Below are 68313 nucleotides of genomic sequence, written 5' to 3' on the forward strand. Positions count from 1 at the left end.
GTCAACGGCAGCCTGGAGAACAGCGCCTATAGTGAGTGTCCGGCCCGCGCAGCCCTGGCCGGTCCCCGGGGAGGAGCAGTGCCCGGGAAGGGTACGCGCTGAAGGGCGCCCGGCAAGAGGGTCAGTCCTGCTGCCGAAGGGAGGGAGGCCGCTGGGGCCCCCTGGCCTCCCCCCAGGTGCAGAGGAGCGCGAGGGGCCCTGGGGGTGGGGGGGGGCTCACGTCCGAAGAGCACGGGTCTCATGGAGGGCTGCTGACCCCGCCGAATCTGCCCTCTGCCCCCTGCCGCGCTCGCTGGTCGGAGGGGGCGCGCGCCCGGGGGCCCAGGGCTCCTCACTCTCTCGGCGGCACTCAGCGGCCCTGACAAATTTGAGCGTTTTGAGTTTTTTGGAGAAAAAGGGCTGGACAAGGCATTTCTCGTCTTTATTATTTTGACGACGACTCCTCCTCCTGTCGACCCCTTGGCCGCCCGCGGACCCTCTCCCGTAACTGCCTGCACCCGCCCAGGAGGCCGGCAAGCGCCGCTGCCTCCGCAGAAGATGCTCGCCCCGCCACGGATAGGCTGTCATTTCCGCGGGTGGAACCTGCAGCCTCGGGCCTCTGCGCTTGGCCTCCGGGCGGGCGGCCGGCGGGCCCGGTCGGGGCCTCGGGGTACAGGTTAGGAGCGCTGAGGGTCACCGTCGTGAGCCGCGGTCCGGAGAGGCTCCCACCCTGGGCCCCTCTGGCCACGGGGACCAGAGCTTGTGCTGTGGACCTGCTCGGTGGGGGGCATGAACCCCGAGCTCGGGGCCTGGTAGGACCGCAGCGGGGACGGTGGGAGTGTGGCCAAGGCCTCGGGACCCCCTGGTGGGGCGCTGGCGCGCGCGGCCTCGGCCTCCTGCCGGCGCAGGAAGCGGTGCGGTGGCTCAAGGCGGCGGCGGGAAACCGCTGCTTCCTCGAGGAAAGCCGCAGCCCTGCGAGGGCGTCCTCGGAGGAGCTTCAGGGCACGCGGTGGAGACGAGCCACCGCCAGGGCTTCTCTGTGCTCAGGACGAGTCCCGGGAGCGCCCGCGCTCCCCTCGCAGGGGCACGCGGTTCTCTCCAAGTCCAGCATACCCTCCGGGGCGGCAGAGCATCCCCGTTCCTGGGGTGTCCCAGGCAGGCAGCCGGGAGATGGAGGAGGGGGCACGCCTGCTGCCTCTCGCATCCTGTGTCCAGTCGAGCGTTTCTCTGGTCCTCGGGTGGGGCTGTGGAATCCGCCCAGCCTGAAACTGGGGGACGCACGGCCGGCAGCCTGAGCCCCTGCGCACTCCCACGAGCCTCGGGGGCTGCGTCTTGGGTCCTGGGATCCATGCCGCGGGGAATGGCCCTGGAGAGGGTGCCCGCTGCACCCCGATCCCTTGGAGCGGTTCTGGGGCTCTGGCCCCACCCGAGCCTTTGTTGCACACACCCCACCCCCAAGAAAAAGTGCTCTTGTGTCCAGAAGGAAAAGCGTCAGGGGAGATTTAAACTTTCCCGGGGAGCGGGTGAGCCCAACCTGCTTCCTTTGTGAGCTCTGGGCTCTAACCCAGCCCCCTGCCAGGCTGCTCCCCCACCCCCGCCCTCAGGGGAGAGTTATCCCCTGCCCAGGTCGGACTCCAGCGGGTTTGGGCGACACCCTCAGTGTGCTGCCTGGATGATATTAGCAGCTGGCTCCTCCTGGGCCCAGCTGCCCTGCTCCGGGACCCCGGGGCACCAGGGCTGGGGAGCCCAGGCTGGCATCTGCAGCCCGGGTTCGGATTCCTGCTCAAACACAGGTGCGCGTCCTGGGCAGGTCGCTGGACCTCAGCAGCCTCGTGAAACCAGCCGGCAGGGCTGTCCCCACGTCCTTCGAGGCCACGCTCCTTGGCAGAGTCAGCGTGTAGAAATACCAGCTTTCTTGTCCCGCCGCCCGCCCCGTGGGTCTGAATTCTTCTCCCTGGGGCGCCTTCTCTGGGGCTGCCCCTTTTCACCTCCTGCCCGATTGCTTCTCGCTCCCCTGAACACCCAACGTCAGCCTCCTTGGGCGTATGTTTCGGCTTTGGGCAGGGCCAGTGGGCGCCCGGCCCTCGGCCCTCGGCCCTCGGCCGGGCTCCCAGGGCGGCGGAGGCCTGACGAGCACCCCCACCCCTCCGCTCTTCCCAGGCATCCTGGAGATCACGGCGGTGGAGGTGGGCGTCGTGGCCATTAAGGGGCTCTTCTCGGGACGCTACCTGGCCATGAACAGGAGGGGGCGGCTCTACGCTTCGGTGAGTCCAGCCCCTCCTGGGGGTGGGCACGGAGGGAGCGGCCATGTCCCTGCACGGCCGTCGAGGGAGCTGAGAGCGGGGGAGAGGTTGACCCCCAGTTCCCACTGAAATAAAGGGACCCAAGCGAGCCTCGGGCCGGGCGAGAACTCTTCTCCTGGGGGCCCAGAGGGAAGGAGGCAGGGCCTGCAAGCCAGGTCCCCCTCAAGGGGGAAGGAGGCGACTGCTCGTTCTTAGGAGGGAACCCAGAGGGAGGGAGAGGAGACCCGAGCCCCAAGGCTCAGGGGCTGGAATCCAGTGTCTCCACCGCCTGGGCTTCCAGGGCATAAAAACGGCCGTGGCTCTGCAGGCGTGGGCAGCGCCTTTCCCCGACGGCGGGGGTGGTTATGGGCGCACGGAGGGAAATACAGGTAACCAGGAAGTTTGCTACGTCCCACCAGTCCCGGCACGCACTTCGGCGGCCACCCCCTTGGGCAGCGAGAGGGTTTCCATTCCCTGGTAACCAGCACCACCTGGCCCCGAGGCCGCGTCCACGCAGTTCCCTCTCTCCAGTCCGCAGGCGCAGGGGAAACACACCATTTTGTCCCCTTTGAAGTCAGGCAAGGTGCCCTCAAACAGAGTCACAGGAAAACGCGCCTTTAAGCCGATCATTTCATCACAGACGTTCCACAGTTTTGGTAAAGGGAACGCAGAGGCGGGAAGGCACCCGCCTGTGACGCAGCGCCGTGTGTGGGCGGAGGGCCCCGCCGGTGTCCAGCCTCACACACAGCAGCGGCGGTTTCCGGGGCGTGCCCTTAGCCCGGGCCTGGTCTGGGCTGTCGTAGGGTAGGGCGCTGTGCCCTGGTGTCGAGTGAGGGGAACTGCCTTTCTGTTCTTGCAAAGAGGGGGCTCCCAGTGAGGACGTCTTGCTGGCCTGCGGTCACGGCGCAGGTCTTCCTGACCGCTGAGGGCCTCGCGGCCACAGGGGTGGCACCCACCGAGCAGCAGGGAAGGCTGAATTGAGAGGGGAAGCCAAGGCTATTGCCGTTGCTCTCATGGGAGACGCAGGCCCAGGCTGGGGGGCAGAACAAAGCATGAGCTGAGCTTCCGTCCCCGAGAGCCGATGGCATCGGCTTTGGGGGACGAGGAAGAGAGGACCCAGGCCTTGCAGGGGAGAACGGGGACGTCTGGCTGGAAGGTGTGGGGCTTTCCAGAGCGCCAGCAGGAAAGGCCCCACTGCCCTGCAGAAACCTGGAGATGAGGCGGCCGGGCGCCACCCTGTCGCTGTCACCCCCCGACCCCTCCTGGGCACCCCCAGCTAGCCTGTGAGTGCTGTCCCCGCCACCCGGCCTCCTGGCTGTGGGGTCCCCTTGGCGTCACCGCGCAGGCCAGCATTAGCACCCTGATGGCTCCCAGTTCCAGCCCTGACCTCCCTTCTGCGTTAGAGACCAAACCCCCCCCCCTCGCCGCCCTGGGCAGAGGGCAGCACAGCCACCTGGGAGAGCAGCCCCCCAGTGCCCCCGCCTGAGTGACCGCCCCACCCGCTACGCCCTCGAGCCCGCGGCCAGCAGGGAGTCCCGGGGGCGCCACGTCTCTCAGCGCCCCGTCCGGGCCTCCCCAGTCTCGACTCTACCCCTGAATCTTTCTTCTGCGTCCACGCCCCTCCCTCCCCCACCTTATCTGGGCCCTCCTCCAGTCTGTCTGTCCACCCTCCATCTTTCCGTCTATCAACATCCACCCACCCATCCCTCCGCCTGTCCCCCCTGCCTCCCGCTCTTCCTTCCCTCTCACGTTCATTCCTTCATCCAGCAGTGGCCTGTCACGCTCTAGGCCAGGGCGATGCTGAGGGTCTTCCTAAAAGGCGAACCCACTCATGTGCGGCCCCCGGGAACGCCCCCTCGCCCCCGGTTACCACCCGGAGCCTGGCTCAGCCCACCTCGAGCGGCCCGGACGCCCCTGCCCCCGACCCCCCACTCCGTGACTCGGCCCCTCCCGGCCCCGGCGCCACTCTCGATTCTCCAAAAACAGCCACCCGCTCATCCCTCCGTGCCTTCTTCCGCACCGTCACTGCATGGAATGTTCCTGTCCCCAACGCTGCCCACTAGGGAGTGCCCACCCCACGCTAATGGCCCTCTCCAAATGTCACCTCCCTGGGGAGGGTGTCCAGCCAGCTCGTGCCTACCCGCCACCCTCCCTGCACCCCCAGGAGTCCCTAAAAGGTACAAGAAAGTGCTCAGCCCCCCAAGAACACCCTCGGGGGGCCTGAGCCCCTGGCTCTCTGTAGCTTATAAGACTGTGTTCATTCAAATGTCCCCCCACCCCTCACCGAATGTGTCTGCAAAGAGAAAGCCCGGCCTCTTGCTTCCTGGTGGGTGGGCCTGCGGGGCGTGGGGTCTGCCCTGAGCCCACCCACACCCCCCCAGAGAGCCCTGAGCCCACACCATGCAGGCATTGGACACCGGCCAGAATGGCGCCTTATCCCTTGTGATCCGGAAAACGGCACCTCCCCAGGCCACAGGGTCCTGCCCCGTAAAGCACGGAGGTCGATCCTGAACATTCACTAGCAGGTGGAGGAACAGAGGGGCTGGGCTCGCGGGGAGAGGCCGCCCCTCCCCGATTCAGCCGCAGCAGTGCCACCGCCCGCCCGCCGCGCCCCCCCCCCCCCCGCCCCGCCAGGCATTCTTGCTGAAACATCTCGCTTCCAGAGTCCTTCCTGGTCACCCATTGCCGGGTTTGTGGTCCTGCCCCCACCAGCCTGGGACCCCTGGGAATGGGCCTGCGGCCGGCCCCTGGGCCACCTGCACTCAGGGACGGACCCCAAGGGTCCCCTGCCCCTGCTGGGTGGCCAGTCCTGGGGGGGACGCCAGGCCCCGCTGGCCGCCTTTCCCTGCGCCCAGCCCTGCCCTGACGCGGGGAGGGGATCCTTGGGCGGTGGGGGGAGCCCTGGGAACACCCACCTGCCTGCAACGGAACTGAGCCTCAACTGAGTGGGGGCGTAAGGCACACCCCTTCCCACCCCCGCCTGGGGGGCCCCCTGCGGCAGCCTGGGGACGTTGGTGAGCGCTCCTTCAACCCCGACTTTTCGCCTCTGTCCATCCAGAGGGGCCGCCTCCCAGAGGGCAGGGCCCCGCATCCCCCCGCCATGTCCCAGGCTGACGGGGGTCCCTTCATCTCCGCTGACAAGGTCGGCCTCCTTCCCGTCCGCTGGGGTGGGGCGGCGCCCCCACGGGGCCCTCAGCGCAGTATCTGAGCCGAGGGACCCCGGCCTGTCATCCCCCTTTAACCTGGGGGGCAGGGCCAGCGGCCAAGACAGCAGGTCTCCGTGTTCAGGGCCCAGAGCCGGGACCCCACTCGCCCTCTGGTGCAAAACCGGCTGTGCTCTTCCTCCCTTTTCTCCAGTGTTCTTTTCCTTCTTTCTCATTTTTGCGATGTCTCCTGGCGCGCCATGCCCCACGTGCCCAGGCTGGCTGACGGCCATGCCGCTGGCTGACATCCGTCCAGGGCGCCCGGATCGGGCAAGCCTGTCCCTGCTGCCCCTGTGGAGGGGTGTGGGGGGCTGGGGAACCCCAGAGGGGAGGCAGGGAGAGCAAGCCACTCTTCCCAAGGGGCTCAGGACACCTTGGCGAAGGCAAGGATGCTTGAGCTGAATCCCGAAGGCCAAGTCCAGCAGACGCAGGTGGGAGGAAGGGCGGCAACGCACGCACCTGGGCCAGGCGCAGCGTGGGTGGGAGGCCTGGCGTAGAAGGAGTCACCCCTGGGACCCTTGCTCCGTGTCTGGGTGGCCTCTCGGGCCGCTGACCTTGGCGTCTTGTCCCGAACTCACAGGAGAACTACAACGCCGAGTGCGAGTTTGTGGAGCGGATCCACGAGCTGGGTTATAACACGTATGCCTCCCGGCTGTACCGGACGGTGCCCAGTGGCCCGGGGGCCCGGCGCCAGCCCAGTGCCGAGAGACTGTGGTACGTGTCGGTCAACGGCAAGGGCCGGCCCCGCAGGGGCTTCAAGACGCGCCGCACACAGAAGTCCTCGCTGTTCCTGCCCCGCGTGCTTGACCACAAGGACCACGAGATGGTGCGGCTGCTGCAGAGCGGGGCCGGGCTCCACGGCGGCCCGCCCAGGCCACCGGGCAAGGGCGCCCAGCCCTGGCGGCGGCGACCACGGCCAAGGAGCCGGGGAGGCACTTAGCTGCCGGCCCGGCCGAACGGAGGCCTCACACGTTCTGGCCCCACGGCTGGGCGCCGAGCCCACGGCTGACCGCGCCCAGCCTGGCAGGTGCGGAGCAGCCAGTGGCTGGGCACTCCCCATCCATCCTGGCTGACTTCAACCCAGGGGGCAGGGCCAGCGGCCAAGACAGCAGGCCTCCGTGTTCAAGGCCCAGAGTAGTCACGGCAGGGTGGCCCTCCGGAACTGACTCTCCCCACTTGTCCCTGTCCCCTTTCCTGTTCCTGAGCTGGCGGCTCCGTAGAGGGCCAACCGAACGGACCCCCACCCCTTGCTCATCTCTGCAAGCAAGTGCCAGTCAAATCGGGACGAGGGGCCACTTGGACACTGTGGGCGGCGCTGCCCGTGAGGAAGGCCGGCTGAGTGCGGGGTCCCCGCCAGCCGGAGGCCCCCCACCCCGAAGTGCCGCTGTGGGACGACACAGGGGCCTGTGTAATGGGAACATTAAAGTGTTTCATTCGCCCTGTTATTTAATAGATTATAACGCAGTCTGAGGGGAAAACACTGTAGTTTCTATTTGAACGCATTTGCTTGTGAGGATCGCAGGGTCTGTGCCGGGTCACTGTGCTCAGATATGAGATTGAATTCTGAGAAATTGGGCTGACGATGCATTTAATCCCCTGGCTTTGGCAGTTCTTATTTCTTAAAAGCCACAGATGGTTCGTGTGCATGGAAAGGAAGGGCGATGTGTGTGGGAGCCTGGGTGTGTGTGCACACGCGTTTGTGAATTCCTGTGACTGCAGACACATGTGCGTACACCTGTGTGCGCACAGGCGTGCACATGTACCTGTGTGCTCCTGGTTGTGTCTGAATATACTGAGCGCAAATGCAGAGAGAGAGAGAGAGAGAGAGAGAGAAGTGCTTTGTTTAAAATTCCCATAAGCCCCTGCGGAGCGGAGCTGCCTCTTCTCCGTGGGCGGGCCCAGGTGCACAAGGCCAGGTGCGCTCTCCAGGGCGCGGTCCTCGCAGCCCACCCTGGGCCATGGGCATTTCTGTCTTTGCTGAAGAAAACGAGGCTCCAAGAGGTGGCACTGGCTGAAGTCCCAGCCAGTAGGGGGCCAAGCTCCTCTTGGGCCACGTTATTTTCTGCTCCCTGGGTCGCTCGGGGCAGGCCCAGGTAGGAGCCAAAGGGCAGTGCAGGGTGCCCACTCCTCTGGACCCGCAGGAAGCAGCCACCCCTGGCAGCGGGGCCCAGGGGAGGGGTGCGGCCAGGGCCTCTGCTCCCTTGTCCCCGCCAGTGTCAGCGCAGACCCACCAAACACCACTGAGACCGGGCTCAGCACTGACCTCTGGGCAACATACGCGAGACGCCCGGCAAGGAGCTGCTGGGCACAGGGACGCGGCCCCATTTGGCAAGTCAGGTTCCCGGGAATTGTCCCCCTGCAGGAAGGAGCATTCCTGGTGTCACAGGAGCTCGGGCGTTGTCGTGTATCCAGAATGAGAAGGAGCGGGTGCCGCTGGCACTCCCGCCATGCCGATGCGGACACCGAGGCTCCGGGGCGAGCTCGCCGAGGGGTGTCGTTAAAGGGGCACAGCGGCGCCCCTCCCGCCCTGGCGCTCAATGCTACACGGCCAGCAGACTGTCCCTGAAGGGGCTGGGGGGTGGCGTGTGGGGCCCTTGGTTAATATTTAAACGAGATTCAGCACGAGGATGTGTGTTTTCCAGCCCCTCAGCTTCCTTTCGGGGATGGGTTAGGAAGGGGTCACAGGTAGAATTACATCCCCCAAATTAGTAGGGTGGCGTCCCAGCCCCTCCGGTGCCTTGGAACGTGGCCTTGTTTGGGAATAGGGTCACGGTACGTGTAACCAAGTTCAGTGAGGTCACTGTGGAGGAGGGACCCTTCATCCAATATGACTGCGTCCTTCTAAAACGGGGAAAGTGGAAGACAGACTTGAGCCAAGGACGGCAGCCAACCACCGGCAGCTGGGGGAGAGGCCCCGACCAGCTGTCCCTCACGGCCTCACAGGGACCGGCCCTGCCGCCACCTGGACCTGGGGCTTCCAGCCCAAGCACGGGGACAGGACAGGTCTCTGGTTTAAGCCCCTCCCCTGCTCCGTCTGTGGCGCTTTGTTACAGCAGACCCAGCTGACTGACACGGGGACCCGGGGGTGGCTGCCTGGCCACTTGGTGGTCCCCAGAAGAGCAGGCCCGTGCATCTGCTGAGTGAGGGGAGTGGGCCGGCGCCCCAGGCGACGGCGAGGACCCCCGGAGGGCGCCAGCTGCACGGGGTCCACCTAACACGGGCCCCGGGGGAGCTTTGAGGCGCCGAGGACGGGGCCACGGCGGGGGCCAGAGGCAGCCTGCATCCCTATTCCTGTCCCTTACTCCCTCCAAACCAGCTTTTTGGTTTTGAAACATAAAAATGAAGCCCAAAGGGAAGAAGTCTTTGGTGTCAGATTGAAGCACTTAAAGGATGCAGTGACTGCAGCCCGGGTGGCGGTCAGAGCCGCTCTGTCAGGGACCCCGGGGGACGGCCTGGAGCCTGGGAGCGCTGTGCGGGGTGGTGGGGGCCACGGTCATGCCCAGCGCCCAGCTGGCGAAGCTGAGGTCGGGGGGAAGCCTGACTGGATTAAGGTGCCCGGCTCCGGCCCCAGGTGCTGTCGGCAGGCTGCCGGGCGGGGGGCCTGTGCCAAGTCAGGCCCACGAGGAAGTGACATGGCCAACGTCCTACCGTACTCCACCTCCTGACCTGTGACACCAGCTCTGGGGAGGCCCAGGGGCCCCCCCTGGACGGGGCCCCACCCCAAAGCCACCGCCTCCCTGTGGGTTGGGGACCCGCAGGAGTGGCAATGCAAAATGGGCTGCCGCGGCAGAGCCCAGGTGGCAGCTCCTGAGACAGGCCCAGCGCGCGGTCTGGCGGCCCCGCCCCCGGGAACGGCCCCCCGACGTGCCGGGGCAGGGACCCCACGGGTGGGCGCTCACACGTGCGCAGCAGCACCCTTCGCACTGATCACAAGGGGGACCCACCCCGTCCGTCAAGGGTTGAAAGGGGCGGCAAAACGCAGCCCACCCCCACAATGGAACGTCGATCGCCCAGCCTTAGACAGGAAGGGAACTCTGGCACCTGCGGCCACGTGGCTGGACCTTGGGGACGATTTGTGAAGTTAAATAAGCCAGTCACGAAGGACAAGTCCTGTGACTCCACTTACAGGAGGTCCCCGGAGGAGCCAAGTTCATGGGCAGAAGGTAGGGCGGGGGGAGCCGGGGGCTGCGGGCGGGGTGGGCAGTGAGTGTATCGCGGGGACAGATGTCAGTCGGGAGACGAAGCCCCGGAGATGGTGGTGGTGGTGACTGGCAGCTGCACAACCATGTGAATGTGCTCGGTGCCCCGCTCAGTCGCTCACTGGAAAACTGGATAAATGGGCAAAATGTCAGAAAGCACAGGCACCCCCCAAGTCGAGGGTCGTGTGCCTTCCCATCAAAAGCAGACGGATGGAGCGTCAGAAGTGCCTGATGGCAGCGCTGAATAATTTTTTTAAAAAAAGAACCTCTCAGGAGTGGCCAGCCATTCGCCTCGTCTTCGCGGAGCTGCCGCGGAGAGGCTGTGCGCCACTCTGCCCTCTCCGACGGGTCCCCGTGCCCCGCCGGTCCCCGGGGAGAGGCGGCCCCGCCCGTGTGCAGTCAGCAGGCCAGGCCCCACCTCCCGCCCCGAGCCCCCGCCCGGGCGGCCCTCCTGAAGGGAAGGCAGGCCGGCCCCGCGTGACGGGGCTTCAGCTGCTCCCAGCGGGCCTTTGAGCCCGTCCGCAGGTTCAGGGGCCCCTGCCTTCCTGGGGGTTGAAGGGCCCGGAAAGATAAGCAAGCAGGTCTATAATTAGCGCCCACCCATTGAAGGGTGACCTTGCTGGGGCCGCATTCCAGGGCCGGGCCAGATATAGCCCCCGGGGCTGACCCCGACCCTGCTGGGCGGCAACAGCTGGACGGCCGCGGAGCCGCTGTCCGCGCCGTGGGGCCGCGGTCCGCGCCTCGGAACCGGATCTGGACAGGGAGGCGGCACGGCGCGGGATTCAGGCCCGGCCTCGGCCACTTCTGCGGTGCCACGATGGGTCACAAGAGCCCAGGGCTAGTCTTGGCCTCTCCCCAGACTCAGTTTCCCCATCTGTCAATGGGCTCCCACAGGAGTCGCCAGGACCCTCTGAGGCATGAATGATCGGTAGACAGTGAACGGTCTATAAATAATAGCTTCATGGCCAGGAGCGGATGGGGAGAGGGCAGGCACTGCTTTTTCCAGGAAGACCTGGGAGACGCACCGGGGACAGGGCGTGCATCCCCAAGAACCCGTCCTGCGGTGCTGTCCTGGCAGGAGGGCGAGGGCGGAGCAGATGGGAAGCCTGGGGGACCCCGGGGGCTCTGAGGGCGCTGGGCGCTCCTGAGAGGCCCCTGCCTCGGGAGGTCCAGCTCGAAGTTAGAAATTTCAAATATTCACTTACTGTCATCAGTGAAATAAATAAATGCGTTTATTTGCCTTCTGTACAATTCAGGAGAATGGCACTGTAACTCCCCTCCACCCACGCACCCACCCACGCAGCCACCACTCCCCCACCATCCCCCCACTGAGAACGGGCCGGCCAGACGCCAGACCTCCTGCCCGGCAGGCAGCTTGTCCTTGTCCACAAGGAGCTCGCGGCCTCCCAGGGGACAGAGGCACAGCTCTAGGGTGGGAGCAGCGGCCTGGAGAAATTCGGAGCAAACTGGGGCGGCTCCCTGGTGGTGAGGACGATGGGGACATCTGCCATCAGACTCCTGTTCTTGCAAACCAGCGCCTTGTGGCCAGCCAGCCATCATCCAGGTGACAACATCCTCCTCCGCTTCAGAGCCGGGCTGGCACATGGAAAGGTCCAGACCAGAGGGCTGGGGGCCCGGTGGGGGAGGCGGGGCAGAGAAAGAACTGGCTCCAGGGCAAGGGGTGTTGAGGATCACAGGACTTGGGGCTCGGTCTCCGTCAAGGCCAGTCCAGGCTCGATGGCACCTCGCCCTGCACGCCCTGCAGCCTCAGAGAGCAGAGCATCCCCCTGGGCCAGGCTGCCCAGACTGAGCAAGGCAGACCTCCTGGGCTCTCGGGGTTGAGGGGTAGTGAGGGGACAGAGCCATGCCGGAGCCCCGCCCTCGCCCTCCCTGCGTCCCAGGAGGGGGCGGTCAGGGAAACCTGCCCTGTCTGATTGATTCTTGGGATGGGGGTGCTTTTTCCTTGGCAACACATTCCCCTCTGACCTCCTCCCTCCAGGCACCTTCTCCACGCAAGAGTCCAGTTCTTGGGCAAGTTTGAGTCCTTGTCCCAGGCGAGCAGACTGACCCCCCAGCATCCGGCAGCCTCGCGGGTGTTTTCGGGAGCGGTCCCTGCGCGAGGACGCGGTCTGGGCTCGGCGCCTCCCTGCCCCGCCCCTCGCCCCCTGCCCCGCTCTGCCCCCGACCCCTGCACCTGCTGCCTGCGCGCTCGTCCTCCACGGCTCTCACCTGGCGGGCCTCTCCGCCACCTTTGCTTCGCAGGTGCCGCCGCCCCCGGGACAACTTCTGGGGCTTGCCTCTCCAAAGTCGGGTCCCCTCTTATTTTTTCTCACAATGCCTTGTTATTTTGTCCACAGATCCCTACACAATCTGTAATTATCTCGTTGATTGTACAGGCTCTGCGGCCCCCGCTCTCCCACCTGAGGGGCGAGGCACCTGGCCTATTTATCCTCGAACCACATCCACCTGTGGCTGAGGGCGGCTCACAGAGCTGGTCCCTCCGGGGACTTCCGGCCACTCCCCTGGGGCAAGAACCGGGGGCTGTGGGGGAAGCTCTGGGGCCCACGTGCACTGGACAGGGAGGGCCAGGGGATGTGGGCCTGCCCCTGGTGGCCTCTGCTGCCTTCCCTCATGACCTTTGGCAGGCGAGGAGACTGAGGCTCAGAGAGACGAGGCGGTTTTCTTAAGGGGCATGTCGGGGTTGGTCGCAAGGTCTCAGGCTCTGACGCTTGTCCTACCTCCCTACAGGGTACCCAGGACAGGCAGGACACGAAGAGGTGGGCCAGTTCCTCAAAATGTCACACGTAGAGTCACCCATGGGCCGGCAGTGTCACCCGTAAGAACTGACAACGTGCCCACACGAGAGCCTGCCCACAAATGTTCACCGTTCATAGTGGCCAAATGTCCGTCACGGGACGGACAGAAAACAAAATGTGCTCTCTCCACCCGTGAAATGTTACTTGGCCACAAAAAGCAAAGATGCAGCAATACATTCTGCAACAGGGATGAGGCCGGAAACATCAGGCTAAGAGGAGGAGGTCGGACACAGAAGGCCACAGGCTCAGCGATTCCGTCCCCGTGAACAACCCAGACCTGGGGCATCTGTGGAGACAGAAAGGGGCCAATGGCTGCCAGGGGGCTGCAGGGAGCGGGGTTGAGGGGGCGACCGCGAGGCTGACCACGGATGCGGGCTCTTCTTGCGGCGATGGAGTGCTCTCATGCTGGTACGAGGACAGCCTCACAACGCTCTGAATGTAAACCCCGTGAGCTGTGCCCCCTGAATGGGTGGCTTGCACGGCAGGAAGACTCTGTCTTGGTCAATTTTGTCACAGCCATGTCTGTGAGAGTGGAATTGGCCGGGTCCTCCCCTAGCTCTGGGGACAAGTCAGGGACAGGAAGTGGGGGCTGGGTCGCCAGGAGTGGTCTGGGAAGGCACCCCTGCCTGCAGTACTGGGGTCCACCAGCAGGTGGCAGTGGCCTCAGCGACAAGCCCCAGGTGGACCCCGCTGATGGAAGACCTGGTCTGCCCGATCCTGGTCTGTCCACCAGGAGTGGGGGACGGTGGTGCCTCTGTGACGTGTGTGCAGCACCTGACGGGTCAGCACGATGACCCTCCCAGCGTGCTCAGCGGAGGCAGAGGGCTCCCTCCCCTGCACTAGGGCCAGAGCAGGGCTGGGGACCTGGGCCTGCAGTAGAGGCGCCCACTCCTGTGGACCCAGGAAACAGGGCTGCGCTCCATGCTGAGAAAGAGCTTATCTGTGCAAAACGACGATGGTGTTAACAACAGTGAGGAGGGAGAGGAGAAGAGAGAGCCCTATGGGGCCCTCGCCCACTCGGCCGGCACCACGTCCCTTTGGCTGCTCTCCCCTCAGCGGCCAGGGCCCAGAGAAGGGAGGCTGCTTGCCCAGGCCATGCTGCTTCCGGGGGTGGGTGGAGCCCACGCTCCAACCCAGCCCCCTGGCGCCGGAGCCCTGCTGGTCTGATTTAAAGCCGTGGTCCTCAAAACGTGGTCACCTGGCCTGGGATTGGGCTGAAAGTGAGTTCCCCGGCCCAACCCAGACCTGCCGGGAAGAATCAACCCCCAGGGTGGAAGGGGGGTGGGCGCAGGCATCTGCGAGTTAGCAAGCCCCCCAGGTGAGTCCCCACACTAGCCTTTAGAAGCCCTGACATTTACGGGGACGTTTCTGTGAGTTGCTCGCACTAAGCCAGCACACGAAGCACTTTGCTGCGGGTGGGGTGCTTTTCACCCGCCAATTGCTTTGAATTCTCCCAGCTGCCCTGCGAGGCTGGGGAGGCCGAGGCTCAGGTCCCCAGTGGAAAGGCGTGAGCGTGGACAGGACGCTGGGCCTGAGAGGTCACTGTGCCTGCTGCAGACTGTGGCCGTGGGGGCATGGCTGTATCCCACAGGCACGCTCGCTCTCTGTGGGCTGGAGGGCAGCTGGAGAGCCCGGCACAGAGGTGCCACCTCCAGCCAAATGTGTGCTTTGTCACTGAGATAGGGGCCGCCTCGGACCTTCTGCTGAGAGGAGATGGGCCAGGGTGGGCGGGCTCCCTGTTCTTCTGAAGCTCACCAACGCCTGGCCTGCGGCTTCCCTGGCCCTGTCGGCAGGGGGTTGGCTCCTTCCAATGCTCGGCCCCATCTGCACCCCCGCATTGAGGTTGCTTTTGGAGCCAATGCTGGCCCCAGACGAACTTCCCAGGGTGTCTGTTTTCCCGCTATGCGCTAGTGTTCAGCTCAGCTACAAGGGTCAGGAAACTAAAGATAAATGTACATGAAACAAGATGGAAGTGTATCTCTCTCATGTAAGAGAAGAGGCTGCTCCACATTTTTTTAGGGACCCTGCTTCCTCCTATCTTTTTCCTTTGTATTCATCCTATGGCTTTGACCTCCTGGTACAAAATGGCTGCTTGGGCTCCAGTCATCCCACCCACATTTCACCCCAATATCAGCAAAGAAAACAAAGCTCCCAGACACCACACCCACAAGTGTTGCTTACCTCCCATTGGCCAGAGCTCTGTCACATGGCTGCTCCAAGCTGCAAGGGAGGCTGGGAAATGTAGTCTTTATTCCAGACAGTGATACACTAGGCAAAACTCAGGGTTTCTATAACCAAGAAGAAAAGAGGGAAAGGATATCAGAGGCCTCTGCCTCCTTCGAGTGGGCACCATGATTCCCCCTTCCCTGTGTGCCTCTGGGGCCATAAGTCCTTCCTTCCTGGAGGCTTCTTTAAATGTCAGGAGTGCAGAAGAGAATACTTGGCCATTGGGCGTTCTCCTTGCTGCAAGAGTGGCATCAAGATTTATTGCCAGCCCAGCCCGAGGCCACCTGCTGGAGGTCAGGGCCCCTGCAGCTCCCACCCGAGCCCGGCCGCGGCCAAGGATGCACAGAGGCTTCTCCGACAGGACAGTGAGCGGCTGTCATCAGAGGCCTTTGCCTGGGCGGGGGCAGGAGCTGATACCCTCACCTGTTCACCCCCTCTCTGCCCCTGGGCAGGGCCAGAGCCGCCAGGTAAGCCAGCATCTTCCTCAGAACCGCACCCCGCGGGGCCCTGAGGGGGTCCGTACGCCAGCCACCAACCCTGACTGTGCACTCTGCCGAGCTGGCCCAGCTGTGAGCGCCGGAGGTTCCGGCCGCCAGCCGCCCTCCTATGGTGGGACAGGCGGCTCTCACCCTGGGGCCTGGCTCGTCCTGGCTCTCAGCACCTCCCCAAGGATGCTGGAACAGCGTGCGCAGGGCGATGGCGGCATCTGGTCCAGACAGCCCCCCGTCGTGGGGCGGTTGTCATGGAGGCTTAGGCCGGGGCAGCCCTGTGTCCGTGGCCAGGCTTCCAGTGGAGCCGGGCCCCTGTGGACTTTGGTTACCGTCCATTAGTTCCTCCCTGGCAGAGGGAATGGGAGAGCCCTCCTCCCCGGACACACCGCCAGGACTCAGGAGGGGCATGGCGGGGGGAGGGCACCGGCCCAAGAATGGTGTTGTGCTCGCGCCAGCCGAGCTGACGGCCCTCTGAGAGGCTTGCCTCTCGGAGCCTGGGCTCGGGCCGGCTGCTCAGGCCCCCTGGGTATCCCAGGCGGCAGGCGCTGCTGCTCGCTTCCCTGTGTTGCGGATGAAGAAAAGCAGTTCAGAGAGGCGGAGCCGTCCTGAGGTCCCGCGGCGCTGGGTCTTGCCGGCCGGAGCGCGGGCCGGGCGGTCAGGCGGATGTGAGCTCCAGTCCGGCTCCCCCACTCACTCCCCGTGGTGCGCATGGGACAGGTGCCTTGCCCCTCTGAGCCTGTGTCTCCCTATAAAGTGGGGGCGCCCATCTGTGCCTCAGCCCCCCGAGGGGACCCTGTCAGACGCGGTGGGGAGAAGCGCCAGGCGGGCTCCTGGGAGTCTGGGCACCTGTTGGAGATGCGGCTGGGGGGGGGGGGTGGCTGGGACTGTGGTCCAGGTCACGGGGGAAAACTCACACCGTCAGCACCGGGCCTTCCTCACTGTGTCCACTGCAAGGACAGAGCTCTGTCCTCAAACCGGGCGCCGTGCAGGGCGGCGGCCGCGGCTGCCTCCAGCAGTGGGCGGTGCCGTGTCCCCGGAGGTGGGGGGCCCTGCCTGGCGCCATCCATGCCCTCCCTCCTGCTCTGGCCCCCCGGAAAGGCACTGGCTTCCTGGGACCCAGCCGGGCCCTGGCCAAGAGAGGGGCTGGCCAGTCCGGCCTCGGGCCTGCGTGGGGGGCGCACAGAGGCCCTGGGCGCTGTGTGAGGGACAGGTAGCTGCGCCGGGTGGCAGGGAGCGCTTCCCGTTTCATGAAGGCAGCCTCAGGGGGGGCTAGGGCGTCGCAGGGCGGGCGAAGGAGCCGGGGACACTTGGGCCCAGAAGATCTGTCTGGGGAAGTGACATCCTTGCTGAGACCTGAGTGACAAGGAGGACTCATTGTGCAGAGGTTGGCTGGCAAGTGTGACTCCCTGCAACGTGGGGGCAGGGGGCCCAGGCTTCAAGTAGGCGGGCCTCGGAGGGGCCCTGGAGCCCGGGCGGAGGGGCCGAGGGCGGGGGCAGGGACAGACAGCCCCCGCGGGGACGCTGCACTGAGTCCTGCGTGGGGCAGGGGCTGGGGCTGGGGCTGTGGCTCCGAAGGCAGGCCCACCCTGGGAAAGGGGTCCTGCCATTCCAAAGGGCTGCCTGCGCCCCTAGTTCCTGCCACCCCTCTTCTGGGGTCGCCACCCCACACACACCAGATCCTCCCTCGCTCTCCCGCTGCCCTGGCCTAAGGAACGTGGTTCTGTCCTCGGCCTGGCCTATGAAACCCCCGGCACCCACCCACTCAGAAGCCCGTCGGCGGGTCCCGCACAGCGACGGCCCCCGAAGAGGAGAGCAGGCGCGGATGCGGCGGGTTCATGCGACAGTTGTCCAAGTTGCTCAGGCTTCTAGAAAAACCAGGAGGACCCCACAAAATGCACGGGCCTCACAGAGGAGATGCTCACAGCGACCCACGGAGCCGGCGCCGGCCCTGGGGGTCCTCCCAGGCACAGGCATAAAGGCCTAGAATCAAAACCATCAAGGTCGCCCCGGCCAGTGCGGCTCAGTGGGCTGGGCATCGTCCTGCACACTGAAAGGTCGCAGGTGCGATTCCCAGTCGAGGCGCAGGCCTGGGCCGCCGGTTTGGTCCCCAGTTGGGGCGCATGTGAGAGGCAACCGATGGATGTTTCTCTCTCGCATTGATGTGTCTCTCCCTCTTTCTCTCTCTCTTCCCCTCTCTCTCTCTCTCTCTCTAAAAATAAATAAATAAATAAATCTGTTGTAAAAAAACTGTCAAGATCAAGGCAAGCCTGAGAAACTGCCCCAGCAGGAAGAGCGTACGGAGACGTGGCCGCTGAATGCGGTGTTCTGGATGGGGACCCAGCGCTGTCAAAAAGGGCCAGCAGGGAACATTAAGAAAAGCTGCTTAGGGCACACTCATTCGTTAATAGCAGTGTGTTACTATCGGGTCACACGTTGTAACCAAGGTCCCTGTACTAACGCTGTGTGTTAATAACAGAGGAGACTGTGGGGTACCCAGGAACTCTCCGCCCTATACCGTAGCTTTTCAATGAATCTGAAACGATTGCAAAACTAAAAGTGTATTAACGAATGGAGTAAAATGCCAGTATCTTCATAGCAGGAAAAGAAACTAAACAACCCTTCCCACCCCCTCCCCGGCTCACCCCGCGCCGGCGAGGAGGCGGGTACCTGGACCGCCTCCAGGGTGCCGCTGTCAGCATGCGCTGGCGAGCTTACAGCCCCGAATTCTTGGCCTGAATCCAGAGATTCCGCTTCTGAAGATCACATCCCAAAGACAGAGGGGGAAATGTTTACACACAAAGATGTTCATCGCAGCATTGTTTATAGAGAAAAGAAAAAAACCTTGGAAATCGCCTAATATTAGAAACGGAGCCAAGTGGTTAAATAAACCATGCACGTCCCTCCTTTCTACAGAAGTCCCGGCGTCTCCGACGACCACATGATGCTGTGGGAAAATGGCGGGCTGTAGTTATTAGTGAAAACAAATACTGCATTTGTGAATGGTTCGTTCATTCATCCGCTCATTCAGCGAGTGAACCTGTCCTGAGGCCCGGGCTGTGCCCGGCAGCCCCTTCGCCTCCGAGCTCGGTGTCACGGGGGAGGCGGGGCCCGCCGCTGTCGCCCCCAGGGGAAGGGTGTCGAGGACGGTGACCACACTGGCCCTGGGGGTGGACGACTCCTGCAGATGAGCTGCCTCTGAGGCGCCTCAGCCTCACAGAGGAGGTGGGACGGGCTTTGCAGGGGGGCACAGAGGAGGTGAAGCCCCGTAAGCCATGCCGGTTGTCCTTTCGGGCGGAGGCTGTGCTGAGCAGCCAGGGCAGCAGGCAGGGGAGCGCGGGGGTTCAGGAGGCAGCAGCCAGATCGGGTTGCCTCCCAGCGTCTCTCAGGAGCCGCCGCCCGGGCTCCGGCCCCTGGGCCACCCTCCGGCATTGTGGCGGGCCCGCTCACCGTGACCGCGCCCTCGGCCAGAGGAAGCGGCCCCTCCCCTCAGGACCTATCGGGACCTCCATCTCCAGGGGCCTTTCTGCTGCCGGATTCCCGGCCTGGCGATCAAGATGGACAGCGGCCAGCCGGGCCCCTTCGGAGTGCCACGGTCACTGCTTCTGGCGTGTCCACATCCTCTGCCCCCTGGGACCACAATGGCTCGTGAGAAACCAAACATCCCGGGGCCAACTTGACAGCCATCCTCAGCCCAGCCCTGGGTCCTGGGAAGCAGTCACACAGTCAGGGGACTGGGGCGTGACCGAGAGCGGCCAGAAGCCCGCTGCCCCCTGCCCCGGAGCGTCCACACTGAAGACCCTGCCGCCAGCAAACGCCACGCTGCTCCCAAAAGTGCCTGGCGAGGAGAGCAGACCACGAGCCAACCCTCCTCCGGGGTCTCACCTGCCTTGCCAGGCTCTTGCGGATTCCCCACCGTGCGGGTAACAACGGAGGAGGCTCTGAGGGGTGCGTGACGTGCCCAGGGCCGCGCAGCAGGGGATGAGGAAGCGGAGCCCCCCAGAGTGCGCCCAACCCCAGCAGCCGGTGGGTTTGTCCCCAAGCCAGCCTGCGGCCATTGTCCTCGTAAGAGCAACTGGGAGATAGATTAAGCAGCACGACCAGCAAACTTGAGCAAGCTGTAAACAGGCCGACAAAACTCAAATGCAAAATAAAGCTGATGCGCCCATGAAAGCGTGGCTCGGGAAAGACTCGGTCAAGGCGCCTGACTAAGCCCTGACCCGTGTGGCACAGGGGGGAGGAGCATCGCTGGTTCGATTCCTGGTCAGGGCACAGGCCTGGGTTTCGGGATCGTTCCCTGCTCAGGGCACGTGGGACAGGCCACCGATTCGATCGATGTTTCTCTCCCCCCATTTTTCCCTCCCTTCCCTTCTCCCTAAAAGTAAAAAAATTAAAACAAAAAAAGATATTACTGACTAAAGTAACGTGGTCAATTTGGGGTGGGCAGGACCCCAGGAACCTGAGAGGGGAAATCCACACACCTCTAGGATTTGGCGCGCCAACGTCTTTGAGACACACCTGAAAATGGCTTGTCCTCAACTACCTCAGCGAACTCCAGGGCGCTGTGGGTTTTGATCGTTTACACAGTATCAGAGGATTCCTGTTATACTTCTGGCACGGTGCCTAACTTCAGGGAGGATTCGCGAGGCTGCATCAGCCCCCTGGGTTATGTTCGCTCGCCCCCGCTTGCACGTGACCGGCCACATCCCCCCAGCGCCCTCCGCGGCTCGCTGAGCTGTGCGGTCGATGTGAGGCAGGTAGGCACCTGTGGGCCATGCATGGAGCTAACCACCGTGGCGATTCGTGCCGTGGCGTGGCTCCTGGGCTCGGTCGGCCCCCAGAGGGCCGAGGTGGGGCTGCGGGGCAGAGCAGCCGCTCACAGAGATGTGGGGCGGCTGTCGTGGGCAGGCAGGGAGAGAGGCCGCGCGGCTGCTCTGTCCAGCGGAGGCCGCAGATGCCTGTGCCTGTCGGTGGAGTCTTCCCGGTGTGGCCACATCTATCACGTGTGTTGCGTGTGGCAGAGCTGAGCGGTGGGGACAGAGGCCGTGTGGTCCCAAAAGCAGCAAACATCTCTTACCCAGCCCCTTCCAGCGGAGGGTGGCTGCAGCCTTGCCTAGACAGAAGGTGGGGACACCTTCAGTTCTCCAATCCCTTTGCTGCGCTCTCAAGATAACAGAGCCTCTCCCAGGCTCGTGGGACATCACCCCCGCCCCCACCACCCAGGTCTCCAGCCCCATCGCGGGTGCCAGCCTCCCGTTTCTGCTCAGCAGCCACGCCACCACGCTTCGGTTCCTCCAACACACTGTGGGTGCTGGCAGGCCCAGGCTGCCCATTGGGTCAAGGACAGAGGCCAAGGCCCAGCCTGAACCTTTGGGTCCCAGCAGGACTTTCAGACCTGGGGTCTTCCCAGCACCGCAGCGGGGAGACAGGACTGAAGAGCGCCAGGGGACCGGAACACCCCGCAATTTTTGGCTTAACGCTGCCCCCAGGCCTGGCCCTATGCCGGGAGCCAGGTCGCCGGCCTTTGCCCCACGTGGAGGGGCTCCCAGCAGCCAGAGAGCCCCACCTTTAGCACACAGCTGCGGGCCCCAGCCAAACCCGCCCAGCTGCCTTTCCAAAGCCCTGTGGCCCCCGGGCGGCCTGCCTGTCCCCTGGGTCTCACTCCGGGCTGTGCACACGGCCCTGTCCAGGTTGCCCTCCCTACCCCGCTCCCGCCACAGCTTTCGGTCGGCCAGCGGCCTCGCCTCTTTCGCGCCCCACCCACGGGACCCGGGACCTGGGCCCCCCTTCTGAATCCTTGCCCTGCGGGTCGCTCCTTGCCCAGTGTCTGCTTCTCCCTCTGGCACAGCGCCTCCGCCTCTGCCGTGTCCCCAGGCCTGGAGCAGAGCCCACGCGGGCAGAAGTCTGGCCGCGGTTTGTCGGACGACTTCCTGGGCTTCCACGTGGACGCTACGCTCCCTGCGCTACAGGACCGACCCCATCACAAGGCCACTGTGGCGACCAAGGCCGGGCAACGAGGAGGGGACGGCCGAGATGGTAAAATATTTAGTGAAAATGCTCGAGCGTAGCAGATGGCCAGCGTTGCAGGCCCCGGCTGGCCGGTTGCACACCTGAGCCGTTTTGCACTTTGACGTCTATGGAAGACGGCCCCACGTCTTTTGGAACCTGTGAAGTAGCATTGCTTTGTTGTTGGAGCTCCCAGTGGATATGATAGGAAAGGACCCAAGCAATTGAAGTATAGAAGCGCTTTGCTCCTCTGGCCGTGGAAATCCAGGCGACGTGGGCGCATCGACTGTGGGCTCGCCGCCCGGCGACCATGAAGACTTTTGAGGCTCGGGGCCATTGCCTGACACACTTCCAAGCAGGAGACTTCCCTCCCCAGGTGCACGTCCGCAGTGTGGCCCTGAGCGGGGGCCGGCCGGGCCACCGCCGCTTCTCACTCTCGCGGGCACTCAGGCCGCCGCCCGCAGCCGGCCCCAGGGGTCCCCAAGGAAAGGGAGAGTCTGTGAAACTGAGACTCTGGAGGCACCTGAGTGGGTCGGCCACATGGTGCTTTGGTTCCGGCCCACATTTGCCATTGGTATTTCAGCGGGGCCAGTGTGACGGCTACTCACGCAGGGCCTGGGTTTGATGTGAGTGAGCCGCTGGGAAGCAGCCAGGCCGATCTGACCCGGCGCTCAGGGACTGACCTCGGGGCCGGCAGCGTCTATTTTAAAGGATGCTGCCATTTGGTCTTTGCCAAAATAGTTGAAAGAAGACCCCAGAATAGCAGGCTGGGTCTGCCCCGGCTTAGAAGCTACATCTCGGGCTTAGAGTCAGGCATGGGGGCTGTCGACGGTCAGGCCTCTCATCACGGAGGCCGGAGGCCCAGGAATGGCCTTTGGGCCTCCTCGGAGGGCCAGCATCCCTGGCCTCGAAGCGGCAGGCGCGGCCCGTGGGGGCGCGTCGGAGGCGGGGCTGGCTCTGGAGAGCAAAGGCAAGCGGCGTGCCGCTCCTTCAGACATTCACACCGGCCGCGTCCTCGATGTGACCCATTTTAGAGACAGGAAGACCGAGGGAAAACATGTGCCGCAGGCCTCCCAGCCAGGGCCAGGGGCAGAGCAGCACGGTCCTCACAGCCCCAGTGGGCCCCCCATGGGCAGCGTGATGTCGGCGCTGCTGGGGCGCAAGACAGCGACTGACCTGCTGGGCAGGGTGCCGCCGCTGGCCCTGAGCCCCAGGGGTCCCTCGCGCCCCTGTCAGGAGCTCGGCGCCCCTCCCCGAGCAGGGGACTAGTGTGCAGCACAAGGATTTTTCACCAAGCTTGGGCCCTGAGAGCAAGCCAGCGGCCACCTCACAGGCACAGCCAATGAGACAGATGCTGGAGGACAAACGGCCTCCCGGGGTCTGACAGGTGCTGGCTTCCGGAAGACTTTGGTGACTGTAGACCCCCAGGAGTACACAGCTCAGCCTACGAGAGGCCTGGTAACGTCTCTGCCCTCTGGGCCTCAGGTCCCTCGCTGGTAAGTGGGGCCAAGGACACAGGCCCACCCCGGGGTTGCTGAGGACTGAAGGAGAAACGGGCCCCTGCTATGGGAACCGCAGCCGCCTGGAGCCCTGCCGCCTTCACCAGCCCCCTTGGCTTCTGTCCTTCTTGTCCCGCCCTGCCCAGATTCAGCCCCGGCCCCGGTCCCTCCTAACCGCCAGCCTCATGGCCAGACGCAGCCGGCCCAGACGGAGCTGGTCCCCAGGAGGGCCTGCTCCCCGCTGGGGAGGCAGGCTGAGCACCGGCCCACCAGCGGCCACTGCGCCGTTACTCAGTGGGGACGTCCTGTGTGTTGGACAGATAAAGTCCATAGCTTTGGAAAGAAACGCAGGTAAAACTCAGGGTGTGTCAGGAGCTCCTTATCACCCCGGGGGTTGGCCAGGCCGAATTCAAATTAGCAAGAGTTCGGTTTCCCAGCTCCGGGCGGAACAGGGGGCCCGCAGAGCAGGCCCAACGATTGCTCTTTCGCAGGTCTCAGCGCACAAACGCGCCTTCGGACAAACTACCCAGAGGCTGAAAAAATGCGACTCCAGGGAGCGATGGTAAACCCTTTGCTGACTTGGGCGGATGCTGGGCCTTTGCCGTCAGCCCTTTGGAAGAGGATCCAGGGAGGTGTCGGCCAACGGGGCAGGGGAACCCGTTTTTAGTGACAAATCGTCTGTGATTTTGAACACCGGCCTTGGGTGGCGTCATCTAAAGAAACGTCCTCCTCGCCTCCTTCCTTCTGCGGCTAAGGCTTCCGGCCTTTGCACCCACAGAAATGGAGAATGGGATAAAACTGAGGCCAATGTCCTGTAATCCCAGCAATTAATAAATAATGATCCTAGGGAATCGTGAGGGAAGGGGACCCAAATTCATCCTCCATCAAATGGAAAGGACCCGTTTCCAGCGGGACTTTGTGTGTTTCCCTGGTCCATTAGTTCATATTATATTCATGATAGTTTGACCAGCTCTGTATTGATAGTTGGCGGTGAAACAGAACCCAGAACAAACATGTTGACTGCTAACTGCCACAAGAAATTTATTTTTTAAAATATTTCCATTCATAGAAGTATCTGGTTCCAGAGAATTATGATAGGATAATAAAAAAGTAGTTCTGAGGTTAAAATGGCCTTAAACTTGGGTAAAACTGATGGGGGAAATAGAAATGTACAGGAAAAAAAAAGGTGAGGAATGAAGGGTTTTTGGCCGTTGGGCTAAAATCTTTTAAAAATAAAAGGTGGCAGATGATTGAATTGTTATGGTTTATACGTCAATGGATACATCTAATAGAGTAACAAAAATTTTATTTTAAAATGTCAGTATTTAGAATACACTAGAGATGATCTTCTTTGCAACTATTTGCAACTTAAGGGTTTCAGCTTGAAACAAGACACTGGGAGGCAGCTCGTTCACCCCCAGGAGCTGCCCTGGGGAGGGTGGGCCTGCACAGAGAAGGAACCGGGGTCCCTGGTGGACACCTTCCGTGAGGGGGGAGCAAGCCCGGCCTGAGCGAGGCCCCCGGGGCAGGCTGCCCAGCCCAGGCCGGTGAGGCCCTGACACCGTGGCCCTTCCAGGGTGTACGCCTGTGGCTCCTAAACAGACTCAATCAAGGGCGTAGCAGACCCCATCCTGGGGTTTCTCCCACGTCGGGGACCCCCGCAGCCCCCCTCCCAAGGAAGGGGCTGAACCCCATGGCGAAGGCAGCGAGGCCCCAGCCCCATGCCCACGGGCCTCTGCAGGGAAGAGGCAGCCCAGTCAGGCTCCTTCCATCCCAGCCTGAGAAGCCGGGGTCTGGCAGTGGAAACCCATCTTCTCTGAGGACGCAGGGCGCCCCCCCCCCCCGCTCCCTGCAGGCTGTTGGGACAGAAGAGTTTCCCTTGAACGCTTCCGGACATCCCAGGGGGGCCGACAAGGTCCGCGCCACAAAATCTGTTTTTCAGAAAAGGAAACTGAGGCGGAGAGTAGCACAGCCCCGAGCCTGGGCGTGGCGCCCGGATCCGGGCTGGGTGTGAGTTCTGGCTCCCGCTCTGCTCCTCGCTGGCTCCGTGGCCTTGAGCAGCCGCTCGCTCCAGGCTGAGCTCTGGTGCAATCTTCCGCAAACTGGGGCCGAGAAGCCCCGGCCCCACCTTCCAGGGCCGGGAAGGAGCCGGCGGCAGGCGCCCTGCCCCGCCCCGCACCACACCTGGTTCCCCACCACACGAGTCAGCGAGTAATCCTCCCAGACCCCTCTAATCTGGAGAGGCGCTGCCATCCCCGGGTTCCAGGCGGACCCCCACACACCCGCTCTTGACACGTCTAATTCTTCTAATTCTCTGCACGGCCGCAGGAAGGTGGACGGTGGGCTCGGGGCTGGGCCGGCACCAGGAGTCCCTGGGTGAGTGAGGTGGGCAGGGCTCCGCCGGGCGGCCGCGCCGCTAACAGAGCTACGTGTGTCCTGGGTGGTGGCTAGGGGTGGCCAGGTGCTAAACACGGACCACCTCATTTAATTCTCCCAGACGCCTCCGAAGGGGGAGCTGAGGCCTCGGTCTATAGACGAGGGAACTGGGGCACGGTTTCCCACTAGTTCTCCCAGGCTCGGGCACCTAGTGCATGCGAAGATCCGCTCCCCGCAGCTGTGTGGCGAGCTGCTGTGTTGATTCGCCGCTGGGCCTGTCGCTCAGACCTGGCCGGGTCCGCTTCTGGGTGACAGGGAAGCTGGAAGGATAATAAGACAGGGGAACACCCAGTGGACACAGAGCCGAGCACACACCTCTGTGAGCCAAGATGGACCTGCTGTCCCATCTCCTTGATGGCCCATGGTCAAGGTGACTTTAAAAAAAGCCTGTGAAAAACAGCTTGGCGGTTCCTCAAGAAATTAAACACAGAATTGCCCTGTAACCCAGCAATCCCAGTTCTGGGTAGAGACCCAAACGAATTGAAAGCAGGGACTTAGAGAGACCTGCGCACCCACGTTCATGGTGGGGTCGCCCCCAGCAGCTGAGACACAGGCGGCTGGAGGCTGCGTTGACGGGTGGCGGATACGCAGGAGGCGCGATGCGCAGAGCAGGCAGAAGCATGGAAAATAACGCAGTAACTAATACATAATAGCACAGGAATAAGCCCGGCGTTTTGCGTCCTCACAACTGTAAGCCCGCTTTTAGCCCACCCTGTACCCACTGTGGCCCGGAAGCGAAGGGACATCCTGACGTCTGCTCCCGCCTGTGTGGGCCTCGAGGACGCTGGGCTGAGCGAATAAGCCAGGCACGGAAGGACCGATCCCATGTGAGTCCCCTTATAAAAGGTCCCTGGGGGAGTCAGATCCATAGAGACGGAAAGTAGGACCGTGGGTGACGGGGTTGGGGAGGCGGCGGCGGGGGGGAGTGTGGGATGGGGGCAGAGAGTCAGTTGGGATTGGCGATGACGGTGGCGACGGCCGTGCCACGGTGCAAATGTGCCGAATGCCACCGAGCGGCACACTTACAAACGGTTAAATAATAAATTAGGTTACGTGCACTTCATGACAATTTTTTAAAAAGCTACAAAAAACTGGCTGAACCCCTCCTTTCTTTGGGTGTCCTGAAGGAAACCATGTAAAGAAAGAGAATGGTTTCCTGGGCTGCTTTGGTGGGCGGGCTTTCCCGAAGGCCTCGCCCTGCTTGACTTCGCAGAAGGCGCCCCCGAGAGGGCCCCCTGGCCCGGGCCGAGGAGAGGAAGCCCGGCGGGGAGGCGGCCAGGCCTGCGCCGTCCCCGCCCGGACCCTGCCGCGGCTCTGCTCGTCCTTCCACCCCAGGGTCACGGCTGGGTTTTTATGCAGCACTGTTACAGGGATTATTATTCCTATGAAGCCAAGTCCTGAACGGCCAGGCTGGCGATTCTGAGAAGCCCCGTGCGTCCCCCGCGGGAGAAGAAACCAGAGCTGCGCAGATAGGACTTGCGCTGTTTTAGGGGCCAGGGGGTAAAAGGGCACAGAGAGGCGGCTGGGGAGGCCCGGGCTGACCGGCTGCAGTCAGAGCCTCCATTCCGTCTCAGAAGCCTCCCGATAAACACCTGGGCTTGTTCATTTCACAAATGCCCAGCGTCCCCTGTCGGCCAGGCTGGTCCGGGCCACCGCCAAGGGACTCGCCGTCTCAAGGGTAGACCTTGGCCAGCCTTTCCTGCGGCCAACGCGGTCACGTGAAGGTCGACATCAACCCCCAAAAGCGGCTGTTGCTGTTCTGCGTGTTTTACAGAGAAATGGATCGGAGAACAGCGTCGCCGCCCGTGGCTGTCAGGACGGCGCCCAGACCCCACGGGTGTCTTGCTCCCCGGCCCCTGGCATCGCAGGGCACCGCAGGGCCCGGGAGAAGTCCTCCGGAGAGCTGGCTGGCAAAGCAACACGTCGCCCGGGTCCAACCAATCCTTTCAGATAAAAGGAGCAACACAAAGCAACACAACACGAAACACCAGTGCGGCGCTTCTGGTGGGGGCGCTGGCCACCGGCCCCTGAGGCCCCTGCCCTGGCCCAGGCAAGGAGGGGTGGCACCTCGCCCTGACCTGGGGGGCCTGCAGGCGAGGAGCTGTGGGCAGCGCCCACAGGCGGCAGGTGCACCTACCGAGCAGTGCCAGGCACTGGCCAGGGGAGAAGGCGCAGAGCCCATGGCTGCGAACCAGACACCCCTGAGCAGGCCCCGTGGAGGTGCCGGTCGAACGGGCCGGAGGGTCAGCAAGTACATGAAGAAGGTCCCTGAAGGACCACGAGGAAGCTCCGACCACAGGGGGTGGGGCGCACGGCCGGTCTCCCCAAGTGGCTGATGTGTGAGGGAGACCTGCCCGGGGTGAACTCTGAGGGGGCGTCTTCCAGCAAGAAGCTTGGAGGGAGGAAAGAAGTTGAGTCGATGGCAGCCTCTGAGGTGGGGGGAGGCAGGCGGGGGGCAAGGGGGGCGAGGGGGCTGCGGGGAGGGACCCAGAGCTCTAAGCGCTCCCCCCACCCCCCAGTATCCTTGCCTTCATTGATGGGTCAGCCCTCACTGGGCTTCCGCGGGCTCCGCGGGACAGGGAGGTGGCCAAGGCCTGCTGGGGTCAGGATGGGCTCAAGACCCCTGAGAGGTGCCAAAGTGGGGACCAGGCCTCTGGTCAGTGCGCCCCGGAACTCCCAGCCCCTGATACCTTGCTGGCTGCCAGTCGTTTCAAGGACAGTCCCTAAGAGCGCCTACTGTGTGCGGGTGGGTGGGAGTTCTGGGAGATGACCCAGCACCACGGGCTTTCACCGAACTCACCAGCAAATTGGGGAGACAGTGAGGGAGGCCCCCGCAGAGGTTCTACAAAGAGAGGGGCCACACCCTGCCATGAGCCGGGGAAAACAACCGAGGCGCCCTCCTGGAACCTCGGTTGGGGTGAGGGAGCCCACCTTTCCTGCTGTTCCCTGACGGGGAAAGGGCTCCCCCGGGCCACACAGGGGGAGAGGGGCAGGGCTGGGCAGGTCTAGGTCTCCTGTGGTTGAACCTTGGCCAGAATTGTCTTGTTGGCACCAGAGGCACAGGCCCATCGGGGGGCCCAGGGTCCCAGCAGTGGCCCTGAGGTGATGGCCGGCAGCCCAGGAAGTCCCTGGCTGGCGGGGGGCGCGGAGCGGGAGCTGTTGTTCCGGCGGCCTGCAGGCCCAGCGCGGAGCAAAGAGCCGCATGGGGTCCAGAGCCCAAGTCCCGGTCCTGCCCAGGCCCCCCTCCCCCAAAGACCCGCACTCTGACCTTAGGACAGAGACCCCAAACCTCCCCGGTCCCCTCCAGGCAGGGTTTAGAGGTAGCGTCCAGGCGCCCCTTAGGCAGGACCAGGGTGGGAGGCAGGGGAGGCTGGAATTGCCTGGGGACGGCTCTGGTCACAGGTGTTGGCGGCAGCAGGGGGTGGGGTGGGCTCCAAGCCCCCTGCAGCTGCGGCTGGGCGGGGCCTGCTGGGAGGGGCCGCGGGGCGGAGGACAGGGATTTTCACACCTGGGTGAGCCGGCACCTAGCCGGGCCTCGGTCCTGCCCCCACGAGGCCACAATGCGCACAGTGGGGGTGGGGACAGCCGGTGGGGGAGGGGAGCCTTCCAAGGGCCAGGCCTGGGTCCCCATTAGGTGGGGGGTTTGACTAGGGCACGTGACACTTCTTCCTGCCGTGGAACTGAAGGGGAGGGGAGCAGTGAATGTCCTCCATCGCTCTACCCCCTGCCACCTGTCCTGGCATGGAGGTAGGTGTGCATAGGGGGTGCAGGGCTGTGGCTTCCCCTGCGTGCACCCTTAGCAACACGCACCCAAGCGCCTCTGCTCAGGTGAGGCCTCTATTTGGTGCAAAGAAAAATCTATCCCTGAATCACCCAGAGCCCAGGGCGGCCCCCCGCAGCCTCCAGCGTGGAGGTCTCCCTTCCCCAGCCTGCCCTCCCGTAGCTTACTGGGGAATCCCTTTCCCCCCACCCCAGGTGGTCCACGGGATCCCCGTAAAGGAACCAGGCTCCTGGGAGCCGCTGCTTGAGAGCTAAGGGTGTCGGGTTAGGGCGGCACCCAGGCTGCTCAAGCCTAGGCGGAGAAGGGACAGAGACAGGGCAGGACAGGCGGGGACAAAGTGAAAGAGGCAGAACTGGCTGGAGGCTGGAGCGGAGGAGACTCGAGGGGCGGGACAAACAGGTCGTGGGCCAGGCGAGGCCAGGGGTGGGGGCCGGGACCCTCCAGGTGGCACTCGCGCTGCTCGGCCCCGGCCGCCTCCCCTCCCCTCCCCCAGTCCTGATTGGCAGGCGGCCTGCGATCGGCCGCGAGCGCCATAGCGCCCCGGGCGCCCAGGCGAGCACGAACGGCCCCCCGCGGGAGTAGGAGGGGGCGCCCGGCTATATATAGCGGCTCGGCCCGGGGCCGGCCCAGCGCGCAGCGAGGCGCGCACCGCTCCGCAGGGTCCCAATCCCGCCGTGCGTCCCTCCGGCGGGCAGCGCCGCTCCATGCAGCCCGGGTAGCTACCGGCGCCTGGGGGCCCCGACGCTCGCCTCGCGTTGCTCCCTCGGGCGGTGCACTCCTTTCCCCGACTCAAGCCGTGCGCTCCGGCGGACCACCCCAGGCGCAGTTCTGTTCCCGGCTGCCCGGGCGCACGGACCGCCTAACGGACGCCCGGCCCGAGGGCGGGGATGCCGGGGCCCGGGGCGGCGCTGCTCCCAGCGGTCCTGCTGGCCGTGCTGGCGCCCTGGACCGGCCGAGGGGGCGCCGCCGCGCCCACCGCACCCAACGGCACGCTGGAGGCCGAGCTGGAGCGCCGCTGGGAGAGCCTGGTGGCGCGTTCGCTGGCGCGCCTGCCGGTAGCAGCGCAGCCCAAGGAGGCCGCCGTCCAGAGCGGCGCCGGCGACTACCTGCTGGGCATCAAGCGGCTGCGGAGACTCTACTGCAACGTGGGCATCGGCTTCCACCTCCAGGTGCTCCGCGACGGCCGCATCGGCGGCGTACACGCGGACACGAGCGACAGTGAGTGTGGAGGGCCGGGCGGGAAGGGTCGGGGGTGCGGGACAGCGGCCCCCCATTCCAACTCGTCTGGCGCACACAGAGGCCCCGGCTGACACCTGCTCTCTGGCTCCGGGAACCGGGGCGGAGTGAGGGTTCAGTCCGGTCCCGCCTGCGCAGGGACGCGAGAAGGCAAACACCTTTGGCTCCGGGTGTCGCTGCGCTGACCGGCTTTTGACCGGCTTTTGCACACTGCGGCGGCCGAGCCCCGCCTCCCCGCCTTCGGAAGCCGGGCTCAGGGTGCGGAATTCCAGCGCCTTCGCCCGTGGGCACAGCGTGCGCTGCGAGCCACTGGCACACGCGGGGGCTCGGTAGCTGCGCCCGCTGGCCTCTGGGGGCCTCTTGGGGACAGCCTGTGCTGGGGAATCTGAGCCCTTTACACCCACCCCAGAAATGGGGGGCCCTGAGATGCGCAGGCCGAGGCGGGGGGTGGCGCAGGCTAAGGGCCCCCTTCCCCGACAACTCGTGCCCTTCCCCCAGGCCTGTTGGAGCTCTCCCCGGTGGAGCGGGGCGTGGTGAGCATCTTTGGGGTGGCCAGCCGGTTCTTCGTGGCCATGAGTAACAAGGGCAAGCTGTACGGCTCGGTGAGTACCGCGGGGGCTGGTCCGGAGCCCGGCTGAGGAGGACCCTGACCCTCCAGGCCGTGGGATATGCGGGGCGGGGTCACAGGCAACGCCAGCCCCCACCCAGTGCCCTGGGGCAGCCCGACGACCAGGGCCAGCCTGGACAAGAGGTGCGGTGCGGCCCTGAGACGGAAGCAGGGAGGCCTGTGGCATCCCTGAGTGGACACCCGTCGGCCATCAGAGGACGCCCCTAGGAGTCCCTGTCTGAGCCCCGGGGCTGTGCCCTCTAAGGTGGACCCCGTGGAGATGGAATCCTCCGGCCGCCAGGTGCTGGGCAGGTGGCGGCCGCGCCAACCGCCGTGGTCTGGCCAAGTCCCTCTTCTCACGCCGGCGCGTCTCAGCACCTCACCTCCCAGGAGAGACCTCTGGGCTCCAGTGGGACTGGGACAAAGAGGGACCCCTGACCACCGGCCCCGGGGTCCCGCCGCTGACAGGGGGCCAGCCTAACTGTCCCTCTGTCCTCCAGCCCTTCTTCACCGACGAGTGCAAGTTCAAGGAGACCCTCCTTCCCAACAACTACAACGCCTACGAGTGCCACAGCCACCCCGGCATGTTCATCGCCCTGAGCAAGAACGGGAAGACCAAGAAGGGAAACCGGGTGTCTCCCACCATGAAGGTCACCCACTTCCTCCCCAGGCTGTGACCGTGCAGGCCCTGCCTCCGCCCAGGGAGGCCCTTCGAGGGCCGCCTTGGTGCACTTCCTTCCGATGGACAGTTGAATGCGAGAGTATGTGTAAGATATTTAAATTAATTATTTAAATGTGTATATATCGCCACCAAGTTATTTATGGTTCTGTGGGTGTGTTTTGTATTTTTCTGGGGGAAAAAAAAGACAAAGAACAAAAAAAAGAAAGAAAGAAACAAACAAACCAACCCTGACTTTTCTGGTAAAGCAGGGGAGACCCTGCCATTGGATCTATTTAACTAGTCAGAAACTTGTCACAAGTGTGCTGCTATTCTGTGTCGTAAAAACCAGTGACGTCAGACTCGGATATCGGCTTGCTTTGCACGGTCCAGGAGCGCTGCGTCTGGGGTGGCCCTCCCCCAGGGCTCCGGCGAGCGGCTCGGGGAGCTCCAGGCGCGCCCCCTCCGCGCATCCTCCAGCGCCCCGCTCCCTTTGTGCCCTGTTGCTATTAATTGGGGCGGATCGGTTTACTTCGGGCACAGAGAGTGCTGCTGTCGAGCCCACCGCTGCCACGCTGTTTTTAGATCTGCTGAGACTGACCTCTGAACTTTGCTGTAGTCAATCTTCCTCCATCTCCCAGATGGGAGAGACCTTAGACAACTTTTAAACTCCCCTTTTCCTTTTTTGGGGATCGGCCACAGCCACGTTTCTGCGGCCACTGTGGGGGGGGGGGAGGCAAAAGCAGAAGAAACAAACAAGCCAAACAAAACGCAGCTCTTTTGTAAACGCAACGGGGAAGGCCTCTGCAGCCCTGTGCGAGGCTGCCGTGGACAGGATGGGTGTTTTGACAGCCACAGCCGAGCCCCGAGCGATGAGATACGATTCCCCATAGCAGGTACTTCTCTTAGGTAGTAGAATAGGTGCATATTTAAAAGCCTACTTCCGTGTGTGCCGGAAGCTTTGGGCTAGTCTTAGCTATTCCGTCCCGGCCGAATGTCCTTGTACTTGTACAAAACACTTAGGCAGGGTTTGCAGGGAGGAAGATGCCGCTTCTCTCGGTCGCATGCCCTGCTTAAGTGGATTTAACATCTACCTCGAAAGCCTCCGAACCACTCACCTGGCGAAACTGGCTGGCAGCGCCTGCCGCGCGCAGGTTTGCCCTGCCCAGCAGCCGTTTTTTCCATATGTAGCCAAAAAGGGTTGCAGATAGCGTCGGTGCGACCCATTCGAACCTTGTCACGTTTGAGCTATCTTTGTCCCGTGATTTACTTTTAGTAAGGATAATCATGGTGAAAATATTTGCAGACAGCTGTTAGAGTGCACTATATGGTCACCAAGTAACCTTATATTTTTCTTTATATATTTTACAAATGTCACCCCTGTCGTTGAAGCAAAGACGGAAGAGGCAGGGTTGGGGATGGTTAAAAAAAGGTCTGAGGTGATGGCAAACGTTTAATTTTAATGAATGACTTTTTAGAGTTTATACAAAAGGACCTTCGCTCGCTACCAGAAATGCTCCCGGCTGTCTGCAGAAGACTTTAATACACGCCTAGATGTTTCTGAACTGGCTCCCGAATTAACTTTATGGGAGTCTACAGACAGCCCGGCTGGGAAGTCTGATTGGCGTTTTTTTGTCTTTCACATTCCTTTTTAAAACGCTTTGTTCGAATGCAAATCATCTATTTAAAATACTATTCTTAAGTCGAGGCCCAGAAAAAAGAAGCCCCTTGTGAGACAGGGCCATACTCCTTCAACCGCTGTTCCTGCACTGCAATGAGAAATGTGGTGTTTTTATCATTTTAAACCCCGCCCTGGACTGCAGGAGTGTTTGAGGCCCTGCGAAGCTCACAGACCTCCTGCTGGTGGCGGGGAAGGGGCAGGGATGGAATTTGTGGTTGTTGCACAGTGAACGTAGCCACCTAGGAAGAAGCCACGTGGGTCTTAGGTACCTTAAGCTGCGGCGCGATGTCTTGCATCAGAGCCCAATCGAATGTCAGGAATGAAGATGTCTGGCGCACAGAGTCGGCCACCCTTGACCTCTTGTATATATTCAGCGGATCACGCGTGGAGCTTAGAGGCGTAACGGACCTTGGACACACTGTAACCTGTTTCTGTTGCTGTGGGGGGGGGGGGGGTGAGGTTTCTGTATGTGCCGCTGTTTTCAGACTGTAGTTTTATACAGGCGCCGCCCGCATTGCGATGTATGTGCTGTGCACACGAGATGCCGAATAAATGGGGGAACATTTATAATGTGAAAGAGCCCCACCGGACTGGATGTGAATAACCGGGGAAAGGGTGGAAAATGATTAAAACCTGCCTTGAAATGCCAAGACGTGGCTCCCGCCCCCTGTCTCCCAATGTCTATTTGAGGCCTTGAGCCCCACGTGGCTGGGGCGGGGGGTGGGGGGAGACGAATTTCAGCCAGCTGTGTCCACACAAATGCAGCCTTGCAGACAGGAGCCCGGGGGGCGAAGTGTCACCGAGTTTCGGATGCCTCTGAATGTCGCGGCAGCTTGCGCCGCTGCCCCGCGGGAACTGGCCGGAGCTGGCCGCAGGCCTTGGCCCGTTCCTGGGGTCTTCCGAAGGCTGGCTCGGGCATGGCTCTCAGACTCCTGGGTCTCCCCGGCCTGGGAATCCTGAAGTCAACATAGCGAACACCAGCCGCCCTTTGGTCAGAGGGAAGCAGAGTGAGGGCCTGCAGAAGAGAACAGCCAGTAAGTGTCAAGGTTGTCTCGTGAGCAGTGTACTTGTTCCATAGGGCTAGCTCAACCAGGAGGGACAGAGAAAGTGCTTGTGAGCGTGGGCTGCAATGGGAAGAGATACTGGCCTGATGTGCCCAGAACCTGGGTCCCCCTCCCCCTACACCATCTAGCCAATCACTTGACAAAAACACCCCAAAAAGGCAAACGGGGTTTCCAGGCCCTTCGTTGCCCCAAGACTCCCCCTTTCCCCTTCTCTGGGGCGCCCACGAGCTACATATGACAAGCACAGGGGCGGTTCTCAGGGTTCAGTTGTGTGGCCCCCAAAAGGTGTTGGGGTTCTAAGCCCCAGCACTTAGAAAACAGCATCTTTACAGAGGTACCCGAGTGACAGGCCATCAGGGTGGGCTCTAACCCTGTGCCACCGATGTGCTCATAAAAGGTCACAGGAAGAAAGAGCCGGAGGGAGAGCCCCGGGAAAGGAGGGTCAAGGTGGTGCCCCTCTCGGCGAGCCAGGGAGCCCCCGGGAGCGCCCCAAACCCCAGCACCTGGGAGAGGCACCTCAGTCTCCGGCCTCCGAAGCCGAGGAATTCCTGCGCCAGCCCCCGCCTCCTGCCCCCAGTGGGCTGCGCTTTGTTTCTGCAGCCGCAGGGAAACTGATGCGGGCAGCTATTCACACTCCCTGGGGTGTGTGCCGGAGGGGGCGGGGAGGAAGCCCTGATTCACATCCAGCCTCGGCCTTTTCTCCTGCTGTCCTCGGAGGTCCCCGGACAGTCCCTGTCCAGCTCTGTCCTGGCCAACCACAGAAGGCTTCGTCCAACTTCTGCAGCGAAGACCTCTCAGTGCGGACCGGCAATGCACCCCAGGGGCGAATGAGAAGTCGCCCCTTCGCTTGACACGTACCTGCCATGTGCCAGCCTTGTGCCAGGCACAGTCCTAAGCACTCGGGGTCCCCAAGTGAGGAAAATGAGGGTCTCTGTCCACCCTGGGCCTTCATTATAAGGAGGGAGGTGACACATGCAGAGGATACCCCAGCTGGCAGGGTGGGTGGTGTCCTAGGAGAAGACACAAGCAGGGTAGGTTGGCATTTGGCCCCTCACCCTGGCTTCACCGGGAGGGAACTTTTAAGCAGAGACGTGAAGGTGCCGAGGGAGGAAGCCACCCAAGGGAAAAGCATTCTCAGGATAGGGAACAGCCAACGCAGAGGCGCTGAGCTGAGAGCAGGCCTGGCAGGCTGGAGGGGCCTCGAGGAGACCCGTGTGGCTGGGGCCTGGGGTGGAGGCCGGGAGGGGGTGAGGTCAGGGAGGCCTGACCACGGGGCACACCTCAAAGGGCCGGGGACTGAGCAGACAGAGGAGGGACAGTGAGGGGTCAGGCTGTGTCCGTTAGGAGGCAAGCCAGCTGCCACGCCAGAGGCACCTACCGCTGTGTTCCATTCTGTTCCCCTCGCATCCGCCTGCTAGCGAGGGGGTGCTCAGGCCCAGCCCCACCCGCCTCCTAGCCGCGTGACCTTCGACAGACTGGATACTTCTCCGCACCTCCCTCCCACTCCCAGGTCCCTGCCTCTGGGGCCCGGGCTGAGGACGGAGGGTGAGCGGTCTGTGAAGTGCACCGAAGCCGCCAACAAGGACTGGGGCCGCTTGTTATTGTTATTCTCCTGAGAGACTTAATTATAGTCTTGATGTCCGATCCTTTTATCTCCCTGCTGCTGGGGGATTGTCGTACTGGGAGCCCCTGTCAGGCAGAGCGCTGCCCCGCTCGCACCGGGCTGGCAGGTGTCTCAAGGGCAGTCCCAGGCCCGGCCCTGCAGCCCTGCCCGGCCCGCCCACACGCCAGAGGCTGCTTAGGCCTAAACGGGGCGGTCCAGGGGCTCCTGAGCACAGTCTTCCTTCAACACTAATAATTTGTAATTGTTCTGAATTCAGAATTGGAATCTTAATTTTAATTTATTTTAATTTTAAAATAAAGCGGGGAGCAGGAGGGGTGTCCAGGCTGGGCCATGTCCGGGCCCAGGCGGGGAGTGGGCAGGGGCGGGGGGAGCCGCAGGGGAGCAGGGTCTCGCGCCCCCTTGCTTGGCCACAGGCCCGCATGTCCCTGCCTCTCCTGGCCGCAAGGCCCCCCACAGTCTCCTGGGGCTGTTAAGGCCAAGATCAGAGTCCCTAGCGCAGCTGAAGGGGCTGTTCCCATCACTTACTGCCACGGGATGACCTACCCTGAAACAGGAGAATTCAAACAACCATTTTATTAAACGTCACAGTTCTCACAGGTCAGGAATTTGCACAGGACCCGGCGGGGTGAGTCGCCTGCCTTCCGTGGTGTCAAAGGACTCAGGGCCTGGCCTGGAATGCTTCAGAACATGACTTCTGCCGGCCGTCATGCCAACCACCAGACCAGCCCAGGCCCCAGGGGAGAAGGAGAACCGAGTCCGCGGCGTCTCTAACCCACCACGAAGGCCCTGCTTGTCCTCGCCTCCGCCCACCCCACGACCTCCGCCCCACCGTGCCCCCTGCCGGACCCTGCTGCTGTCACTCGGACCTCTCAGGGCCCAAGGGCACCATCGGCGCAGCCACGGGGCCTTTGCACAGGCTGCCCTCCCAGCTGGAACCACCTCCCCTCACCCCAAGCCCTTCACCAGGTGTATCGGTGTCCGGGGCTGCACCACGCGGCAGGCAGCTTAAGACAACCAGCTGTCGCCCCACCTGGAGGGTGGCCTGAAAGCAACATGCCGCAGGGTCGCGCTCCTTCCAGGGGATCCAGGGGAGGGTCCTTCCTGTCCCTCCCAGCCTCTGGGGCTCCAGGTGTCCCGGGCTAGTGGCGGCGTCCCTGCCGTCTCTGCCTCCGTCGTCACGTGGCCTCTCCTTGGTGTCTCTGTCCAAATTCCCCTCTTCTTCTGGGCACACTGGTCACTGGACTTAGGGCCCAGAGCTAGTCCCCCCGCTCAGCTACTTGCTCCATGCTCCCCCCTTTTGAACTTTGGTAAAATACAACATAACGTAAATTTACCGGAATAATCAACTTTAAACGCACAGCTCCGTGGCATGAAGTACATTCAAATGCTGTGCGGCCGTCCCCACCATCGTCCCCACCATCGTCCCCGAACTCTCCATCTTCCCCAACTGAAGCTCTGTCCCCAGTGAGACTAAGCCCCCTCCCCTCCCCCAGCCCCCGGGAACCTCTATCCCACTTTCTATGAGCTTGACTCCTCCAGGGTCCTCCTCTGAGTGGCTCGTACGGACTGGTCCGTGCCTGCCTTATTGCACTCAGTGTAATGGCCTCACGGTTCATCCATGCTGCAGCGTGTGGCAGGACTTCCTTCCTTTTAGAGGGGCGATAACATTCTATTGGGTATACGGACGTTGCGGTAATCCATTCATCCACTCATGGCCACTCAGGTTGGCGCTACATTACTATTGGAAGACTGCCATTAGCGAGGATGGGCGCACGCGCAAATCAATCAGCTCGTGTGAAATCGGGACCACAGACAGGCAGGAAGAGCCCGTCCCCCCGGAGCGCGCGGTGGGGGCTGAGCCCAGGGCTCACTGGCAAGGCAGGCAGGCTGCACACACAGGGTGGGGCAAAAGAAGCTTTACAGTTGTCCATATGGAAAATAATGTGGTACTTAATAAATAATAATACAAGAATAAACTGTGTTTCATGTACTCTAACCGTAAACCTACTTCTGCCCCATTCTGTATGAGCAAAAGCAAAAGGATACGCGCATTTTAGACAGCCAGCGCGGGGGCCTCAGGGAGGGTGCGGGCAGGCCGGCTTCTCTAGCGGGGTCTGGGAGAGCGCCCCCTGCCGGAGCTGAGGTCATAGCGAAAGCAGTGCTGGCACCGCGGGTCTAGCAGGGCTGCGGGCAAAGCCAAGGCAGGACAGCAGGGTGGGGGCGCCCACGGGCCCCTGGCTGTGTGCTCACTGGACGGCTGGCTGAGTGACAACGTGACATCTGACTGTCTCGGGACCATGGGCTGGAACGTGTCACGTGTGGTCGAGGACAAAGCTCTGAAACAGAAGAAACCTGCTTTATGGGAGCGTGAAGAATCCCCTGGGCGGACGCTGGGCACTTCGGTGAAACCCTTGCTCGTATTGGTCTTCTTCGCGTCGACTCCCTTCCCGGGGCCTCCGCTGCCGCGTTTCCCGCAGTGTGGGCCACAGGCGCCTGCTGGTTTGGGAAGCAGCTGCAGGGGAGTCACAGGCAGAGCGCTGGCCGCACCGACCTCTGCAGCGTCACGCTGAGTCCCATCCTCTGTCCCCCTTCCAAGTGGACACGGGGAGGTCTCAGTGCCAGTGCTGGTCGCTAGGACTCTCCAGGAGGGACGTTTTTTAACACAGAGAGAGCCGAAATCAGCGGCCACGGACAGGATGGGAATTCGAGAGACACGGTGCTCCTAAGCAAGGGCCACGCACAGGGTCCTCCTGAAGCTCTGTCCCAAGTAAGCACTAAGTGTCTGTGGGTGGCCGGGACTGGGTGCCTAGCCTCCGAGGAAGTGCAATAACCCACGGCAGTTGTAATATAGTAGGACAAGAAATAACCAAGGCCAAGGTGAATTTTTACATTTCTGCTGCTTGGACTTTTTTTTTTTTAAGGTGCTGGTGGGCTGCTGAAACAGGCACAGATGTGTCCCATTCCTGCCACGTCTCCCTGTGGCGCGTGACTTTGCAGTTCTCCCAGATGGGGTGGGCGCCACCCCTCCACTCCCTGGCCCTGGGCTTGGCCACGGGACTCGCGATGGCCCACGGGATGGCCAGCCCAGGTGCCACGAGGCCTCGGTGGAGTTGGCCCTTTCTGGCGGCTTGTGGGAGCCTGGCGGCTGTCACCAGGATGAAGCCCGGGCCAGCCCGCCCGAGAATGGAACACGCAGCGTGGCAAGGCCTGCCGCTCTCCTGAGAGCTCGCCAGCGACCCGAGACCACCCATGGGAGCGAGGCCACTTCGGGCACCGTCGCGGACACGCCTGTGGAGCCCAGGCGGAGGAGAGGTGCACAGGGCCCGCACGGAGGGCAGGGAAGCCAGGCAGAGGTGCGGGACAGCAGGCTGCCAGGGGCCAGGCCGTGGGCCGCCGTCTCTCCCTGTGGGTGGCGTTCCCAAACACACTCACACTTCCCAGGGAGGCTCCTGGCCTCTTCCCAGCCACTTGACACCAGCCCAGGAGGCTGTGGGCTTCAAGAGAGGGGCAACAGTGCCCGAGGAAGCCCCAGACCCCGCCAAGCCCCTGGCTCTTTGAAACCAGCTCCAGGACCCACCGGATTTGTACTTCAGAGCTAATGTGATTAGGGCCGCGTTTGTCGCCACAATATGTTAATGGCCCACACAGCCCCCAGTCACCTTCCCTAGCGTGTGGCCCGGGGTGACCGGAGCCCAGCCCGGCTGCCAGCCCCAGGGCTCAGGAGCTTGGCCGAGACCCCGGCTGTGGGTTCTCCCGGACAGAACCTGCGCCCCTGGGAGGTGAGTGCCGTGGGCACCTCCTGTCACAGGCGAGAAAGCCAGGCTCACGGTGAGTTGCCTGTCTGAGCTTATCTGACTGTGGGAGGGCGGCACGTGGGACCCCCAAACCCCCTTAACCCTAGCCTCTCCTTCGGCCCCTCCTCCCAGCTGTCCAGGAAGGACCAGGCGGTTCCCAGGGGCCTGGGCCCCGCCCCCGCGGCCCGGTCTGAGTGTCCTGGGGCTGCTGTAGCAGAACGCATGCGGTGGCTTAAACACTAGACGCGTGTGTTCCCCCAGTTCTGAGGCCAGAGGTCCGAGATCCACCTGCAGGAGGGGCCGTGCGTCCCCCTCGGGCTCTAGGGGAGGGTCCTTCCTGCTTCCTCCAGCCTCTGGGGGCTCCAGGTGGGCCTGGGCTGTGTGGCCCCGTCACGCCCACCTCTGCCCCTGCCGTCACCTGCCTTCTCGGTCCTGTCTCTGTTTCTGCTTCCTCTGGGCTCCGCTCACAAGGACGCCGGCCGTTGGATTGCGGGTCCACTCGAAGGCCTAGCAGATCTCATCTCAGTGTCCTCACCTTAGTTACATCCACAAAGGCCTTCCTTCCGAGTCGGGCCGCATTCCCAGGGACCAGGGGTCAGGACTGGGACAGATCTTTTGTGGAGGGGCACCGTGGAATCTACAGGGGGCGGGGAGGGACAAGCCCCTCCCCACCTCGGCCAGTCTGCCTGGGCTGGGAGCCGCCCTCCCGGGCTGTGGCCGGAAGACAGAGCAGGCTGACCGGGCCGACCCCATCCACTGGCACAGTCCGGACGCAGCCGAGAGCGGTGCCAGCGCAGGTGGTGCCCTTGCAGCAGAGATGCACCTGGAGGGCGGAGGACCTTGCCAGCCGTTGTCACCGAGCACACGGGTCCCTGCCCCCTCCCCAGCCTAACCCCCCACCCTGCTGTCTCCCGTTCTGGTCTGTAACGTGTCAGACTGGCCGACCCCAGGGCCTTTGCACTTGCTCTCAGCTTGGAGGGTTCTTGACCCACGTCTTCACAGGCGGGCTCCTTTATACCCCCAGCCCCGGCGCAAACTCCTGCCCGCCCAGCCTCGGTGCCCCCAGCCTCAGCAGCCACCGAAACCTCCAGGCTCACGTTGGCCATGGGCCCCGCCCCCGCCCGGAGCCCCATGCAAACAGGTGTTCCTCAGTCCAGTTGGCCGTCTTCACCGTTGCGCCCCCAGCACGTGGCAGGGAGAGAATAAGAGTTGCTTTTTTTTTTTTTTTTTTTTTGGAGTGTTCATTCTGGAATGGGAAGCTCTTTTTAAAGTATAGCTGAGTATAGCTGGAAAACGTGATTCTATGCTCTTCGGAAGTACAGCCTGCTCGCGGCGATGTGACGTTATACACTTCACGAGGCGACCGCCACAAGAAGCCTGTGCCCCACGTCCCCGCACAGGCCCCGCGATGCCGCTGGCTGTGCTCCCCGGGCTGCATCGCATCCCGCAAGCCCCGAGGTCCTGCATCTGTGCCTCGTATGCCCCCTCACCTTCCTGCCTGTCCCGCCACCGCCCAACCCGCCAGCCCCTGTCAGTTTGTACCGATGAGGCCGTTTTGTTTTGCTTCTTCACTGGCACGGTTTCGTAAGGCCCAGGTACGGGTGAAATGATACAGTCTTTGTCTTTCTCTGACCCGTTTCACTGAGCGTGATACCCTCTAGTTCCCTCCGAGTTGTTGCAAACGGCAAGATTTTATTCCCCTCTGAGGCCGAGTCACAGCCCCTTGTATGTGTGCGCCCCTTCTTCGGCCACTGGCCCATGGACGGACACCTAGGCTGCTTTCTGTCTCAGCTGCTGCTGAACACACAGCATGTACCTTCTAGAATGTGTTTCCATTTTCTTGGGATGACTCAAGTCGGGGAAGGATGGCGTTTGTTGAATGAAGAAGTGAGCACAGAGGCGTCGGTTGCGCGCCCCCCCCCCTTCCCCTACCACCCAGGAGAGCGGTTCCCAGGCAGCACTGGGGGCGGGGGAGGGGGAGGCCCCCACTTCCGGTTCCCTCCCATCCGCCAGGAGAGGTGGGGGATGTTTGGGGACCTCAGCATCCTGGCTCCCTGCAGGCTTGTTCCAGCCAGGTGTGACAGAGCCAGGTAGACCCCAGGAGGGCCCAGCCCCCTCCGCACCAGGGGACAGGATCAGCCTGGCTGCTGGCTGGAATCCGTGCTGCCGGACTTGGAGCCTTTTGGTGAGAAATGTGCATTTTTGTGGGCAAAATGGTTTCAGGAAATCTCCGCCTATTCATGTGCAAATGTTGGGCTTCTGGGGTCCTCAGCAGTTGGGGCTTTGACCAGTGAGGGCCCAGGGTCGGTGGGAGTGAGGGGAGAGGGGTCTGAAGGCTGCTCCGGGGCCAGGAGTCAAGGCCAGGGACACACACAGGCTGGAGGGTCCAGTGGGTCCTGGACCACCACCCCTCCCCCGAGGAGCCCTCCCCATACCGGCCCCTGAGGCACTAGGCCTCGGTCTGCCCCCACGCCAGGCCATGGGCTTGGCGGGCAGGGAGAGGAGGGAGTCGGGGCGCTGGCCAGGCAGCCCACCTCGCCGGCCTGTTTCCTCATCCGTAAAACGAGGTTTGGTTGCTTCTACTGTTCATTTCTGGCCCTGAAAAATCATAGACGTTTGGGGCCTCCATGTCTCATGCAGCACAGAATCCTTGAATACCCCCAGTGACGGGCTGCTCAGTCTCGAGAACAGACGGGCCGCCTTCATGAAGAAGAGCATGGCTCGATGTCCTGGGCCCTGAGAGGCCGTGGGGCCATCGGGGTTGCGCAGGCCTGCCCTGCTGCCCAGGACACGCTGGCCACTGCTGCAGCCTGGGGACAGGCTGTAAACAAGGCTCGTGCAACGACAGGGCACCCGCAAGGTGGTGAGACGTCGGACGAGGCAGGAAGCAGCAGGGCCGTGGGCATGCTGGTGTGCGGGCCGGAGGGTGGGGACAGGCCTTGCCAAGAAGAAAGTGGCCTTTGAGCACCGCTGTGCGGGCGGAAGCCAGCAAGTGGAGCCGGGTGAGGGTGCGCCGGGCAGGGGCACAGCCGGGGCCAAGGCGGCGCTGCAGCGGCAGGGGAGGGGCACGCAGTGCGGGCAGGGGGCCGCGGCGGGACATGGGCTTTTCCTTGGAGCCTAGGAGCCACGGGGCAGGTGGGGACGTGGCAGGAGCTGAGGTGACTTGTGCCGTCAGAGCCGCAGGCTGGCTGCCCGGCTGAGCACAGGCTGCCCTGGGGGAAGACGGCGAGGCGCCAGGTCCGTGTGGGACCAAGGGCAGCGGCCGGTGGGAGAGGAGGGCGGCTGAGCAGGGGACTAGTCCTTCGCGGACAGCGCGCTGGCCAGCTCGTGGGGGCTGCCAGGCTGCCTCTCTGTCCTCGACTCTGATGACCACTGCCCTTCAGATTGGAAATGCGTTTGTTTTTCTCCTTTTCAATGAATGATCTATTTTCCGGTTTACAAAGCGCACCCACCACGCTTGCTCATGAGCTCACAGACCCAAAGAAAGCATTTAAGGAATTTCCCGGCAGGGGGAGAGGGCAATCCCCCCCCACCCCGCACCCCCGCCAGGCCTCTCTCCGTCCCCCTGCCAGGCAGAGCATCCACAGGTCCTGAGCCAGCGGCAGCCCTGCAGGGCCCCCCAGGCCCTGTGGGGGCAGATTCCAGGTCCCAAGACCCGCCCCCGCCTTCGGCCACGGCATCCCGGAAAGGCCCGGCTCGGCTGCCGTGGGCTGGCCGCTGGCAGGCGGGGCAGCGTGGACTTCCAGCCATCGGCTGAGCGCCTGGGGCCCAGCAGAGCAAGACCCGACGAGGAGAGAGAAGGCGGCCTGCAGGGGCTGCAGCAGGTCCGCCCCGCGCTGCTGTGCAGTCTTGGACCAGTCGCTTAATCCCTCTGTTCTGCACGGCGTCCAGCTGCAAAGCGGCGCTTAGGAGGCCCGTTCTGGGGGCCTTAATTAGGCTGGGCTCGCAAAGGCCTCTGAGCAGATGAAAGCACCCATTGAAGTACAAAGTGTTGTCTCCAGGGACGCTCTCAGGCCCTGGCAGGCATGGAACCCCCGGTGCGGAGAGGGGAGGAAGGGGGATCGCCCAGGTCAGCTGGCCTGAGCGCTGGCCAGGCACGCTCAGGGCGGGCCCGGGCAAGGCCTCTCGGCTGCAGGCCCTGGAGGCCACCCCTCTCCTGTCCCCTCGCTGCTCCCCACTGGGCAACACCACATCCCTGCAGCTTTCCAAGGCAAAGCAGGGTCCGCAGCTCCGAGCAGATGTTAGCGGGCGCCTGCCCTGGCCCGGCATCAAGGCTCCGGCACATGGCCCCCCGGCCTGGCCCTCCTGTCTCGGGGCAGAGCCACCTCCGTGCTGCGGCCTACTCTCCTCTGGCCCGGTGTCCCTCTGCTGTCCTCCCTCCTCATTCCTGCTCAGCCTCCGGGGCCCCTGCGGGAGAGCCTTCCTCACCCCCACGGGGATGGTGGCCGTGGCCACAAGGACCTGCTTCCTGGGTGCTAAGGGCCCCTGCCTATGCACTAAGTCCTTGGATGTCGAGCCCCCGGAGCCCCCAACAGCAGAAAGAGGGGCTGATTCCCCTGACTCCTGGCCTGCACGGGCCCCTGTCGCAGGGCAGACATCAGTGGCCTCTAAGGATCTTTCCAGAAGCGACCTATTCCCTCGGTCAGGAACATCCACACTCCCCTCTTCACCTCTCTGCCCCTCACTCCTTGCCCAGGCTCCCAGCTACTGACAGGACTCAACTGGCTCCCATCCCATGCTCCACCCGGCACCCAGCGGGGAGGGGGCCCTTCCCAGCCCTCCACACTAGAGATCTAGGAAGATCGGCAGTTCGGGGTGTGACCAGCGCTGCCCAGGAAGACTGTGCGCAGAGCGCCCTCCCTGCCTGCGCGCAGAGGCTCTGACCAGGCCCGCCTCCCCGCTCCGGGCGCCTGGGCCTGTGCCCTGAAGCGGCGTGGACTCTCGGGCAGCTTCCACATGTGCCCAGGGCCATCCACGTCTCCTGGAAGGACCTGTCACCCAGCAGGGGCCCAGTGGGGACTGAGGGCCAGCTGAGACCGCCGTCCTGGAGAACAATGTGCAAGGAGAAGAACACGCCCAGCCCTCAGCTCAGCCGCCAGGCCCTCAGCTGGAAGAAATGACCGTGGCCACACGTTGTCACCCTCACGTGGAGGAAGTGTGGAATGGGGCAGTCACTCTGCAAAGCAGCCTGGCGGTTCCTGGATCAGTTAAGCAGAGTTACCATATGACGGCAATTCCGCTCCTGGGTATACGCCCCAAAGAACTGCAAAGGTAAGCCCACACCAAAGCCTGGGCAATGCGCATAAAACGCACGTCATTCTCCGGTCCCAAACCTCCCCGGGGGGCCAACACAGAACAGGGTCCACACGCCCCGTGGGGTGGGGCCCTGCCGTGTCCTCCAGCTCCCCATCCCACCTGCGGCCCCTCACTCACCGCCCTCCAGCCACACTGCCCTTTCCGGCTGGCTCTCCAGTGCCCCAGCCTCTTTCTACCCCAGGGCTTTTGCACTTGCTGTTCCCATCACCCGGCACCTTGTGGGTGCCTGACAAGCATGTGTTGACTGCATGAGGGGTTAGAAAAACGGGGGCGGCTGCACCCCAAGTACTTCCCAGACTCCCGAAGCGGGGATCTGCTCGGAAGGCTCTCTGAGCCTAACCGTGCGAATGTTTTTAACCGTTGTAAGAATCCACAGTAATTGCCGAGCTCAGCGCTAACCCTGAATCAACGGGGCGACACTGGCGCTTTGGTGTTAATATTCTCTGAAGTTCCACTCAGAGAAAAACAAAAAGAAAGACCGTCCCCCGCCTCCTCCCGCCCACCAAAGCGAGGCACAAGCGAGCATCCCAGAGTTTGGGGCACGTCGAAACCAAAGAAAAAGGCAGAACCTGGCCCCGGTGCTTGGCCCGGGCAGCCTTTGAGGGCCAGCTGGGCCCGGCGTGTTTGTGGTGCAGGCGCTCAGCCCGCCAGATGCTCCCCGGGAGGACTGCCACTTCAAACGCGCGGGCTCCGGCCCATTACCTGCGCCGCCTTTGTGTAGTTCAAAGGGGAAGCCAGGTGAACTTTCCCTGTAATCACTAGGCCCCCACGTGCCTTTCATGGACCATTAGGGAGCCCGGCAAGGCGGGCTCCCCGATTGTTACCACGTTCTCCTGGCCTGGGAGCCCACCTGGAGCGGCCCGCCCACAGCCACCTGGAGCGGGAGCTGACAGCCCCCGCTCCGGGGAAGGACAGGACCCCACCGGGCCGCAGCGTGGACTGGGAGGGCAGACGCCGCCCCCACTCACCAGCACGGGCGCGGGGTCCCGCCCCCAGGACAAGAAGCCCGACCCTTGCCCCTGTTGGCCGGACATCTGGGGCAGGTCCCAGAGCCCGGCTGTCTCACACTGTAGGCTTCAACTAATACAGGACCTACCTTGCGGATTTGCTGGGAAGTGCTGGCCTTTGATGAAAAACCAGTGGACAAATGTGTAGTTGATTGAAGAGCATCCCCGCCCCCCCAAATGCGTGTCTGCCTGCGACTTCAGAATGAGACCTTATTGAGAGGAAAGGTCTTTGCATATGTCATTAAGGTGAGGACCAAGGCGAGATCATCCTAGACGAGGGTGGCCTGGAGCCCATTAACAGGTGTCCTTATAAGAGACAGAGAGAAGACTGTGGGAAGACAGTGTCAGAGGCTGGGGGGACACAGCCACAATCCGGGATCCCCTGGAGCCCTGAGGAGCTGGAGGGGGCAGGAAGGACCCTCCCCCAGTGCCTCTGGAGGAAGCGTGGCCCTGGGACACCTTGATGTCACACTCTGCCCTCTGGAACGGGGACAGAATGCAGTTCTGTCTTTTCAGGCCTCCAAGTGTGCAGTAGTCTGATAAGGCAGCCCTGGGAAGCAAAAAACGCAGGTTATTGTTGCTGTAGTTGTTTTTACTCTAAAGAATTCGCCACACAACCAAAATGTCTCAACAGAAACGCAGGCCTGACATCGAAGTGACCTCTGCCGGACGCAGCAGCCCTGCCTGCCCGGCCCGGGGGAGGGGGCCGCGGGCTGGCAGGGAAGGAGGTTTGGGAGCTGCCGGCCTGTGTGTGAAGGGCAGCTCTGTGCCTCTGCCCGGCCGTGGGCCTCGGACAAGCCCTGCTCCTCCCTGAACCTCCGGCTCTCCATCCGTGGAATGGGGACCATTCCACCCGCCTTCGGGGCTTCTGCAATGGTGGCACACACCAGGAGGTAGAGCGTTCTGCACGCTGAGGGGTTCAGTGAGCGGAAGGCGCCTGCGTTAGTGATTTACTGTTGCAGAGCAAACCGTCCCAAGCCGGGGAGGGGAGCCACGGTGACCGGGAACCCTGCATCAGGATGGGGGAAGCGGAGCCGGCTCTGGCTCCTGGTCTCCGTGAAGGCGGAGCCACGCCGTTGGTTTGACTCAAGGCTTGACTCTGGGTGGCAGGGGCCGCCCCTCGGGGGGGCTCGCGCACGCGGCTTTGGGCACGCGGACCTCTCCGTGGGGCTGCTTGGATGAACTCACAGCAGGGCGCGACCCCCGCCAGAGCCGATAGTCCGAGAGAGCAAGGCGGCAGCAGCGGTGCCTGGAAAGTCCTACACGGCCACTCCTGCCACCTCCCACTGGTCACTCGGGTCAACGTGCTTCGATGCGGGAGGGGTCGCCCCAAGGGCCCACGCTCAGGAGGTGGGATCGTCGGAGACCATCTTGGAGGCTGCCTACCACGGTGCCCAAGAAGACCGAGATGTTCTTGGGGACACTGGCGGGCGGACGCCCACACCGACAGGTGGCTTCACACTCTCCGGGGGGCTCCTCTGGCCCCACGCCCGGCTGCTGGACTGTAACTCTGTTCGTGGAAACCCTCGCCCTGTCTTGCTGTGTCTCCCTCCTGCGGGCATGCGGGGCCGGCACTGGCCTCCCCCCATCCTGGGCCACAGAGCGCCTTCCAGCGGGGCCGTGGGCCGGGCCCTGGTCAGCAGGCATCGGGGAGGCCGTGCCCCGCCTCCTGGGAGCTCGGCCTAACGGTACAGCTGCCCCAGGCTGAGGGCCCTGGAGACCTGAGAATCCCCGGGGGTCGAGGGCTGGCTCGCGGGCCTTGCACACTCGCCAGGCCCCGGCAGCAGCCGCTGGAGTGTCCACATGCGTGCACGGCACACACACACGCATGCAGTGAAGGTGTGTGTGGGAACCCGTGGGCACAAGCGACTGAGACACACGCAACTGGAACCTGTGCACATGACGAGTTCCATTTGACGCAGGCTGGCCAACCATGGTGTTTCATTCCCTGGCCACAGTGATTGGTTTAAAGGTGACACGCGACCCAAGCTCGTCCCATCAAGGGGAACCCTGGGACTTGGGACACCCCCATCCACTGGGGCTGGGGGCTGTGTCGTCTTGCCACCCCCAGGGGTAACTATGTGGGAACAGAACCAAGAGAGAAACTAGGACTTTGTGATACCCTTTGAACTAGAACAAACCGGACCTGAAATGAGCCCTCTCTGACTACTTCTCGGCTGTGTAAGTCAATAAATTTCTCCCCCATTTTTTCTTTTTAAAAAAATTTTTAAATTTATTGATCTTAGAGTGAGGAAGAGAGAAAGAGGGAGAGAAAGAGACCAGAGAGAGAGAGAAAGAGATCAACTTATCGTTCTACCCACTTATTTACACATTCATTGGCTGATTCTTGTATGTGAGCTGACCAGGGACTGAACCCGCAACCTTGGCAAATGGGGAAGACACTCTAACCAATTCAGCTCCCCAGCCAGGGCTCCCCCCATTTTTTCTCTGAACAGTTTGGGTTGAGTTTTCCTTCACTTACAACGGAAAGGGCTCTATCTAATTCACTCTCAACCTTGGCTGCTGGCTTAGCGTGTCTTCTTAAAACTGACCACCCCTCTCCCCAGCCTCCATCCCTCGGGGACCGACTTCTTTCCAGGATGAAGTCAAAACTCCAGCCACCCATAGCGGGGGCCTTTAATTCCCAGCAACCTCCCGGGGAGTGGCTTCCTCCTGCTGGAGCCAGTGGGGACACACTGTCGCCAAGGAGGGAGACCTGCCCAAAGCGCCAACCATCAGCCGCGCGAACAGAAGATTCTCGGTCATGAGTCCCAAACCACACGGTACTCGTTGGCCCTCCCATCACGAGGGGTGTCTGTTTCTTCCTCCCTTGAATCCGGGCTGGCCTGGGACTCTCTTTGACCCATGGAATGTGCTGGCTGTGGCCCTCGGCCAGCGCCAGGTCGAGGCCTTGGGCATCGGGTGACAGGAGGGCCCCTGGCATCCAGGCCCGGCCCCTGGTCCTCACCCCCCTGGGGCGGGCGTGCAGGCGGGCATGGTGTGCCTGCGCTTTCTCCCGGCTCTCCCCGGGGACCAGCGGGTCCTCCGGACATTCCCCAGGGGAGCGAGGCCCTGGCCTCGGTGCCCACGTAACTGTACAAACAGCGAAACCCGTCAGGAGAAGGAGAAGCAAGGAGAGCTGGGTCCCCTCCGCCACGGCCAGAGAATTCCCGCTGTCCTGTTCCTGAGCCCTGAGCCACCATGTCAAGAGACGCGGGTACCCCTCTGAAAAGACCCGCAGCGAGTGAGGGAGATGCCCGGCTGCCGGGGTTGTGCGGCCAGTCCAAGGGAGGCACGCGCGCGCGAGGGAAGCCGCCTGGGACGCTCCAGCCCCAGCAGAGCGCCTGCCTGGGGGCGTCCATGGGAGAGGCCCGGCCCACCACGTGGGGCGGAAATGACCCTGCCCCGCCAAGCTCAGCCCCGACCGCAGAGTGGCGAGCGAGTCAACGGTCGGCGTGTTAAGCCCCTAAGCTTTGGGGTGGTTTGTCATGTAGTGAGAGACCACCAGGATGTCAGCCATGCCGTGAATACCCCAAAAGTTTGGTCAAGAATCCAAGGAAACTGTGATTTTGTCACCGCTGCTATGTGTGTTTGGCCCCTCCCCACTGCACTGTTCAATTACATCTGCCCTGGGCCCCATGAGCGCTGCCCCCAGACGCTGGTGCATCTCGTCTTCAAGGAGGGATACCCGAGAGGGACCCTGGAATGTGCCCCAGCCCAGGGGTCCCCCAACTGAGGCTGCTGCTTCCCAGACACTCCAACTGGAGGAAAAGGAAATGGCTCCTGGGACAGCCCTGGACGGGCCCCAGGGAAGCCGGCAGAGCCTTGGGCGGCGAGAAGGGAGAATTTCTCCTGCAAAAGGTCACCGTCTTGTGCATTCCTACCCTGCGCTCGCCGCCGCCAGTGGCTCTATGAAAGTCCTTATTCTTCTTCCCTGGCCATGGCGGAGGGGGGACTCGGGCGCGTGGGAGAAGGGGGCCCAGCTCTTCTCGCTTCTCCTTCTCCTGATGGGTTTTGCTGTTTGTACAGAGTTACATGGGCACCGAGGCCAGGGCCTCGCTCCCCTGGGAACATCCAGAGGATCCGCTGGTCCCCGGGGAGGGCTGGGAGAAAGCGCAGGCACGCCATGCCTGCCCGCCGGCGAGCCGTGGAGGCGGTGGGGACCAGGGGACCTCCAGTCACCCCAATGCCCACCATGGCCACGGCCACCTCTCCCGACGCGCCCAGTCCATGGGGGCCCCCCGCATCTCGGACACTTCTCCCACTCTGCTCCCCGATCCCCTTCGGAGCTGAGACGATCGTGAGCAGCTGGGGCTGCCAGACCCGGCCAAGGAGCCGTGAGCACGTGTCCCTGTGAATGCTCTGAGGCCGAGACCGCTGGGCACACCCCTGAGGAGTCATTGTCACAGCCTGTGGTGGAGTCCGAGGTCCCCAGACCCTGCTGTCAACCTGGTTAGCACCCATCTCTTCTCAGGGGGCCCGGGCAGGTCCTCTCCCTTCTCTGAGCCTCAGTTTCCTTATCTGTGAAGTGGGTACCCATCACCCCGCCCCGTGGGTCACTGAGAAGACTCAGGAGACTGTCTAAGGGCCTGCTGATCCCAGAGACCCCGGGTTCCAATTAGCAGGCGTCTGGTGAGCGGAGGCCCGCCAGCTCCCATGGCAAGTGTCTGACACTTGGGCCACCACTTAACATCAGAAAGTTGACTGCCGCCCAGGCCGGCCCTCACGCAGCCTGGGGAGCGGGGAGGGCCCGCCCTTTGAAGGGGGCTTTGTGGTAATTGACCGTAATGGTGAGCGGCCGGGGTGGGCAGGTAGGAAGCCCCCCAGGAGATCCTTGAATGAGCCTGGAAAACAGGTTACTTTCAGCCAAAACAGATCCAGCACCAAGCCGGGCTAAGGCCCTCAGGCCGCAGAGCTGGCAGGTCCGGGGGCCGGCGGGGCTGCCCAGTGCCTGGAACCTAGGCTGATCGTGGGGGTGGACGCTGGGCCAAGCCGGAGAGGCGCTTCCTGGCCGAGCTGCGGTTTGAGTGTTGACTGAGGCGTCCTCCCTGTGAGCAGTGGTGGACAGTGGGAAGCTGCCGGGCGGACTGGTGTGACCGGGGACCTCGCTACCCCCACTTTGAAGCTCCCCAGGGGACAGCCCCCTGACCAGGAGAGTGAGGCCCAGCCCACACGCTGCCCTTCTTGCTGCGTGGCCTGGGCAAGGGACCCGCCTGCCTCAGCAGCAGCCGCTGGCCTGCGGGGAGAGACCTGTGGGAGACGGGGCCCTGGAGGCGAGAGGCCGGCCGGAGGGGCTGCGGGGGCTCCGAGGCCCATGGCCCCCACCCCCCGCGCAAAGCGGCCACGTGGCCCTCACGCGGGAGCCACCTTGGGACTCACAAATACTGGCCGAATCCCCAGCTCTGGGATCCAGCATTTCCAGCAAGAACACAGTTGTTTGAAGCCACTAAGTGTGGGGGGACGGAGGGGGGACCGCTGATAGATTCCGCTTGTCTGTGTATTTGTCGTTTGTTTCTTCTGGAACCACCAGCACCACGCGCATGCGTACTCTCATTCCCACAGTACACACATACTCTCGCACGCCTCGCACTCAGGCACATTCACACATGTGTTCTTATACACTCGCGCCTACTCACACCCACACACAGACACACACTTGCACACACACACACAATCACGCACACGCACACCTAGAGCTGAAGCTCCACGAGGGCGGGACTCTGCCCCGCCCCGCCCCCGCCGTGTCCCCCGCGACCGGGACTGCGTGCACGGTCCCGAGGGCACGCAGCGACCAGAAGAGGGTCAGCGTGCAGTGCCGGGGGGAGGGGCACGCAGCAGGGCACCTGTGCTCGGGGAGCCCCAGGGATCGTTGCCGCCGGGGCTCTGGTGGCCCCGGGGGCCCTGGCTGGGCCTCTGCAGCCACGGTGGGGGCACAGGCTCCCCGATGCCAGAAGAGGGGCACCGCCCGCCCTGCCGGCTGAGCCCATGACCAGCCCCGACGGCGGGGCTTCATCTGTCTCTTCGGCTCATCTTCTGCTTCTCTGACTCTCAAATGGTCCCTTAATTGGCCATTTGGCCCCTAAATTAGGGGCGATTAGGATCAACCCCCAAGCAGCCTTTCGGATGGCGGCCAGGGGCCTGAAGCCCCTCCTCAGGTCCCAGGGTCCTTCAGATTGGTCACACAGAGGTCAGCCCTCTGGCCTGGCATGGGTGCCTGGGCAACCTCTGACCTTCGGCTCCTAAACCTACCCCGGCGGTGAGACCCGAGGCCCCGGTGCCCCTGGCGGAGTAGTCGGGGTGCGGGGTGCGGCGTGCGGCGGCCTTCACCTCTGCCAATGTCAGCTTCCGCGCACAGAGACCCGCGTAGGCAGGCGCCCGCCACAGCCAGGGTGCCCTCGGCCGCAGCATGAGGCCCCACTGGCGGGAGCGGCCTCTCCCCCGCAGTGTGGACCAGGACAAGCGTGCGAACCCCTCCACGCCACAGTCTCCTGTCTCCAAAACGAGGGTAACCCCAGCGCCCACAATGTTGCCGTGGTGCTCAGAACATGTGTTCCCTCTGCAGATGGGGGAGTCCCAGCCCCCAGGCGGGGGGCGGGGGCGGTGCTGCTGCATCTCCCTATTCAGCCGTCGGCCGAGAGGCTCGCCTGGAGAGGCTGTGTCCCTCAGGGAGCCGCCGGGCCACCCTTGTCTGGCCATCGTCCTTCAGCGAGGCCTCAGACCCCTTTGAGGATCTGATGAAAGTGAGGAGCGAGCTGCCCAGAGAAAAGCACCTGTGTGTGCACTCATGTGCGTGAACAACCCCGTGCACAAGCCCCGGCAGGTCTGCCTCGCACAGCTGTGCAGGCTGAGCCCTGAGCAAGGTGTCTCCCCCTGAACCCGGCCCCGCCGCGGGCGCGCCCCGGGACAGGGCTGCGTCCGCCCGGCACCGCGGCACCTTGGCCTCTTCACCGCTGGCCACGGTGAGAGGGGGCTTGGGTCCCAAGCTCCGCCTGGCCGCGGCGTGCACACAGGCCTGGGCGAGCCAGGCTTGCTCTCTGGGCTGCAGGAACACGGGCTTGCGAGGTCCCTTCTCTGTCTTGACCGGCCGGACGGCCAGAACGCAGCGCGCCTAGGTGTCTGGACAGCGCTGGATATTCCTGTCCGCTCAGCAGGCGGGCGGGGCAGGTGCCAGACGGTGCCCGCTCCGTTACCTCGGGATCTAAAACAAACGCTGCTATTGGCCGACCACACCTGGCAGGAGCAGGTGCCGGCCGCGGCCCCTCTGATGTGCATGCTCGGAATCTACGCCCCTTTTTCACAGCCTGAGGAGCCCGGCTCGACCCCAGGAAGGACCCCCCCACCAAGAGGTTTGAGGTCTGTGCTTCTCAGCGCCCTGCAGCGCTTCAAGGCGTCCCCACGCAGCCCTTGCCCTGGGGCAGCCCCGCCCTCACCCACCTTCGCTGGGCCCTCCGCGGAGCCCTGTGGAATGCCGCACCTCTGAAGAGTCACAGCCCCCAGAGAACTGGCCACCATTGTCCCCGGGCCTCCCAGCTGCCTCCCACCTGGGGCAATTTATGGGGTCACGAACCATCTCATCTCATCTCGAGGGTGCAATTCCCGGCCCTGGTACCAGTTGGCCCCAGAGTGCTTTGCCGCCTGCTCATAGCACCAAGGAAGGGAGCAGCCCCCAGGGGCAGCCCGAAGCCCTGGCGGCCCCCGCCATTTGGCACCCAGGTCTGGGCCAGGGAGGGATGGCCAGGTCCTGCCACCTGGAGCCCTGGCTCAGCCGGCACAGCGACAGCGGCCACAGAGGCTCCCAGACTCCTGCACAGTCTTTTCCAGGCTCTCCAGGTGTGAAGGGGGGTAATAAAAACTACTTCTCAAAGCTGCTGGGAGGTTCAATTAGATGACAGATGTCAATTGCTCAGGGAATGGTTATGATTTTATTAACATGAATGTGGAAATTACGCAGAATCTCACCTTGAGGAGATAAAACCGATCCTCGGGGAGCCCCCTGGGTGCCTTCGCCTCCTCCCTCCGTGGAAGACAGTGCGCACGCCGCAAAGAGCGTGACGACGCGGCGCAGTCTCCCCACGAGTTTTCAGCGAGGTCCACAGGCCCAACCACCTGCCAGCAAGCAGACCTGCCCGGCCCAAAACCCGCCTTCTTCACCCCGATAAAACCAGTCCTGATGTTTTCGATAAGAACGCCCTTGCTTTCACCTGCACGTGCCTCTTCAAGAATGTCATTGAGTGGCTCTATGTGTCTTGCCTTTTTCCTCTGGGATATGGTTATGAGATGTGTTCATGTTGATGCATGCACTTCTTGGGCATCCCTTTTTCTTTGCTGTATAATATTCCACAGCCTGATTGTGCTGCGGCTCCTCCATCCATGCCCTTGTAGAAAGACACTGCATTGTTTCAGTTTGGGACTACGGAACACAGTGCTCTGAATCGGTTGGTCATGAGGGAACGTCTGCTGGCAGTGGAGTTGGCGGCCTGGGCCTCGCCCACTGCTTCTGCCGGTCTTTCTCCCCGGCCTGTAGGAGAACCAGGGTGGGGACACAGAATCACGGCAGTTTGCCCCCAGGTGCTTGGGGATACTGGGTAGCCTGGACCTCGGCAAAGCTTCCCAGTGTCCCTCTCCATACCGCACTCACCCCTGACTTTGTTCCTGCCATAAATTTTTTAAAAAAATTTTCATTGATTTTTAAAGAGAGAGAGAAACCCCGACCTGCTGTCCCTCTCATTTATACACTCGCTGTTTGATTCTTGTACGTGCCCTGACCGGGGAACCTGCACAGCCTTGGCGTATTGGGGCGATGCTCCAGCCCCGTCACCAGACCGGGGCTCTGCCACAGATGTTTACTGAACGGCCACGATGTGCCCACCGAACACGATGCTAAGTGCTGGAGAAACAGGGGTATGCAGGTGGGCAGGGTCCCTCCCCTGTGAGTCGTGTGCAGGGGAAACATAGTAAATAAATAAACACGAAAATAAAGAAGCCCCTTGGTGCTGTGTTGGACCATTCTGGAGTCTGTCCCCTCCTCACCCCACCCATTGGTTGAGACCCTCGTTCCTAGACAGGGCTGCCACCTCACATCACCCCCGTTCTGGGGAGTCGTGCCGTGTGCAGCCTGTGCCGCTCTGCGGTGGCCTCATGCTGGGCCCCAACGCACAGAGACCAGGAAGCTGATCGACAAAGCTTCCTGAGGCCTGTCTGCCCTTTAGGCCCCCTTCGTAGAAGTGCCTGCCTCATGGATGAACCTCTTAGGGAGGGCGATGCCAGCCGTCCAATGGCTTGGGTGGGTGGCTGGGAGGTGCGCCTAGAAAAGAGCAGCACCTACTGTGCGCCGAGCCTCCCCCCCAACTCTGTGTCGAGCCCTATTCAGGGTGTTCATTCATTGCCCAGAGCAACCTTGTTTTACAGGGAAGGAAACTGAGGCTCCGAGGCCAGGGAGCGCCCCAAGCAGGTCAATGTCAGACCCGGGTGCGGGCGCGGGCTTTGACGCCGCCGGCCCCTGACCTGTAAAGGGGGCTCCCCCTCCCTTCCCTTGGAAGAACCGCAGGTGGCAGTCCCCAATTTGTTCCCTGCCCATTAACAGCCCCGACCTCTGAACCACACTGGGTGTCAAGGAATTAGAGCAGAGATATGCCACCTTTTGGGAGCTGACACCCTTATTCTTATTTAATTCCTCCCCGCCCCCTCGGTCCCTCCAAGTGTGAGCTGGCAAACATCTGTCCTGTGAATCAAAGAGTTGAGGACTCGCCGGTTTGACGGGTCTCTGAGAATTTCAGGGAGCCCCTAGGAGGAGGCACCATCACGAGCTCTGCTAAAGCATTTGAAAAGTTAAAAGCCTCCTTCCCTGGCACAAAGTGGCCCAGCGAGTCTGGCTGCGAGGAGGTCACAGCCTCGGGCGGCAGGCGGGAGGCGGGAGGCGGGAAGCGGGCCGCTGGCTTCCAGGCAGGGCAGCTCCCCTGACCCCCTACGGAAGCGCCGGAGGTTCTGGCTGGAGGAGCCTGAGCCGGCCATTGTGCAGGAGCCGGGGACTTGTTTGGGAGGAAGGTGACACTTGGGGATGTGTAAGACGGCATTGGCCGCACACCTTTGACCGCTGAAGCTGCACGGATGTCCCCACATGTGGTCACTTGCCACTGACATGGCGTTTGGTGACTGGAGTCACTCGGTCATGCCACAGGAACCCTTTGTCTGCTGGCCCTGAGCTAATGTCTAAAAACTATCCCGACTGATTTCAGAGTTCATGTCGTGATCAAAAACGTGATCCGTTTCCAGTATAGAAACACGGAAAAAAGCGGGGATGTAGAAAAAGAAGAAATAAACTAAAAGTGCATAAAATAAAAGGAAAGAAGTAAAAAATAAAACAAAATTCAGTTTTAAAAATGTATCTCTATGCATGCTTTTTGTTCTTTTCGGGTTTTTTTTTTTCCTTTTGGCTTTCAGGAAATCAAAAGTTCACTGTCTATTTAGTGGGGTGTCCAGGTGACAGCTCTGGCGGGCGGCTCCACGTCTGGCTTCACCTCGCTCCCTCACCAGCTCCTTCTCACTGAACGTGCAGGCTTTTCGTTCTTTTCCGGCCTGCAGGTCCTCTCCCGGGCCTCGCCCGCTGCAGAGAGTGAGGCCCAGGCTCCGAACGCGGGCTTCCCTGATGAGAACAGACCGGCAGTGTGCCGGGGCCGAGGGCGGGGACGCTGGGGGCAGGGTTTGGCCAGCCTGCCAGGCCAGTGGACACCTAGGCTATGAGCCCCATCGGCCCCCAGGGCGCCTGGAAGGGAGCCTCTCAGTGAACCGATGTTGCAAAGCAAAGCATCTGGGACCCTCTGCCGTCTGAGGCCAGCCTCGGGGGCGTGGGGGCCTCCTTGCTCTGCCCAAGGCGCCTCTGCCCAGAGGACTTCCATTACCCGGCCCTGCACACAGACACGCACACGCATGCACACGTGCGTGCACATACTCCACTGCCTCGGCTGCTGGAGGACTCTCGGAGCGGCAACCACTACCCCTCTCTCGGGGCAGAGAAGGGTTTCCCTTGGCTGGGGTCAGCGTGTGGCAGTGGGACAAGCCTGGCCCCATGGAGCCTGCGGTGGGCTGAACGGGCCCCCCAGACGTCTGTCCACCTGCAACCTTGAATATGACCTTGTTTGGGGAAAGGGTCTTTGCCCACATGATCAAGTGAAGTGTCTCAGATGACATCATCTTGCATTTCCCAGGTGGCTCTAAGTCCAGTGATGAGTGACCTTATAAGAGAAGGCAGAGGGCGTTTGGGGGCAGAGAAGGGAGCGAGGCCGGGCGGAGGTGGAGACCAGAGGGGTGGGTCTGCAAGCCCAGGAGCCCTGGGGCCTCCTGAGGGTCTCTGGCAGGAACCAGCTCTGCCAACCCCTTGAGCTGGGACTTCCGGCCTCCAGACCAGGGAGGAGAGATTTCTGGGTTTCAGTGTCCCAGCTTGGGCTCCTCTGTCACGGCTGGCCCAGGACACCAATGCAGTCCTGCAGGTCTCTCTGCAAACCCCATCCCTGCTGCTTACAAGCCGGGCAGCCTTGGCAGGACGCCCCCCTCTACACTCCCCCGTCCCCCGCCCCCCCTCCCCCCGCCCCGCAGGAGGTGTGAGGACTTGAGACCCTCGGGAAAGTCTGATACAATACAGGTGCCCAGCCAATGGCGTTGCTGTGCTCACAGATGCCGACCGTTGTTGGGAGGGGGCCATGGAGGCCCAAGGAAGGATAAATGCCACGTCCATTGCGGGCCCCCTGAAAATGCCCCCTACCTGCGGGGAAGCCGGTGGCCAGGAGCTTCGTGGGCGGGGCGGTCTCTGGGCCACGCCCACAACAGACGCAATCAGCAAGGGGCGGGGGCGCCAGGGCTTGGCCCAGTTTCACCAGGGAATTCACATAAACACATAGGGGTCATTGGTCCCGAGTTCAAGAGGAAATGAGACTGTGACTCCAACTGTTTGTGAGGATCTTCTAGAAGGAACCCTTAAAACAAACAAAAATCATGGGAATCAGGCCCTGACGGGAGAAAAGGAGGCTCCGCCCACATGAGGCCAGGTTGTCTCCCCGGGTGACAGGCCCCATCGTCCTCAGCGGCCAGCGTCTCTGCGGGGACGCCCACGCGCACCCGCCACCAACACGCTCAGGGAGGGAGTCGGCGGCTATTAAGTGAGGACCAGGCAGATCCGTGTCCGTTTCTGCCCTCGCCATGGACCTCGGAGAGGGAGCTCGTGCTCCGCTCCTATGGGCCCGCTCCTGGATGGAGATGCTTTGACCTTCCCAAGGCTGCTGCCAGGGCCGGCACTTGAATTCCTGTCAAAGCACGGCTGAGCCCTGCCTGGTGTGGCTCAACGACTGAGCGCCGGCCTGAGGACTGAAAGGTCCCCGATCTGGTTCCCAGTCGGGGCCCAGGCCCGGGTTGTGGGCCAGGTCCCGCCCGGGTAGGGGGCGCGCGAGAGGCTACCAATGTTTCTCTCCCTCTCTTTCTCCCTCCCTTCCCCTCGCTCTACAATAAATACAATCTTAAAAGACAAAAAGACGCCTGAGGACTCCTCAGACCAACGCTGAGCTGCACGCGGGGAGGGCGTCCGCGCTGCGGAAGCAGCACTGGGCGCCTGCAAGGCCAGGCCTCGGTCAAGGAGCAGGCTCGGGCCCCAGGGAGGTGCCGGCGTCCTGGAATGTGGGTTGAAAGCTGTCAATCACCGCCCCCACCCCCGAAAACTGGAGATCTCGGGGGTCCAGCGGTCCGGATTCTGGAGCCGGAAGTGACCTATCCCTGTCCTGATGGCAGACTTGAGCACGGGCCTAGGGATGGATTTTGTGGGAAAGGTGAGAATGGGGGCAGGCGCTTGCAGGGACAGGAGAGACAGGGCGGGCGAAGAGAAGGGGAGGGGGCCGTGGGGGCGGGGCGCGGCGCGGCTGAGCGACCCTGCGCCTGGGTCTCCGCCTCTGCAGATAGAGCTGCGATCTCACAGGCCTCACGCAGTCTGCCTCCTGTAGACTTGGAGAGCAGCCCCGGATGGGCCCTTGGCGGGGTGGGGGGTGGGGGGGTGTCCCTCCTTGTCACCGCACAGCCGCAGTGAGAGGTCTGGGTCGAGGCTGAGGGGACCCACCGACGGGAGGTGCCCAGCCCCGGCTGGCCTGGCCCACCCAGGGCCCCCGGGAGCCCCTGCGGTCTCACGCCGCCCTCTGCAGCCCACTGGGACCATTTCCCAGGTGGGGAAACCTGGCGGAGTGCCCGTCCCAAACGCCCGGTGGGAGCTTTGGAAGGATCTCCTACGCCCGGGACCTGTGGCGTGCCTGGTCAGGAACCCTAGCTGGAGCGGAGCCCCAGGCAGGTTTAAATGCCTCAACACAGAAATACCTCTGGGCCCCGCAGACCTGCCAGGAAGGCTGGGCTGGAGGCCTGGAGGCCAAGGACAGGTTTCCTCCGGCCTCGCTCCCCCTCCCCACTCCCTGCTCTGCTCTGCCAGCCTTATCGCCCCGCTTCAGGGCTGCGCCGGCAGTACCTCCACAACCCGCCCAGGCAATTTCGAACAAATCGCATAAATCATCACTTTCTGGCGGTCACAGTAAGAGCTGCAAAGGAGGCCACGTCCTCCCCGATCTGTTTACTCACGGGTGAGGTGGTGGCCGCACAAGTGTGCTCATGCACACACTCATGCACGCACGTGAACTCACACACAGGCAGGAGCACTCATGCATACACACACCCACACACATGCTCAACCATGGGCATACACAGGCATTCACACAGCCACACACGTGCACATGTGCACATCCAACGTGCATACATTAACAGGCACACATGCATTAACGTGCACATGCATGACACACATGCACATTCATGAGTACGCATTCACACGCACGCATTCATTGGCACACACATGCATCATACACCCACACAAAGCACACATGTACATGCACACACATGCATTCATGGGTACACACATTCACATGCATGCATGTGATGCATTCCGTGGGCATGCACACATGATACATGCATGCAGAATCATGGATGTACACACATTCACGTGTGCATACACGATACATGGGTGCACATTCATGGGCACTCACATGCACACACACCTGTAACGTGCACGCACATCCACGTTCACCCATGCACATTCATGGATGTGCACACAGTGTCTGGCCCAAAGTGGGCATTCAGCCAAAGGTGACTATCATTGGTGATACCCAGGGTAGAATGCTCTGGAACATTGGGCAGGAGGACTTCCCAAGGTCTCTGTATCCTCAAAGAGCCCTTGTGACCTGAGCGCAGCTTTGCTGTTTAGATCACACATGAGACTGACCACTTCAAATAGGGCACCGACGCCCCACATGGAACCAGACCTGACCACCAAGTTCATAACAGTCATTTCTCGCTTAGACAAAGGGCACTACTAAAGGCCAATGGGAAGCTCCCTGTAGTGAAGAAGGGACCGAGTGGCTCTTTACTGGCGCGAAGTAGGTTGGGGAGCAAGAATGTTCCCGAGGGAGTGACGAGACCTCAGGGTCATCCCTCAGGGAATGGCAGCCTCAGGGGACTGTCCCCTGCCTGTGACCTGAGTGATGCAGCGTCACTCCCTGTATCGAGGAGATACGGCCCAAGAACACCCAAAACAGCCTGAGTTCTCTCTGCCCGACCTGGTGCCTCGCTGTGCCAGCCTGGCTCTGCCACGTTGTCCCCTGAGCCTCGGTCTCCTGCTCTGGAAAATGGGGTCGATGACAGCGACCACGATGCATTCATGGCACTCTGTCAACCTCCATCCAACAGGAGCACATCTGGGGACCCCGCTTGGGGGCCGTGGACCACTGCCCGGGCCAGCGATGAGCCACAAGCCCGTGCCGGGCAAGCGGGTTGGGTTTTCCCCTCCCTTCTGTTATTTTGAAAAATTCCAACCCTCCAGAGACGTTTGTAGAATAGCATAAGGAACATCTCCGGCCCTTTACCTGGATCCTGGACATTTCCACAATGGGGGTCTCCCTCTCACGCACACGCAGTATTTTCTCAGCCATCAGACCGTCAGGGGCGGATGTGCCAAGCAGCGCTGAGCGCGTGGGCACGTACCGCCCAGCATCCAGCCCTGGGAAACGAGCTGCCCTGTGGGCCGTTCTCCAGTGGACCGTCCACGTTCAAATTCCCCGAGGGCCCCTGTAATGACCTTCGTAGCAGGTTGCTTTCTGTTTGCATGTGATTTTTTGTTTGTTTGTTTGTTTTGCTGAGATGATACTCACCTAACATAAAATTAGCTATTTTAAGGTGTAAAATTCAGTGTGGCATTTAGTACATTTGCAACCACTTTTATCAAGCTTCAAAATATTTTTACTTCCCCCCTAAAAAACCCCTGACCCATTAAGCACTCGGTCCCCAAGCCGCCCCCCTCCGGCCCGGCCAATGTCCGGGTGCCTCTGATGAGGAAACGTACCACGCGGGTTTTGGTTTTGTTTTTTTAAACAAGACTTTATTGCAAATCAATGTCTCCCTGGGCTCCGTGTATTTGGGAAGAAAGGGGATGCATCACAGAGTGTGTTCTCGTCCCTTCCCTGCTGCCCACGGGCAGGACGTCTTCAGGCAAATCTTTCCCCTTCCTGGTTCTTTCATTCATTTGGGGATAAGAGGCTTTGAGAAAATCGCCTCGAAGGTCCTGTCCAACCCTAAAGTCCTGAGTCCGCCCACCTCCAATGACTTGGAGGAACCCGCACAGCCCGATGGCTGCCCCCAGGCCTGGGAGGCAGCTGGGTGAGGCAGGAGGGCCCCGTCCTTGCGGTCCTGGCTGCTGAGCAACCTGCCTCATTCAGCTGCTTTCCCGGAGCCTGCTGACCGCAGTACTGGGTCTTCACTGCTCTGTACCTTGTTCTCTGGTCAGTAAAATGGGTGAACAGCTGACTCTCCGTGGGGGGAATCCCTGGGGACCCCGGCCTCCTCACCTGTGGCCCAGAGCTGAGGTCTCGTCCATGGGCGGAGGTGGACAGACCCCGGGTGGTTCAGGGGAATCGCTGTGTCTCCTACTGACTTGTCTCCAAGAGGAATTCCGGACTCCCCAGGTCACGGTGAGAAGGAGGGTGGGTGTCGCTGGGTCCCGAACTGCTCCCTGAAGTGTAACTAGGATACGATACAGGGACAGTGCCCAGGGGAGTGTTCTGCTGGGGACTTCTGGAGAAGGGTCTTGTTTATCCCGCCCCCACTGGCCCAAAGCGCCCTGCACCAGAAATGCCAACCTCTGCCCACGTGTGGCCTCCCTGGGTGCCCTGGCTCTGGGGTCTGATTCCTAAGGTCTGACCCACCAGAGTCCTCAGAAAGGACTGGCAGGTCAATGAACAATCAATATGGCAATGGAGCGGGTGGAAGGAAAGATGGACAGAAAGACCAAGGAGAGGACGGATGAATGGAGAAAGGCAGTGAGCTCACGGCCACACAACCACCTCCTGGTTCCTCTCAATGGCCCGTGCACTCTCTCGGGACCATCGACCACATGCCAGACTCTGCCCTGGGCACCGAGTCCGCGGCCGCAGGTGGTGCGGGCGCGGTGGCCACCTCCGCAGAGCTGCGTTGGGGGAGGAGACAGAGAGCAGGGCTGGAGGCAGTGAAATCGATGGAACCAGCCCTGGTCAGAGCAGGGGCCTCGCTTGCTGTCTTGTTGGAGTCACCAAGGGGACTTCGATGACCCCTCCAGAAAACTGGGGCAGCAGATGGGGGTGGGGCGGAGAAATCAGAGGTCAGCGTCCTGGCCCCACCGAGGCCTTGAATGTGGGCGGGGCCTCTTAATTTTCTGAAAGGGAGGCTGCTTTGGTTTTTATTTTTTTAAAATATAGTGTAATGAGCCCTGGCTGGTCGGGCTCAGTGGACTGAGCGCCGGCCTAAGAACCAAAATGTCGCTGGTTCGAGTCCTGGTCAGGGCACACTGCGGGCCAGGTATCCAGTCGGGGGCACGCAAGAGGCAACCACAGGTCTCACGCCCTGGGGGCTGAGGGCAGACTGGTAGCTAAAGGCCTCCAGCCCCAGCTCCTGGGCCACATGGACCCCTGCTGGCCACTGGACCCGGCCTGGGGGCAGCCGTGCGGCCCTTAGTGTGGGCGGAAGCAGGGCCCACACTCAGGAGGAAGCTGCCACTCCCCGCCCCGATCCAGCGTGTGGGCTGGGCAACCTGGGGAAGAGACCATGGGGCCAGGGACTCCGCTTCCGAGGGCAGACAGCTGTGAGGGGTCTCCCCAAGGGTGTCCTCCCCGTGTGACGTGGGAGGGAACATGGCGGCAGTGTAAGCGTCCAGCACTAGGGGGCAGACCGCCACCCAAGGAGCCCCAGCCAGATCTGCAGTGTGGGCGGTGCCTGACAAGGACATTTAGTGCCAGGGGAAACCTTCACAGCTGGGGTGGGGGGGGAGTAAAATTTAAATGATTACAAAAAAGATATATAAATACTTGGTAAACGTCTGGGAAAGGAATCCGCACAAATAGCAACGGGCTCATATCGCAGCCATGAGAGTCCAGGTCTGTAACGTTGTTTTTGTTCTGCTTTCCTGGCTTTTCCGAAGTTTTAATCCCGTCCAAGTGCCACTCTGCCACGACAATGTTCAAAATCAACTTTATTGAGGTAGAATGGAGAATGCAATGCATCCTGACTTTAAGGCCACCCCTCAGTGAGCTGGGGCAGACGTCAGGGCCTGTTCACTCACCACCCCAGTCACTATGCCAGGCCTTCCCCTGTCCCCGGAGGGCCACCTCTCAGCCTTTGGACGACCCCCTCCCCACCTCCAGCCTCAGGCAGCCACCCACCAGCTTCCCGTCACCATACATTACACTTGTCTTCCTCTAGAGTTACCGCTGCGTCTTAAGCATAAATAATAAACATGGCAGAGATGGCCAGGCAGTTCCCTTTAAACAAACAGCGACAGCGAGCCTTCCTGTTGGACGCCTCCGCAGGCCAGGCGCTCTCTATGAATGTGTTTCCTTTTCTAATTTCCACATTGACCCCGAAAATGAGGTATCCTTTTGTTCTTTTACTAATAAGGAAATGGGGGCTCAGAGAAACCGTCCCTTTTCCACTCTGTCAGTTTCTGGGCCAGCGGGGCGGCCTCTTTTTGGAATAGTGACCCTAATGGGGGAAACCTGGGTTTTTGGTGAAATAGAAGGCTCTGGGGGGAATAATATAGGTTCTAGTAGATTCTAGCAAAAATGTAGGGCGAAGACTCAGGAGGCCCGAGTTCCAGTCTCGGCTCAGCCACGCGCCAGCTGTGTGGCTTGTCCCAACAACCAAGACTTCAAGTCCTTTCTGTCCGAAGCTCAAAACTGCAGCTCTTGTTTTTTGGACAATGATCTTTACCAACACCCAGAAGCCTCTGCAATTACAAGGTACGTTCCCTCAACCACGGGGCGGGGCGGGCGACTTGGGAGGGGCGCAGGGAAGTGCTTAAGAAGGCTCATTTGACACTGTCATGTAAATTTCTAACCATAAAGTGAAAAGAAAAACGATTATTTTCATAATGCAAAGACTGGAAGTGAAGCGGAACAAGATTTTCTGCACTTCTGGGACGTGGGTTGGGAACAATGACAATCTCTCATTTGCCACCATCAGGAGCAGGCCGGACGACCTCGGGTTGAAGGAGGGCAACCCCCCCCCCCCAACGCCGCCCCCGAGGGCTTAGGGCAGAGTTAAAAAGATCCCAGTTAGCATCAAACCCAGAACAAAGCCTCCAAGCCACCCGGTCCTTCCTGCCCTGTGGGCTGAGACCCCTGGGGTGGTGTCAGGCTGAGCCGGGCTGCTCAGATAACGGGGTGAATGCAATTCCACCAGGACGAGTCACCCTGTGGGCTGCAGGGCTCACCGCGCTTTGAGAGGCTTGGGAAGGGGACCTCACCTTCAACTTGGCAGCTCTCACCTGGACAGCCTTAGCCACAGTGCCCCCTGCTGGCCAGCGCCGCCTTCGCTCTCCCTTTCTTCGCTTCCTCCAACCACACAGACCAGGCTCCTCCATCCCCTCACCTGGGTGCAGACCCTCGCTGGCGCCTGGCTAAGTCCGTAAGCCTCTGTTTCCTCACCACAGCACGGACTGACCCCCTAAACTCTCAGCGCACTGCTGTGACTACAGAACGCCGGTACACCGCAGACTCACTCTCCGTGGACAGGCCTCCTCTGGGCGAACTACGCCCCGGGCGCTTTATGTCCACTCTCCCATTTGACCCCAGCCCAAGGCACGAGGAGGCAGTGGCATGGAAGGTTCATGACCTGCCCGGGAGTGGCCGGGCATGGATCGGTGCCGCACAGGGTCTGACCCCAGAGCTGAGCCCCTGCTAGGGGCCACACCACCTCCCCAGACGCAGCATACCAGGCCCACCACATGCTGGTGGTGCAGCCTTGGGTCATTCTGCCACTTTTCTAGGACCCCTTGTCGGCTCAACGGAGGGGGCACGGTGTTAGGGGACTTGTGGGAAGCCGAAAGCGCCCACGAAGCACTTGTAGCAGAATAGGACGTTGCCTCCTCTGCCACCCTCCTCCACTCCCAGGTCACAGGCCACTGTCCCCCCCCTCGGTCCTAGGAGGGCAGCTGAGTGAGGGGGTGGGGGGGCTGCCGGAGGATGACATCCTCCCGCCTCCCCCCCGCCCCGCCTGATTTGGGGCGCATCCCCCAGACATCCTCCTCAGGCACCGCATCTATCCAAGATCTTAAAAAACGAAAGCTGCAGGGGAGGGTAATTAACTTTAATAGGAACCGCCGTCGATTTAAAGCCACAGGGGGGAAGTAATTAGATTTAACAGAAGCCACGGCTTTCTGAACCAAGACACACAGCGTGGGGGTCCCTGGCCTATAAAGCCTTTGAAAGGATGTCTTTTTGTAAAGACATCCCCAGTGACATTTTCGGCGCGCTCCGTCATTAACGCCAGGCACTGACTGCAGTATGAACATGGCCTTCGCTCATTTAAATTCATTAGGCCTGGCCCTGCTCTCCTTCCCTGCGTCTCCACCGTTTGCCTTCCCAACGCCTTTGCGCTGAAACAGCGTGCTTTCCCCCAAAAACCAGCCTCGTGGGGCCCCACACCCAGGAGTTGGGGTTGGGGGAGGGCTGGAAGAATAATGAGAAAGAATCCACGTTGAGCCAAAGCCCCCTGGGAGAACCCCTCTCTTTCCCGCCGGGGCATTCTCTGGAGGCGGTTTCCATTTTCAGAGCGTCATTAGAGAAGGTCTCTGGTTTGCAGGAGCCACTTCACCGCGCGCCCTCAGTTTCCCCACCAGGGGCCAGATGCCACCCTAGCCGCGTGCATGGCGGCTCCTCTGCCCCTCCCCACCACGTAAGGAGCTCCCCAACCTCTGCATTCGCGCTGCGCGCAGGGACCCAAGGACTGGATCAGCGACAAAAACAGAGGGGCCCCCTTGCTCGAAGCGCCGGGGGCGGGGGGCGAGCTGGCAGTAAGTCAGCTCCTTCGTACGCGCAGGCGGGCCCCCCGCCCTGCCCCAAGGGCCCCTTCTGGGCGACTGCGGGCGGGGCCCTGCAGAAGCCGAATCCCGGGCTGAAGCGCCATCTAGCGGCGCCCGCGCGGCGCCCCCATTGTTTCTCCGAGGGCGGAGATCGCGCCTGGCCCCCCGTCGGGGTACAATTTTTTTTTTTTTTTTTTCCGGGATAAAAGGGGCCGGGCGTGGAGGAGGGGCAAGGATCGCGAGAACATGAGCTGGGCGGACGAGAGAGGGTCTGAGCTGCAGGGGAAATTCTAACGCAAGCCTTTACGTCCGGGGATGGGAGGGTTGGCACCGTCGCAGGAGGGAGCGAATGGGACTTTTAAGGGGGGAGGGCCCCAAAGCCGAGGCAAGGCTTTTCCAAACAGGGGAAGAGGGATGCAGAGTTCAGTGCCCCCCAATCTCTGGTCCCGGAGTTCCTGCCCCCGCCCCTGCTAGTGCCCCTGCGACGAGCGCTTTCCCTCGTCGCGGCCTGGAGGCGGGGCTCCGTCGTCTCCTTTATAGCTTTATAAAATCGAATTCACCCAGTCGAGAGCGACCTGGCCGCCAGCCCCGCCACCGAGGCGCGGGGAGGAGCTCCTCGGAACCCTCCCGCCGAAGCGGGGCCTCCTCCTCCAGATCCAGGCGACCTGGGCGGGGTCACCCGGGGTTCGGGGAGGGGGCTGGAGCCGGAGGCGGGGTGTGAGTGGGTGTGTGCGGGGGGCGGGGGCCTGATGCAATCCTGATAAGAAATGCTCGGGTGTCGTGGGCACCCACCGACTGGGAGGGTAAGACGCGCTATATAAAGCGGCCAGCCTGTAGCCGCCGTCGGAGCAGCTGCTCAGCGCACCCAGAGCGCACGGCTGGCTAGAGAACGCTGCGGCCTCCCCCACCTCGTCACGCACAGCCCCGCAGGACGTCCCAGCTGCCGCCCTGCTTCCCGCATCCCCCTGCCGCCCGAACTGCGTCCAGAGCCCGAGGGAGGTGCCATGCGGAGCGCGCGGAGTGGAAGCATTATGGCCCGCGCCTTGGTCCTGGCCGGCCTCTGGCTGGCCTCAGCCGGGGGCCCCCTGGCTCTCTCGGACGCTGGGCCACACGTGCACTACGGCTGGGGGGAGTCCATCCGCCTGCGGCACCTGTATACCTCCGGCCCCCACGGCCCCTCCAGCTGCTTCCTGCGCATCCGTGCCGACGGCGAGGTGGACTGCGCGCGGGGCCAGAGCGCGCACAGTGAGTGCCTGCCGGGCCCCTCTTCTGCCCGGCGGCCCTTCTTTCCTTCACCTCCCTGGCCTCCCGCGGGCACCCCACTCCCGAGAACGCCAGGTTTTGGCACATCGGCGTTCTGTTCCCTCCCTAGATTCCCCGACGGCGCGAGAACCTGGGGGAGGGAGCACGGGTGCGTGCACCCACCACACCTATGTGTTACCCTGACCCCCCTTTTCCTCTCGGGGGCCCCTCGCTCGTGGGAGCCCCCGGTCTTGGCACCTCGGTGTTCCACCCTCTCTCCGAGCCCCCAGGCCGCCTGAGGAGCTGGGGAAATGGTGCGTGGGGGCGCGGGCCGGTCCACCAACCGACCGCATCCACGTATCGTGGGGCCTGCGGGGCCGGGCTGCAGTGTTTGCTTCTCTCACGCCAGGTTTGGTGGAAATCAGGGCAGTGGCCCTGCGGAACGTGGCCATCAAGGGCGTGCACAGCCTCCGGTACCTCTGCATGGGAGGCGACGGCAGGATGCTAGGGCTGGTAGGTGTCGCCGCTGGGCCGGGGGCCTGCGTGGGGGGGGGGGGGGGGGGCCGCGCTCGAGACCAAATCCAGAGTTTCCTGGCTTCCTCCCGCTGGGTCGGCTGGAGTTCCGAGGGGAAGGCTGCCAGGGCCGGATTAAGTTAATGTCCGATCTTTCCTACGGAAGTTTAGGGTCCGGGGCCCAAAAATGGGCCGAAGCCGCCTTTGCATTTTCAACGGAGCCAAAGGCTGGCCCAGTCGGAAGGAGGGAAGCCCGTT

At 62.4% G+C, this 68313-nt stretch overlaps 3 protein-coding genes across 3 annotated transcripts in view; all 3 read left to right on the top strand.

Moving 5' to 3' along the window:
- The window catches only part of FGF3 (fibroblast growth factor 3), a 6590-nt gene extending 186 nt beyond the window's left edge, over positions 1 to 6404 (top strand). The window contains exons 1-3 of the mRNA XM_054570681.1: positions 1 to 31; positions 2140 to 2243; positions 6045 to 6404. The exon at positions 1 to 31 is cut by the window's left edge and continues 186 nt beyond it. Coding sequence (XP_054426656.1) covers positions 1 to 31; positions 2140 to 2243; positions 6045 to 6404 — 495 coding nt within the window. The remainder of the gene's footprint in view (positions 32 to 2139; positions 2244 to 6044) is intronic.
- Positions 6405 to 29802: 23398 nt separating this feature from the next.
- Positions 29803 to 31435, top strand: FGF4 (fibroblast growth factor 4). The gene is made up of 3 exons (XM_054570509.1): positions 29803 to 30133; positions 30650 to 30753; positions 31259 to 31435. Exons 1-3 carry the CDS (start codon positions 29803 to 29805, stop codon positions 31433 to 31435), a joined length of 612 nt encoding a protein of 203 aa, XP_054426484.1.
- Positions 31436 to 67304: 35869 nt separating this feature from the next.
- FGF19 (fibroblast growth factor 19) overlaps positions 67305 to 68313 on the top strand; it is a 3696-nt gene continuing 2687 nt past the window's right edge. The window contains exons 1-2 of the mRNA XM_054570510.1: positions 67305 to 67545; positions 67952 to 68055. Of these exons, the coding sequence (XP_054426485.1) occupies positions 67305 to 67545; positions 67952 to 68055 (345 nt within the window). The remainder of the gene's footprint in view (positions 67546 to 67951; positions 68056 to 68313) is intronic.

The sequence above is a fragment of the Pteronotus mesoamericanus genome, unplaced genomic scaffold (assembly GCF_021234165.1).
Source record: "Pteronotus mesoamericanus isolate MK-2021 breed Mesoamerican mustached bat unplaced genomic scaffold, CSHL_Meso_final contig_214, whole genome shotgun sequence".
In the NCBI taxonomy this organism is placed as follows: Eukaryota; Metazoa; Chordata; class Mammalia; order Chiroptera; family Mormoopidae; genus Pteronotus; species Pteronotus mesoamericanus.

Bases quoted from the DNA above. Each gene is read 5' to 3' on its own strand.
- FGF4 (XM_054570509.1), top strand. From the start codon at position 29,803: ATGCCGGGGCCCGGGGCGGCGCTGCTCCCAGCGGTCCTGCTGGCCGTG. The intron at 30,134-30,649 runs GTGAGTGTGGAG...CCCTTCCCCCAG, and splicing joins ACACGCGGACACGAGCGACA to GCCTGTTGGAGCTCTCCCCG. The intron at 30,754-31,258 runs GTGAGTACCGCG...TCTGTCCTCCAG, and splicing joins AGGGCAAGCTGTACGGCTCG to CCCTTCTTCACCGACGAGTG.